We start from the raw sequence: 72,089 nt of genomic DNA on the forward strand, positions 1-72,089 counted from the left end.
GATGCTGCTGCACCCACTGAGTTTCTCCAGCTTTTTTGTGTAACCTTCGATTCTCCAGCATCTGCAGTTCCCTCTTAAACAATGAACCATTCTACATTTCCTTGCGAGCGCCTGCTGTCCCGATCTGTCGTCCAGCCTTTTGAGGGACAATAGATGCAGGTTTTTGCTCGGCGATGGTACAGGCCCTCAGGATACTGTGTTACATGATCAGCCATGATCATATTGAATGGCGGTGCAGGCTCTTGCACCTCATGGCCTCAACTCCTGCACCTATAGAAACTTCAGGAAAGTTTCTAGTTGTTTACCTTTCCTTATCGCTAGAGGTCATCTCTCCATGACTGAGACGGCGTGAAACGTCAACCTTTCCTTCTCTCCAGAGACGCAGAACTGTCCCGCTGAGATACTCCAGCGTTTTGTAGTCTACAATATGATTGTATGTTTTTGCTCGGCGATGGTACATTCCCTCGGCCTAGCGTGTTTACATGAACAGCAACGACACGTCAAAGCCACAGGTATGACTTGCACCTCAAAAGCAAAAGCTAATTATCTAATAGAAACTTCAGGAAAGTTTGGGGAAGTTAGTCATACAGGCTAATTCCGGTGAGGTCATCGCTGATACTGAGACGGCGTGTTGTACGTTCAACCTTAGTCATCACTGGGTGGGAACACAGAACACAAGGACATAGGGGACAAGGAGTAGACCATTCAGCCTGTCCAGCCCTGAAGAATTTTGTAAGTTTATAAGATAGATTCAAGATTCTAGATTCTTGAGATCAAGATTCAAGATTCCATTTCTTTCTTCATAAGACAGTCCTGACATCCCAGGAATCAGTCTGGTGAACCTTCTCTGCACTCCCTCTATGGCAATAATGTCCTTCCTCAGATTTGGAGACAAAACTGTACGCAATACTCCAGGTGTGGTCTCACCAAAAACACTGTAACTCTCTCTCTGCACTCTCCCTTTAACCAATGTCTGCCACTTTCTGCACGATGTCAGAGTCAAAGTCAAAGCTTTCTTTACCGCCTGCGATGGCGATTGTCCCGCTGGGCCATTAAAGCCACGCCGCTGGTGGTGCAAGGTCGCACACCGGTCTGCTGGTGTTTTTAGCCACCCCCCGGGATGCGCTCGCATTTCCCGCGGCCATTCCACTGCCATCTGCCAAAAGTGAGACCAGACCCCGCCCAGGAGCTCCTGTCCCCGCCATTCGGGCGGCATGGCTGATCTATCCCAGACTTCAACACCTCCTCTATACAAGATCGCCTGCGCCTCAATTCATGCATGTCAAAGATTTATCTCCCCCCTCCCTCTCTTTACATGCCCCCAGCGATCTATCCTCCACAACCCTAATAGGAAGAGAATTTCAGAGATTCACCACCTTCATTGAGAAATCCCTCAGTTTTGAATGGTTGGTCCTTAGACACTGGAGTCCTAGACTCACAGTCACACGGCACAGATCTATGTTGTCTCGTTTTCACACCTTACCCTTCCATATCTCTGTGTCTCCCTCTCCCCTGACTCTAACTCTGAAGAAGGGGCGCGCCCCGAAACATCACCCATTCCTTCTATCATACAAACATAGAAACATAGAAAATAGGTGCAGGAGTAGGCCATTCGGCCATTTGAGCCTGCACCGCCATTCAATATGATCATGGCTGATCATCCAACTCAGTATCCCATCCCTGCCTTCTCTCCATACCCCCTGATCCCTTTAGCCACAAGGGCCACATCTAACTCCCTCTTAAATATAGCCAATGAACTGGCCTCAACTACCTTCTGTGGCAGATAATTCCACAGATTCACCACTCTCTGTGTAAAAAAATGTTTTCCTCATCTCGGTCCTAAAGGATTTCCCCCTTATCCTTAAACTGTGACCCCTTGTTCTGGACTTCCCCAACATCGGGAACAATCTTCCTGCATCTAGCCTGTCCAACCCCTTAAGAATTTTGTAAGTTTCTATAAGATCCCCCCTCAATCTTCTAAATTCTAGCGAGTACAAGCCAAGTCTATCCAGTCTTTCTTCATATGAAATTCCTGCCATCCCAGGAATCAGTCTGGTGAACCTTCTCTGTACTCCCTCTATGGCAAGAATGTCTTTCCTCAGATTAGGAGACCAAAACTGTACGCAATACTCCAGGTGTGGCCTCACCAAGACCCTGTACGACTGCAGTAGAACCTCCCTGCTCCTATACTCAAACCCTTTTGCTATGAAATCCTCTTGCTATCCAGAGATGCTGCTTGTCCCGCTGAGTTACTCCAGCATGTTGTGCATATCCTCAGCTCAGATACAAACCATTTGGCCCAATTGTCCATGCCAGCAAAATGGCAATTTGTCCACACCTTGTAAGCAAGCTCTAATTACTTGCATCTGGCCCATGTCCCTCTGAATCTTTCCTAACCATGCAACTGTACAAGTATCTACATACTAGGGGCAATTTACAATCAACCTATAAACCTCCACATCCTTGGAATGTGGGGGGGGGGGGGGGGGGGGGAAACTGGAGCAGCCGGAGGAAATCCACGCGGTCAGAGGGGTGAACATGCAAACTCCACACAGACAGCACCCAAGGTCAGGATCGAACCCGGGTCTCTGGCGCCGTGAGGCAGCAGCTCTACCTACCACGCCCACTGTGCAAGCACAACAAAAATAAATGATCAGTCATTCTCAGGACATCTGCTGATGTGAAAGTGTTCAGTAGAATAGTGACATTACTGACCATAAATAGAAGCAGGAGTGGAGGGGTCTTTTCATTCACCTTCTTTGGAAAAGGAGGGGAAAACCAGTTTGTCATGTCCCATCCAGCAATGACTTCATGCAGGTATGAGCGAGCTGCAGGTAGAGTGACTCACACACCTGTAGGGACCGTCTGTAAATTACTCAGGCTTAAAAGAAGTGCAGAATGTAAGTTGAATTTTTTTGGGGGGGGGGGGGGGATTTTATAATTGTGGCAGTCTTCTGTAAGACATGCAAATGGAAGTCTTCTGTAAGACAAGCAAATGGCACACTCTTTGATCAGAACTATTGTAGTCAATGGAATTTTATGATTTTTATAAGGCATTTTAAAAATATTTCAGAGGTGTCAAGGCTTCAGAGAGACAGGGGGATTCTCATCCCAGTCACTTGCTTTTCTCCCCTCTCCCATCAGGCAAGAGATGCAGAAGTGTGAAAACGCACACCTCCAGATTCAGGGGCAGTTTCTTCCCAGCTATATTCAGGAAGCTGAACCACCCTCTCACCAACTAGAGTGTCCTGACCTACCATCCACCTCATCTTGCACGAAACGTTACTCTGTAGACGGCTTGATTACAATCATGTGCAGTCTTTTTTGAATAGCACGAATGGCTTTTCATTGCACCTTGCTACACAGGACAAGAAAACATGAACGAAACTAAAGGCATTGAGTGGAATAGCACAGAGATGTAGGGCTACATGATGAGGCAAGATAAACGAGTATTGTTTTCCGTCGAGGAGAAAAGGCTGATTGTTGAGCCTTCTCATAAATTCCTTCTCTCTTCGGACTGTTCATTAAAACAAACTGAGATTAATGTGCCACACACATCCCTGTTGATTGAAGGCGCAAGAAACTGCAGATGCTGGGATCTTGCAAAGCGCAAAATGCTGGAGGAACTCAGTGGTTCAGGAACACGTTTGCAGATGGAATGGGTCGGGCCTCACACTTCCTCGCACTGATAATAGACACCAAAACCTGGAGTAACTCAGCGGGTCAGGAAGCATGTCTGGAGAAAAGGAATAGGTGCTGTTTCGGGCCAAGACACTTCTTCAGACCCGACCCACTGTCGCTCCCGAAACGTCACCTATTGCTTTTCTCCAGAGGTGCTGCCTGTCCCGCTGAGTTATTCCAGCTTTTTGTGTCTATCTTCAATAAACCAGCATCTGCAGTTCCTTCCTACACTCTTCAAACTGATAGATTTCCCATAAGTTATACCCATTTAATTGTTGAACATCCCATTTGTGAAGTAAGGAGGAAATAAAATAAGACTTTATTGCCTTCCATCACAGTGGGGAATGTGGGGAATCTGCTGTGGTGGATGTTTATGTTAAATTTTATGTAGTTGTGTATCTTGTTGCTAAGTTTGGTATGACTGTATGACAAATCAAATTCTTTGTATGTTACAATAAAATTACAATTACGATTACAATTTCAGTCATTGTTAACCTGCCTCATTGTGATTTTCTATCTGCCACCCTCAGCTCCATTTGGCATCTCTTTGATCACCAGTTGCAAAACATGCTAACTAGCTACATGTTCACATGACAGGGCAGCCATGGTAGACCAGCGGTAGAGTTGCTGCCTTGCAGCGCTTGCAGTGCCAGAGACCCGGGGTCGGGTGCTGTCCTTACGGAGTTTGTACGTTCTCCCCGTGACCGCGTGGGTTTTCTCTGAGATCTTCAGTTTCCTCCCACTCTTCAAAGACATACTAGGTTAATTGGCTTGGTGTGTGTGCAAAGTTGTCCCTCGTGTGTGTAGGATAGCGTTAATGTGCATGGATCGCTGGTCAGTGCAGACTCGGTGGGCAGAAGGACCTGTTCCCACGCTGTATCTCTAAAGCTAAAACTAAGAACTATGTTATAAATGCCAGTTTCTCTGCCCCATTGGACTTTGATTCACTGGATGCATTCAAAAGAGAGTTAGATAGAGCTCTGAGGGCTAACGAAATCAAGGAATATGGGGAGAAGGCAGGGACGGGGTACTGATTGTGGATGATCAACCCTGATAATATTGAATGGCGGTGCTGGCACGAAGGGCCAAATGGCGTACTCCCGCACCTATTGTCTATGTGGCTATGTATCTACATAGATACATAGAAAATAGGTGCAGGAGTAGGCCATTCGGCCCTTCGAGCCTGCACCGCCATTCAATGCGATCATAGCTGATCATCCAACTCAGTATCCTGTACCTGCCTTCTCTCCATACCCCCTGATCCCTTTAGCCCCAAGGGCCACATCTAACTCCCTCTTAAATATAGCCAATGAACTGGCCTCAAGCACCCCCCATCAGTCTGAAGAAGGGTTTCGGCCCGAAACGTTGCCTATTTCCTTCGCTCCATGCAAAGAGTTGAACAATCTCCACTATAGGAAATAGGCAACGTTTCGGGCCGAAACCCGGAAGGGTTTCGGCCCGAAACGTTGCCTATTTCCATCGCTCCATAGATGCTGCTGCACCCGCTGAGTTTCTCCAGCATTTTTGTGTACCCTTGCCTCAACTACCTTCTGTGAGATAGATATGAGAGATGAGATATGCCATTTATTGTCACTATACATGTACAGTGAAACTGAAAGCTGCTCGTACTCAGTGCATACATACAATTTAGCACAAAAAACAAGAAACAGAAAAAAAAAAAAAAAGAAAGAGAATTCCAGAGATTCACCAGTATCTACAATATGTATTATCCCCCATTCAGACCCAAACCCCTGGGACCTTGAACCCCGCCCCCCTCATCACCATAATGGTGCATATTCATATTGAATCTGCATAACAGGTGACTAATAAGCTTGGAAGGGGGCGTGTAGTTGGCGATTGTGATCGGAGCATGCGCAGGACGGGGTGACGGGAGGGTATAAATAGAGGGCGCGGCTGGTGTAGGGCCAGTGCCCGGCAGTCGGGCCTGTGGAGAGGAGGGGGTCTCGCTGTCGGCCCGTTCGCCGGTTCTCCTCACCATAATCCCCTCTCCACAGGAACTAGCCCAGCGGCCGTCTGTCATTTACTTCGACTGGAGGTTCCATTAACTCGCTTCGTGGCCGCCGCCGTTTTTGTTTTTTTTTTGTCGGTGGGCGCCTCGTCCTCCCCTGGACCCCCCGGCCCTCGGCCCCCTCGCCCGGCCAGCGGGTGTAATCGACCCCCCGGCGCGTGTGGCTTGGCGGCAGCAGTAGGCCGCGGCCGGCCGGCCGGTGTGTGGGGGGAGGGGAGGGGAGGGGGTGAAGATGGGGATGTTTCTGGCCAAGTTGATGGGACTCTTCTGTAACCAGGGTGAGGAGACGGAGCGGGCGGGCCGGGCGCGCGCGGACCCGGGCTGGCGCGGGAGCGCGCTTTGGGGAGGGGGAGGGGGAGGAGCGGTGAGGCGCGCTCCCGCGCACTGCCCCAGGCCGGTGGGGGGGGGGGATGGAGGCGCGTGCACGCGCGGTTGAGGGTGGGGGGGGGGTGAAGGCGCGTGCACGAGCGGTTGAGGGGGGGGTGAGGTGGAGGCTCGTGCACGCGCGGGTGGGGGTGAGGCGCGTGGACGCGCGGGTGAGGTGGAGGCGCGTGCACGCGTGGGGTGGGGGTGGAGGCGCGTGCACGCGCGGGTGGAGTTGGGGGATGGGGGCTCGTGCACGCGCGGTGGAGTTGTGGGGAGGAGGGGGATACGGGGGCGCGCGAGGGCTGAGTTGGGGTTGAGGGGAGGGGGGGTGGGGGACAAAAGGGGGTACGGGAGCGCGCACGGCCGGGGTGGTGGGGGGGTTTTGGGGGTGAACAAGTCAGACAAGTTGCCCCCCCTGTGGCTGCGTCTGTCCTCCTCGACTTGCGGTCCATCGCCGCTGGGATGAAGGGCTCCCTTGTGAGTTCTCAAATTCCAGTGAAGCCTGCAACTTGGAAGTGTCTACAGCCTCTCCCCGGGCTCTTAATAACCAAGTACCAAGTAGCAGGCTCTCTCCAGTGGTAGTACCAGTTTCTCGAGCACCTTTTGTGCATAGTTAAAATGTTTTCCTTGTGTTAATATAGATGCGATGTCCACTGCCTCTGTGTTGGAGATATGGGGTTGTCTTTAATTGTGTTAGCAAGCATGGTTTTGAGATGGGTCTTCACTGCATGGAATGAAATTGTGTGTAGTTATTGTTGTCTGCAAGTTAGAAGATGGGGAGTGAGGTGATCCACTGGAAACAGAACTTGAGTTTTGTACAGTGTTTAAGAGGGAACTGCAGATGCTGGAGAATCGAAGGTTACACAAAAAAGCTGGAGAAGTCTGAAGAAGGGTTTCAGCCCGAAACATTGCCTATTTCCTTCGCTCCATAGATGCTGCTGCACCCGCTGAGTTTCTCCAGCTTTTTTGTGTAACCTTGAGTTTTGTACATCCTTGAAGAGAATCCTTAAAGTCAGTTCATTATATTTTTCTGACCCCACCCCACCCCCGAAATCAGTCAGAAAAGGGGTCTCGACCTGAAACGTTGCCTATTATTCCTTCTCTCCATAGATGCTGACTCACCCGCTGAGTTTCTCCAGTGTTTTTCATCCAGGTCCTTATCTTTATCTGTTTCAGACACCTGAATGCAATTCTGGTTCCTTAGGCCTGTAACGTGATGCTGTGTTTTTGACTCTAATGTAACATAATATTGAGTTGGGATTTTGTAGCTTTGTTTTCGGCCATCTGCGTTACAAGAATACTGGCTTTCAGAATCACAAGCTTGTATTTCTGAAAAAAAAATGCATCTGTGGAAGGTTTACCAAATTAATTAAAATGGAAAATATTGAAACACAAAGGTCAGGTACTCTCTATGGAAGGAGAATCTGTTAATACTGGCATCCCTAAGAACTTGAAAGATTTGTAAATAAGCTTTGATGAAAACCTGGATAGAAATGTGTATTTGGGCAGGCTTGAGCAGTTGGATGTTAAGTTGGTGTTAATGTTCACAGGGTAGGATTTGCTATGGTAATATATCTGTTTATTGTCGCGTGTACTAAGATGCAGCGAAAGACTTTTGTTTGTAATCATCATATCATCTTTTATAATTGATTAGCAATCAAGCCATGCACAAATACAACAACCGTTGTGCGAAAAATGTTTGTTTGGGGGGGGGGGGGGGGGGGGGGGTTTGAGATGAGAAAAACATTTTTCACACAGTGGTGACTCTCTGGAATTCTCTGCCACAGAGGGTAGTTGAGGCCAGTTCATTGGCTATATTTAAGAGGGAGTTAGATGTGGCCCTTTTGGCTAAAGGGATCAGGGGGTATGGAGAGAAGGCAGGTACAGGATACTGAGTTGGATGATCAGCCATGATCATATTGAGTGGCGGTGCAGGCTCGAAGGGCCGAATGGCCTACTCCTGCACCTAGTTTCTATGTAACAGTGCAAAGGGAAAATGACCAGAGTGCATGCATGGCATGAAGAAAGGTCACCATTCCTTCTCTCCAGAGATGCTGCCTGTCCTGCTGATTTACTCCAGCTTTTTGTGTATATCTGCATGCAGGGTATAGTTTGCAGCATTGTAGTGTTATAGCTTCAGATTAAAATGTCCAATTTCTCCAATAAGATAGATTGGAACAGTTAATTTGCTAATGGAGTATTTAGACAATTAACTAAAATTTAGTACCTGTTACATTTGTAAAGTAATTCTAAGGAGTCTAATTCTAGTTAAATTTTGCAGTTGCTCAGAATTAGTCATTTAAAATCTTTGTTTATCCAAATGTGTGAGACCTATAATGTCATTGTTATTTTACAGACGTTTTAATTTTGTTGCCCTTTAGAGTTTGATATTGTGCGAGTAGCATATTTTCTGCTACCATTAATACTCAAGATCTTTATTTCTGATGCAGTCCTAATGCAGGGTCTCAAACAGAAACATTAGCCATACCACTGCTGCTGTCTGGCCTGCTGAGTTCTTCCAGCAGTTTGGTTTTAAGCTCCTTGTCTCTACATTTTTATTTTGCCTTTTATGTTTCGTAGTTTGAGCAGTATGTCAAATTAACCATGCTCAATGGTGAAGTACTTGTATATTCTAAACAAAGCCGCAACCAGTTTGCGCACATTTGCATATTATTTACATCCTCTGCATGTGGTCTGAGTGTACAGCTGCCTGACTGTCCAAGTCCTAAAACTGGAGCTGTTCACAACCTAATAGACTTGGGCTCTGGAGATAGTGGATACAGGCGCTTCAGCCCACCGAGTCCATGCTGAACAGTGATCCCCCTATACGCTAGCACTATCCTACTCTCCAGGGATAGTTTACAATTTTACCAAAGCCGATTAAGCTTTTAACATGCATGCCTTTGGAGTGTGAGAGGAAACCTGGGCACCTGGATAAAACCCACGCGGTCACTGAGAGAACGCAAAAACTTTGCATGAACAGCATCTGCAGTCAAGATCGGACTCTGGTATTTGCGCTGTAACGCAGCAACTCTACTGCTACAGGACTTTCATATGAAGAAAGACTGGATAGACTCGGCTTGTACTTGCTAGAATTTAGAAGATTGAGGGGGGATCTTATAGAAACGTACAAAATTCTTAAGAGGTTGGACAGGCTAGATGCAGGAAGATTGTTCCCGATGTTGGGGAAGTCCAGAACAAGGGGTCACAGTTTAAGGATAAGGGGGAAATCTTTTATGACCGAGATGAGAAAAACATTTTTCACGCAGAGTGGTGACTCTGGAATTCTCTGCCACAGAAGGTAGTTGAGGCACAGTTCATTGGCTATATTTAAGAGGGAGTTAGATGTGGCCCTTGTGGCTAAAGGGATCGGGGGGGGGTATGGAGAGAAGGCAGGTACAGGATACTGAGTTGGATGATCAGCCATGATGATATTGAATGGCGGTGCAGGCTCGAAGGGCCGAATGGCCTACTTCTGCATCTATTTTCTATGTTTCTATGCTACACCACTGTGTTGCCCCTGTGCCTATTCTGTCAGTATTTTGCCTTCTACCTCCCTGGTGGAGAACCTCGTCTGGAGGAGGTGCCCTGCTTCATTCATGTCAGGCTTGTTGGTCAATTAATATCTCACTTCATTGGGCTGGCCTCCTTCTGCATCAGACTTATGGAGCATGCACTCGGTTCCCAGCTCTACTATGGGAAGTGATTTACAGAGGTGGGCAGAGAAAATAGATCAGTGGATGTGCTCAAAGCCTCTTAGAAGGAATGCTGCACTCCCAGTGACTCTGGGGGAAGCATGGGCCTCTGACAGCTCAATGTGCAGCAAACAAATGTGGGATCAGGTTGGCTTGCCAGCTGTTCAACAAGTCTGAGAGACTGAATTAACCATTAATTCATAATTGGGGAAAGGTTTAGTAGGAACCTGAGGAGTCACTTTTTCACGCAAAGGGCGTATGGAACGAGCTGCCAGAGGAGGTAGTTGAGGCAAGGACTATTGCAACGTTTAAGAAACAATTAGACAGGTACATGGATAGGACTGGTTTGGAGGGATCTGGGCCAAACGCAGGCAGGTGGGACTAGTGTAGATGGGATATGTTGGTCGGTGTGGGCAAGTGAACACGAAGGGCCTGCTTCAACGCTGTATGACGCTGACTCTATTAGTAAAAAACTTGTGTTTGAAAAGAATTACAGTGAAGTTAGTTATGCTCCCTTAGGTCAGCCTGGCTGTTTAATATTCACTCGTCAAATGCTTTGGAATGGTTTCAAATACAAATGCAAGTTCATTATTTGCCTTCCAACCTTGCAGGTTGGGTGTAGAACAAAGGAAAACATTCCCCTCGCCAGTTGTACCTCTATGCTCATTAGTCCCAGCTGGAGGTCATTTGAGGTGTGTATATCTTGATTTAAATCGACTAATTCATCCAAAAAGTCCCTTGGATGTCATGCTATATCTTGACGTAATCGTCCAATTGTCAACTAATTGGTTTCGTATCCAATGTGCGTACTCCGCGGGTATCTTTGGGTAGCAACCGTCTACGAAGCAAAATGGATTGACTTCCACAATTAGTGAAGTGCTGGGCTTTGTGGTGACATCACGTGCAGTGAATCTTCAGAACAGGAAAGAGAAACAAACCAAACGGGGTTTTAGATTAAGTTTGAACTTTGTTTCAGCATCTTTGAGAATATATTATTTTGGTTTATCTAGGCAACTACAATGGGCTTATGTCACGTGTCCAGTGGATCTCACCAAAAGGGATTAACGATTCTAATATGATTCAAATTTAAGGAATGTAGCTCTGGTTTGTGGTCACAATAACTGATGTACGAGAATGATCCCAGGAGTGATTGGGATAACATATGATGTGCGTTTGAAGGCACTGGGCCTGTACTCGCTGGAGTTTAGAAGGGAAGAAACCCTTCATTGACACTGACCAAATAGGGAAAGGCCTGGATAGAGTAGATGTGGAGAGGATGTTTCCACTAGTGGGAGAGTCTAAGTCTAGGACCAGAAGAGCCCATAGCCGCAGAATAAAATAACTTTCCTTTAGGAAGGAGATGGGGAGGGATTCCTTTAATGAAAAGGTGGTGAATCTGAAATTCATTATGGAGGCCATATCGATGGATATTTTTAAGGCAGAGATTGACAGGTTCGTGATTAGTAAGAGTGTCGGGGGTTATGGGGAAAAGTCAGGAGAATGGGGTTGAGAGAAAGATAAATTTACCATGATTGAATGGTAGAGTCGACTTGATGGGCAGAATGGCCTAATTCTGCTCCTAGAACCTATGAACTACTATGGTGAAGGATTTTGAGCATGGATCATTTAAAGAACATAACAGGACAGGAACAGGCCCTTCAGCCCACAATGTGGCCGGTTAAACTAGTCTCTGCTGCACATAATCCGATCCCTACATATCCATTTTAATAGTTTATCTCATGATCTAGATAAATAGAAGTTTTCTTAAATCCACACCTGATTTCTTGCTAGAGATTGGTGACTTGGACGGCGCAGTTGCACTGGGTTTCTTCCTGAAATAGATAGCAAGATAGGACGGATCAGTTGTGGAGCCCAGAGTTGTCTCCAGCTTTGTTTTTCTATAGTTATTGGCAACGGCGAGTGTAAGGGAGCAGGCGGAGGAGATCATATGAGAGTTGTAGGATTATGAGGTTATAGGCTTGAGGTGAAAGTCTAGAGGGATGGAGCACACAGAGCAAGCAGCTAGCTTTTACATACAAGGTGGTATATGAGGATCGGTGTTGGAATGAACGACAGGAAGGCTGGGATGAAACCATTTTGGTAATTAATGCGTTGGAGTTTCGACTGGCTTCAGGGGTTTTTCATTAATTAGCATAAATCTATCCGAAGTGGAAAAGAGTTCTGAGCAGATCTGCCCGACCTTCATCGTGCAGCATTGTTCGGATATTCCAGGTGTTACAATAAATCATTCCCCCCTTGGCAGCCAGTTTTGTATTTGCACTGATTAGCTGCTCAACATAAACTGTTCTCAGTGTTCTGCGAAGCTACCTTCACTGTTTCTGCGTTTGGAATGGTTTTACTTCAACAAAGGGCTTGTGTTTTGCCTTGGAGGGTGATACCAGGGTTTTCAGGGCTTAAAATATAGATTTAAAAACTAGGAGCTGCAGATGCTTTACACAAGAGACAAAGTGCTAGAGTAATTCGGTGGACCAGGCAGGATCTCTAGAGAGCATAGATAGATGACGTCTCGGGTTAGGAGCCTTCCCCGGACTGGTGTTGGGGGGTAAAGCTGGAGAAGTAGAAGCAGGCTAAAGACTGGCAAGGTATGGGTGCATACAGCTGAGGGGTGGGGGTGGGGGTGGTGGGGGGGGGGGGGGGGGGGGGGGGAGGAGGAGAGGGAGATGGAGAGGGGGAGGCAGATGATTAGACAAAGTCGGGCGATGAAAAGACAAAGTTACAAGTGCCCCATCTGGATTTTTCCCCCTTCCCCTCCCTCTGTCCCCTTCCACTTGTATTCCTTCCTCTGGCTTCACTATTCACACCACTTCAATCCTTACACTTTGTCTTTTCATCGTTGGCCCTTGTCTAACCATCTGCCAATTTTTAATACCCCTCTCGCCTGTATCCATCACTTGCCAGACTATTCTGCTCATGTTTACCTTCCAGCATTCTCTCCCCTCCACCACAATCAGTCTGAAGAAGGGTTCCAATCCAAAATGTCACCCATCCATCTGCTACCTATGTGCTGCCTGGCTGGAGTTACTCCAGTACTTTGTGTCTTCAACAAAGATTGGTGGCTGGTTTGCTGATTGTCTCTAACTATAGATTGAGCATTATTTGAATAAAAGGCAGAAATGCTGGAAAAGCTCAGTGGTGCCATTGGTATTTGTTGGAAGAATTATAATTAATGTTTCGGGTTGAATATTGTGTAGGAAGGAACTGCAGATGCTGGTTTAAACCGAAGATAGACACAAAGCTCGAGCACCTCAGCTGGCCAGGCAGCATCTCTAACTTCTCGAGCATCAGAGATGCTGCCTTAGTTACTCCAGCTATTTGTGTCTATCTTCCGGTTGAATATTGCCTGGTTAAGTCGAGTGAAATGTTAACCATTTCTCTTTAGGCACTTTGCCTGACCCGAGTGTTTCTAGCATTTCCTGTTTTAATTCAAAATTCCAGCATGTACACTATTTATTTTGTCATTTGAAGTGCCATTTAAATGGTATCAACTTTAATTTTTAAATAAAAGTATGCAATTGCGAGGCCGTATTTAGTATTCGGTATGAATTTTAACGTTGGCCTGAAATGTTGAAGTGTAGCTCATTTACTATATACTTACCCTAGCTGACATTTAGCACCAAATGTGATAAAGGAGTTTGAAATCTGAGTAATGGTCTTAAGTGATCTTGATCTCACTGTAAGGGGGAAAGATGGGTTAGTCCTCTATCTGTTCAAGAAGGAACTGCAGATGCTGGAAAATCGAAGGTACACAAAAATGCTGGAGAAACCCTTCTCCAGTCTGAAGGGTTTCGGCCCGAAATGTTGCCCATCTCCTTCGCTCCATAGATGCCGCTGCACCCACTGAGTTTCTCCAGCATTTTTGTGTATCTTTTAGTCCTCTATCTGTCAGCTTTCTATTCTGTCTTGTTTCGGAAGCTCGTTACATAAATTTTATGAATTGCTCTTCCCTGTAGTTCATGAAATTGAAGTTTTGCATGTGTGGGGAAATTGAATCATCAGCTGCTTGGGCAAATGTAACCATCCATGGACACTGATTCTGGATTTGAACTTTTTACACTCGTTAATGCTGACCTGCTTAAATTCCAGCGCCTGGTGAATTGAAGGAAGGTTAACATTTGAGGTGTGTTTAGTTTAGTATTAACTGGTTTATGTTCATCTTTCTAACATAAACTGAATGATTTCCTGAATGGCAAACAGAAGTGCGTAAAGGCTCGGATTCTATAGCTAACTTTTCATCTTAATGACTTTTCAATATATTGTTTACACCAATGAAAGCCGAAGTCCACGGGAATATTTTTTTAATTCTTTGCACCAAACTTTTAAATTGAGCAATTCAAAATTGTAAGCTGGGATTGTCTGTGCAGCCCTTGTATAAAAGAGCTACCTCCTGTCGTTGCAAGCTATGCATTTGCCACTCCAGTCATTTTTATAGCTTGACAAATTGCCAATTTGCAGAAGGCATGATCAAATGTTTCTGCCAACTGTCATGTTGTTCCCATCTAAAGCTAGCATTACTCTCTAATTTGTCGAGGCCCTTTAAATCTAATGTGTAGGTAGGAACAGCAGATGCTAGCTTAAACCGAAGATAGACACACAATGCTGGAGGAACTCAGTGGGACAGGCAGCTTCTCTGTAGAGAAGGAATGGGTGACGTTTCGACTGAGCCTGAAGAAAGGTCACGACCTGAAACGTCACCCGTTCCTTCTCTCCAGAGATGCTGCCTGTCCTGTTGAGTTCTTCCACTATCTTCCCTTTAAATCTAAGCTGAATTACTTGCGTCACTGCATATCTCTCCTTTAATCTTGACGAGGCGAAGGCACAGTAGTTCTTTGCAAATTCAAGTCGACCAACATCAATGTCCTTGTTTCCTCGTAGTATTCAGCAGGACCATCAAGTCTGTGCTGGCTCACAGCAATCCTTTTCGCTGTAACCTATTCTTCCCAGCTTTCCATCAACTCACTCTTTCCTCTAGATTTTGCCACTCGTATATACAGTAAAGTCAAGTTGCCACCGATTAACTCACCAACGTGAATGTCTTTGAGATGTGTGAGTAATCTGCAAGACCAGATAGAACTTCGTCGTCATGGAGAATGTACAATCTCTACACGTATAGCACTAGCAATAAGGCTCCTGCTTGCTGGACCTGTGTCATCCCTCTAGTGGCTAATGTCCCGAGCATTGGGGCCCTAGTTCACTCCCTGGGCAACCTTGCTCATAAACCATGGCTCTTTGTTCTGAACTCTGTCACCAGGTGGACAGAGGAAAATATTCAAGACTGCTCAGAGCCTCAAAGGAATATCGCCCCTGTGTGGGAGATTGCTGGCTCATCACTTAAAGTGGAGAAGGAGCTTTCAGAATATAACACATCTTAAACCAATGCATCAGATGTGCATATTTACCATGTGAGTGGCAGAAGGATGCATCACCCCTCAAGTGTCTTGTCAGGCACTTCCTACCCCTTCTGTGGAATGTGCAGTTTTTATATTGGCCTACTCAAAGGCCTCCAACACTACAAAATCCATAGAGGTAGATCATCCTTGATTCCAAAAATCCCTGTAATCTTGCATTAGCTTCAAGGTCCGAAGGATGGCTGTTATTAAGACCAAATGCTGCATTGTTCCACCCCTTCCCACCCTTCAGCTTAATTATATTGGTTCATGGCCTCTTGTGTAGAGCAGTGGTGTTAAGGGTTATTTGCCTAGCTGTAAAATCTCAGGAGCTAAATGACCCAAACCAATTCTTCCTTTGACTTGTAGTTAACGTGTATATAAAGACATCCAGATTTATTCACACACATGCCTTCACTTGGCTATTACTATGCACCTGTTAGTAATCGAACTATCTTTTTTTTAAAAGATATTGGCATTGTTTTGTTCTGACGGACTGTCTCTGCTGCGATTTGTTGAGTGGGATTTTGTGCGCTTCAGAATTAAATCCGTTCTACCTTCCAGGCAGCTCTGGTTTTTTCCACTATGTAGTTTCACAGTTCAGGGACAAGCACTGTGTGGGCTGTTAATCTAATCATGCAAAGTAACTTCAAGGTGGATTGTAGTAAACAGAGGAGCCCTGACTTCCCTACTCCTAGAGAGACATTTCAAAATTTGAAGTCGACCACAAACGGCCTGGTACCTCACACAGGTCAATCTCATTATAAATGAAACGAGGCAGCACTGTGGCGTAGCTGATAGAGGCACTGCCTGCCTCAGTGTCAGAGACCCAGATTTGATCCTGACCTCTGGTGTTGTATGTGAGGAGTTTGTGTTTTCCCTATGACCTCTCACATCCCAGACATTAGGGTTTGTACATAAATTCACCCTATTGGATACCAGGTACATGGATAGGACATATTTGGAAGGATATGGGTCAAACGCAGACATGTGGGACTAGTGTAGATGGGACATGTTTGCCGGTTACACAAAGCTGGAGAAACTCAGTGGGTGCAGCAGCATCTATGGAGCGAAGGAAATAGGCAACGTTTCGGACCGAAACCCTTCTTCGCTCCATAGATGCTGCTGCACCCGCTGAGTTTCTCCAGCTTTTTTGTGTAACCTTCGATTCTCCAGCATCTGCAGTTCCCTCTTAAACACATGTTTGCCGGTGTTGGGCAGATGGGCCTTTTCCCATGCTGTATGACTAAATTACACCTACTGTGTCGGAAGTGGATGCAATAGTGAAATACCATTGAACTAGTGTGACCCGCCAAAAGGTATTTTTCAATCGATTTGTTTTTACAACAGTTCACTGGCTTCCTGGTCACTATTGTCTATTACTGATGCCAACTTTTAAATCCCAGATGTACTTCATTGTTAAATTTCAAATTTCTCGGCTGCCCTGGTTGGATTTGAACTTTTTTTCCAGATCAGCCTTCTGTTTGTTTAGTTGCTACGCTGCTATATCTGCGTTAACTTTGTACCGAATGCCTCTTGCACCTGGGTGCGTGGGTTTGCCGAGCTCTGTTCGTGCCCCACAGCTGGTGGAACTGTACTAATTGAGAAAGCAAAGATAGAACGTGCCATTCTATGAAACTTTCTGTTTTGTCTTCATCCAAAAAAAAAATCAACTGGGAGTAGAGAACTATTGCAGCCTGTTGTATCGTAGACAAACGTGACATTGAACAATACTGCAGTGAAATGAGATCAGTGATCAGCTAATCTGGTTTGAATGAGGGTTGAGAGACACAAAGTGCTGGAGCAACTCAGCGGGTCAGGCAGCATCTCTGGAGAAAAGGAACATTGTGTTCAGGAATCCTATTCTTTGATAATATGTGAATTTATCTCTAATCTGAACCAGTAAATATGGACCTTTGATTTGTCTCATGAAGACAACATTAAATGGGGAAACATTATCTGATTGCACGCTTTGAATTTGAAGAGGCTGAAGCCGCCCGCGTCTTAATGCTAACGCTCATTTCTGTGTTCGGCACCAGTCTTTCCCTGTTGGTGGGGGAGGGGCACGATATCATGGCTTTAGATTTGCATTTTTGAAGAAAGAACCTTGTATGTGCTGGCTCTTTTCAGTAAACTGGTTTTACTGTGGTTTTAGCTTTGAGCTGAGTGGAGTAAAAACGATAATCTAGTTGTGCTCAACCTGTGTGTGTGTGTACAGCTGTGCTCATTTGGGTATTGTTTGAGGTGTCTCTGTAATGCTGACAGCTGCGGTTTGAATGCCAATAGGCTCCTTTCACACGGAGGGAGAGTGGTGGTGGGGTCCTTGGATGGTGTCGCCGGGCTGCACGTTGGGGGGGGTGCTGTCTCTGCCGTCTCCACATCTTGCAGCGGGTTTGTGGTGACAGATGGCTGTGTGACTGAAACACGCAGGCCCCTGCAAACATTCAACCAACTCGTGACCTTTTGCAGATCTGTTTCTCACACTTTTGGTTGGGGTAATTTTGCAGTTAATATATGTACACTGGTGCAGTCTGTTAACAAGTTAGGCTTGTGCTGCTTTAAAAAATTAAAAAAAAATAACAGTGCAGGGGTATATGAAACGAGCTGCCAGAGCACCTAGTTGAGGCCGGTATTATCACAACTTTTAAGACGCATTTCGACAGGCACGGGGATAGGATATGTTTGCGGAGATGTGGACCAAATGCAGGCAGGTGGATAAGTGTAGATGGGGCATGTTGGTGTAGGCAAGTTGAGCCGAAGGGACTGTTTTGTGTGTCTGTGTAGTCCAGATAACTATGGGAGATTGGGAGTAGATGTCAGTCGATAGTCTGTCCTCTGATGGAAACAGATCAAGACGGGGGAGAGAGTTGTTGGGGTATTTCTCTCCCTGGTTTCATGATCTGAGGATGTCCGAAACCTCTCATTCATTGCGATATTGCAATTTAACCATTGCATAAATGGTTAACAAAGCGTCCATGCTGAGTAACCCATACCATTCGATCTCTATCACCAGTCCATGACTTGCCTTTTGATTCTTTGCCCCACACCTGCAATGAGGGGTCAATGTTACAGATGTGATTTAAACAACCAGTAGGTGTTTGGGATGTGGGAGGAAATTAGGGGCACTTGGTACCATGTGACCCTTAACACGCAGTTGCGAATCAAAAGTGCAGGAAATTTGACACGCACTAAACCTCCTCAAACAACCATGTCATAGTGTTAGCTAAAAGTAAATATTTCTTTGACATTTTGGAGAATTAGCCAGTTTTTAATATTACTGTGCAGTTTTCAGCCGGAGGAAAGTAAAGGCTTTAGTTTGACCATTTTATCAGAAAGCAGTTTGATACCACAGTCAAAGTGGCCCACTTGACTGGCACCCCTTCCTCCACTGTAATCATTCATTATATCCAGCACTTCACACTGGCTACAGTATCTTCTCTCTATAGAATGCTCTAGTTACTCCTCTAATTTATGAAAAAGCCTTTCAACCCATGAGCTTGACTACCCCAAAGGGAAAGAGCATCTGGCCATTTCCATCTTCAAATTCCCCTCCAACCTGCATGCATTTGTTTTGGAAGTATATTGCTGTTCCTGGCATCTCCTACATACGACTGCGATGCAACAGTGAAAACCTTGACCCTTTTAATTAGGGTGGCATGGTGGCGCAGCATTAGTTGTTGCACTACAGATGTCGAACCGGATGGCATCACCCTGCTGCAGACATTCTGTTGCCTCAAATGCAAGAAGTGCCAGACCCGGGTTCGATCCTGACTATGAGTGCAGTCTATATAGAGTTTGTGCCTTCTCCACGTGGGGAGCTCGGGTTTCCTCCCACGCTCCAAAGACATATGGGTTTGTAGGTTAATTGACTTTGGTATCATTGTAAATTGTCCCTAATGTGTGTAGGATAGCATTAGTGTGTGTGTGTGTGATCGCTGGACAGTGTGGACTCGGTGGGGCAAAAGGCCTGTTTCCGTGCTGTATCTCTAAACTAAACAATTACGGGAGTCGTTTTGTGAAAGGGACCTTTTTAAAAAATAAAAAATATTTAAAAATGGCTCTTTGCCACTTTTAGGGAACGGATATGAGGAGTTGATGTTAGTCTGTCAGCAGTCCTCGTGTGCCTAATGCTGACATTGACTCACTTCTGTACAGGGTCATCCATTTAGACTTTATATCTGGCTGTAGGCTGGATCTTAAACCTATCAGCTGCCTGACTAAGGGGAAACCTGCTGCTTTTTGAGCCAAAGCGAATATAATTGCATCAGGGTTGTACTGGTACACTTGCTGCGAAGACTGTCCTGCCCCAATCCTATTTAGAAGATTCCTACTCCCAGCTTCTGTTTACATATTCTGCGGCTTCACTCTGAGCCCAGTTATGTTGTTGCAATATTTTAAATTACATCTTATTTGTCAGTTTAAAGCTCATTATTTTGTTTAGTTCACTGGCAGAAATTGATCGATCAATGATCACCACGCACTAACACTACAATTTGACCATGCCAATTAACCTTCAAGCCTGTACACCTTTGGAGTGTGTGAGGAAACCGGAGCAGAGAACTCGTGTAATGTACAAACTGCGTACAATGAGCATGCATGGACAGGATCGTACTCTGGTTTCTGGTGCTGTAAGGCAGCTACTCTACTGCTGCGCCACCGTGCAGCCCGAATGTACACAGAAATTTAGCTCCAGTCTAGCTTGGGTGACGGTCCAGGCACAGCTTGTAGATGTGCGACATCGGCTTCAGTTTGCATGCTGTTCCTGAAGTAGTCTTGACTGCATTGTTCGCAGGTGGTGGAGAGAGCTGTAAAGAGCTAGACGTGGTGCCAACATTATTCACAATGCTTCTAGAGTAGTTTCTTAACGCTGCATTATTACTGCATAACACAGTAATTAAGCAAGGCCTGTGAACTCTGAAGGATTAGGGTCTGCTTGGATTATCCAACAAACTGCAGGGTAATGAGATGTCAAACTAATAACAGTAAATATTTTATTCATTTGTTCACTGGAAAGGAGCAGGGTGAGTGAGGTGCAGCAGCTCAGCGTCTCACCACTGAATCATGCACTTGTGGTGTGCTGCCTACAATAGCCTAACTTCTGCAATGTGAGGGAAGGGAAAATGCTGTAGCAGCAGCTATTGATTGCAGTATCTGCTGCCCGGCAACTTTCCACTGGGCCAGCTGCAGCTGCAATATATATGCTCCTAAAACAAAATGTACATGGGTTTTGAATGGCCATTTCCCTGAGACATTAACTGGCATTGATAGGCCAGGCTGGGGTGGGGGACGGGAACGGCGGACGGACGGACACTCTCCTGGCAATCATTTGCTTTAAGAAAATATCTACAGAAACAAGGTCACAGTTTGGGTCAATGAATACTTCTGAGGCCACAACCATCCACTCTTTGAAGCTTGGACTTGCCACAGGTCTCCCTCAACCTTTAATGACAAGTATGTCACGAGCAGCACCTTTTATAATTGTATTGTAAATTAAGGATTCCAATAGCTGAGGGAGTAGGGTGGCACAGTGGTAAAGTTGCTGCCTTGCAGTGCCAGAGACCTCAGTATGATCCTGGTGTTGTATGCAGAGTTTGTGCTTTGGTTTCATCCCCAAAGACGTACAGGCTTGTAGGTTACTTGACTTTTGTAACAATTGTAAATTGTCCCTAGTGTGTAGGATAGTGCTAGTGTACGAGGATCGCTGGCCGGCAAGGACTCTGTGGACATAGGGCCTATTTCTGCACTCTATCTCTAAACTAAAGATGCTCTGTGTATACCTTTTATTCACTGTTATTTTGGGCATTCTGGTCTCGGTAGTTTCAATTAGGTTGTTTTTTAAACTAGATGCTATTACTAATTCAGAAATGTTTGCTAACCAGACATGCACTTTATGTTTTGGATTCACTATACAGTTGGTAAATCTCAAACGAGAGTATGTCTTTCATTGTTGGTTATTTGCTCCATTTGTAAGGTATTTCCAAGAAAACGTTTGTATTTGGCACATAATCGTATTGAATGGCGGTGCAGGCTCGAAGGGCCGAATGGCCTTCTCCTGCACCTATTTTCTATGTTTCTATAATGGCACGTGGGTTGCAGTGACCATGTGTTTACTTTGTACAAGGTTACAGCCTTAAGGGAGAAAAGATTGTTCACTAACAATAAGTCTGCAACTGTAACTGTGCCTGAATATGCAGCCTGATACGGTGCTAAATGTTTTTTGGACAACAATTAAACTGTTGGTGATGGGATCTGAAACCAAAACAGAAACGCTTAAAGAACTCGGCCAATTGAGCAGCATCTGTGCAAAGGGAAACCAGACAATGTTTCGGAACAGCACCCTTCCTTAAATTCTAGGAACAGAATTAGGCCATTTGGCCCATCAAGTCTACTCTGAGGTTCAATAATAGCTGATCTATCTTTCCCTCTCAACCATGTTCTCCTTGCTTCTCCCCTTGTTCTAAAGTAACCAAATGTTCTTGGAAATTTTGGTAGGCTACCCGAGAAAGTTTGTCTTTTTTTTTTAATTGGTGTGTATTAAAAATCTTACTGTTACTTAAAGTCTGGGGTTTTGAAGAGTGTATAATGTAACCATGGTGGCTATGTTTTTGTTTCACCAGAACACAAAGTTATCATCGTAGGGCTGGACAATGCAGGGAAAACCACCATCCTTTATCAGTTGTGAGTACATTTATGCACTTTCTCTGAATACACATTTTAGTATCAGTGCTCTGAATTGGGATATTGTTTCATCTATTCACGTGGAAAGCTTTGTTGCATGCTAACCAGTCGGCAGAAAGACAATACATGATTACAATCAATCAATTTACAGTGAATAGATACTGTCTCGTGCAAGGTAAAGCCAGCAAAGTCCGATCAAGGATAGTCTGAGGGTCATCAAAGTGGTAGATAATAGTTCAGGACTGCTCTCTGGTTGTAGTAGGATGATTCAGTTGTCTGATAACAGCTGGAAGAAACCGTCCCCGAATCTGGTGGTGTGCATTTTCACACTTCTATGCCTTTTGCCTGAAGGGAGAAGAGAGAGTGGCCAGGGTGTGACTTGTCCTTGATTATGCTGCTGACCTTTGCAGGGTCAGCACAAAGTGTAAATTGAGTCAATAGAACAGAGGTTGGTTTGCGTGATGGTCTGGGCTGCGTCCACAATTTGCTGCAATTTCTTGCAGTCTTGGATGGAGCTGTTCCCAAACCAAGCTGTGATGCATCCTGATAAAATGCTTTCTATGGTGCGTCTGTAGAAGTTGGTGAGTTGTATGGAGCATGCCAAACTTTCTAAGGAAGTGGAGGCTTTGGTGTGCTTTCTTGGTCGTTGCTTCAATATGGGTGGTCAAGGATAAGTTGTTGGTGATATTGACACCTAGGAATTTGAAATTTGCTTTAGCACCGTGAATTTGAATTTGATTCCAATACAGACTGGGGTATGTGTACCACTTCCTGAAGTTGGTCACTATCTTATTGACTTTGAGAGGAAGGTTGTTGTATTGCCACCAGGACATGACCTTCTCAATCCCCTTCCTGTATTCAATCTCCTGATTATTTGATAACCGGCCCACAATGGTGTCATCTTAGAATGTGAACTGCGAATTGTTACATCTCAAATTCTGATGATAAATCTTCTGGGTCCAAATTTTATACACTTATAAACTTGTTAAAGTATATTTTTGCTAGATAGTCTGGTAATGGTATATATGTAGTCTCGCAAAACATTTGAGCAGCATGCATTCAGTGCCAGAACCTGTGGCTCTGAAGTTCTTTTAGTTTGCAAACTTGCCCTACCGCCTCTGGCAATGAGTTGCGGATACCAACCGCACTCTGTAAACACAAATTCCCCTCTTATCTCCTATTAACCTCTTCCTCTCACCTTAACTGTGCCCTTTTAATTTTGAGAAGAATTGAGTGACTATGCTTATAATTGTAAGCCTATAGTGTCACCTCTCAGCCTCTCATAGCTATGTTCTTGTGAAAAATGGCTATCAATTATTGTCTGTTCCAAATTGCCCCATAACTGATGGCATTCTAAGGCACATCAGAAGAGCGTTAAGAGTTAATTGCATTCCTTTCGGTCGAAGGCCACGTTAGCCCACTGGGTAAGTATCGCACATTTCCTTCAGTAAAGACCTTAAGACAGAAAGGGCTTTGCCATAATATGATAAATCTCTGGTCGCCCTTACTGGTACTAGATTGCTACCAGATTTAAATAACCCGTTTCCCATGGCTGTATTTAAACTCATTATCTAAAGAGAGACACAAAGTGTTAAAATAACTCAGCGGGTCAGGCAGCATCCTTGGAGAAAAAGGATGGGTGATGTTTTGTGTCGGAACCCTTCTTCAGACAGTCTGAAGAAGGGTCCCGACCTGAAACATTACACATCCTTTTTCTCCAGAGATGCTGTCTGACCCGTAGAGTTACTCCATCGCTTTGTCTATCTTTGGTGTAAACCAGCATCTGCAGTTCTTTGTTTCTTCATTGTCTATAGCCTCAGGATTGTTTTGAGAAGTGGTATTTTAGTGATTCATTCACAAGGAGCTCTTCAGTTTTGCAATGTTACTAAAAGTTGAATGGTATGGTTGAATTCGTTCGGTCACTGGCGTTCTAGATTGATCAGTTTAGTGCTCTTCCTGTTTGACATGGCTAATGGTTGTAACATTCAGATGTTGATGTGATGGATTTTCAGATTTTAACAGACTTTTAGTCATCCAGACATTTGAAAGTTAACATCCAGCTGGGTATCGGAGCTAGCGTGCGTGTGCGTCTTCCTAGCTGACGACATAATACATTAAATTGGAATCTGCAAAATAACCCGGGTGTCAAAAGGTCAGAGGACACGTGTCACGAGGGTGTAAATGAATGGCAGACAAATGAAACAAAGTGTTTGTGTTCAGTTTCCTTGAGGTGTGTTTATTACATTAGGTTACAGGCGACAATCTGACACCAGGAACTCAGAAGCTGAAATAAAATCCTGAAGACATTAGTGTTCAGCACGTTAGGCAGCTCTGTGCAAAGAGACGGTCTATGTAATCGGTTGATTACCTCTCTCCAGAGTACACTGTCCTGAACCTTTATTTTCTCCACAGATACTGTCTGACATGAATATTTCTGTATTTTATTCCACCGTAGGATAAATATGTACAAGGTGATTCATAGGAGCTGGTGGTTTTGCTCCTTCATCCATTAGTTTATAGGCAAGGCAACTTTATTTATATAGCACATTTCATACACGAGGCAGACTCAAAGTGCTTCACATAAAAACATGTCATACAATAAAATGAAATAATAAAATGAAATAAAATAGAACTAAAAGAAAAGAAAAGCAAAATTAAGAATGCATTATAAAAAGTGCAAAAGTTAAAAGTGCAATGTAGTTAAGATTTAGCTGAAAGCTAAAGTAAACATAAAAGTTTTCAGTCTTGTTTTAAAAGTGGTCAAAGTTGAGGCAAGTCTTAAATCTTCAGGAAGTTTATTCCAGCTATTTGTTGCATAGTAACTAAATCCTGCTTTCCCATGTTTTGTATTTAATCTGGGAATCACTAACAGATTGGTCTCAGAAGATCTTAGCGGTCTAGAAGGCTTATATAGTGGAAGCATGTCAGTGATATACTTTGGCCCTAAACCATGTAGTGATTTATAGGTGAGCAGCAGAATTTTGAAATCAATTCTCTGACATACAGGGAGCCAATGTAAGGATTTAAGAATTGGTGTAATGTGTTCAAATTTTTTGGTCTTTGTTAGAACTCTAGCAACAGCGTTCTGAACAAGCTGTAGCTGCCTGACAGTTTTTTTTCGGAAGACCTGCAAGGAGACCGTTACAATAATCTAGCCTACTAGTAATAAAGGCATGTACAAGTTTTTCTAAGTCTTGAGCTGACACGAGTCTCATTGCAGTTTAGAGCATCAATGGCTTGGAGCCACACAGCACACAAACAGGCCCAACTCATTCATGCCTGCCAAATGCCCAGTCCTATTTGATCAATGTCGGGGGTTATGGGGAGAAGGCAGGAGAATGGGGTTAGGAGGGTGAGATAGATCGGCCATGATTGACGGGCCGAATGGCCTAATTCTGCTGCTATCACTTATGATGTCCCTCTAAACCTTTTCTATCCATGTACCTGTCCGGATGTGTTTTAAATGTTGTTATAGCACCTGCTTCTCCACTTCTCCCGTCAGCGTGTTCCTTAAACCTATCGCCCTGTGTAAAATGTGGCCTATTACATTGCTTTGGATCTTGTTGTATAGAGTACATTTGCATTATAAGTGCAAGATCAAATGAGTGATCTAGTTGTAGTATTTTGAATGAAAAATTTGAGTAAGCGGAGACGCTAGGCCTTAAAACTAGCTGTGTCCGGGCACAACATGTCCGAATGCTCTTTCAAGTTGCTGTTATAGGCAAATGACATATTTCACATGGGTATCCAATAGATCATCTGCATTATGTAGAAACCCCTTAGAACACTATTCCCCTACTGAATAACTCCATGCACCTTTTTCCCTGCTAGGGGAACTGATCATACTGCAATCTTGTATTTATTGTCTACCCTGACCCCACCCGTTCCTTGTCTGTTCAACCAGGAGGCTAGAGTAAGGATGGTTAGTTAGGTCCTTGCCTCTATACTACGGAGGAAGTGGATTCTTTTAATGACTGTTTTAAGTGTGATGGGGTTTTTTTGCTACTGAGGAGAAATGCTGCCATAAATGTCTGTTGAGTAAAGAACAATTCTGGAGCATCCCTGGCATTCACTTAAGTATTTTTGCACAAGTTAGTGCCGGACAACCAGTTTGTGATTATTTGCCGTAGAACTGTACAATTCCCTCTGCTGAATGCAATGCCGTCTCCAGAGTGTAAATAACTGAATTGAAGTCTCCCAAGTTTTCCACTTGGGTTGCAATGGATGGCTTCAGCCTACAACCTAATTGTCCGCTTGATTCCCTCAGCCTGATGAATGAGGTGGTCCATACATCGCCCACAATTGGCAGCAACGTGGAAGAAATAGTTGTAAAGAACACACATTTCTTAATGTGGGATATTGGTGGGCAGGACATGCTGCGTTCAATGTGGAGTACGTATTACACAAACACAGAGGTACGTGAACTCTTTGGACATGGTCAAAAATGTGGTGGTTATGTTGCACTCTGGCGGGATCCCGCTGGGAATGAGGAATGAAAGCTTGCAGACACGAGAGACTGCGGATGCTGGAATAACGGGCGGGTTAGGCAGTATCTGTGGAGGAAATGGACAGGTGATGTTTTGGGTTGGGGCGCTTCAGACTAATTGTTGTACAGGTAAAGGGTGTTGGGTTGGTAGATGGGTGCAGGAAGAGATCAAGGAGACAAAAGAGTGTTGGATTGGAGGCCGTATTGATGAACCAAAATCATACTGGTTACATCGAGTAAATTTACACTAACATCAAAGGAGTGATCTAATTGTAGTATTTTGATTGAAAGATTTGCGTAAAGCGAGAAGCTTGGCCTTAAAACTAGAGCACAGCATGTGACTAGTCTGTCCTAATGCTCTTTAATGACTGTTATAGGCAAATTACATATTTCATAAGTATCCAGTGGATCATCTGTATTTAGAAAACTTACACACGATGCCTATGCTGCTGAATAATTGCATGCACCTATTTTCCCCTAATCATTCTGATATCTTGTATTTATTATCTCCCCTGACCCCACCCTTTCCTCAGCTGCCCAGGAAGTGATTGTTTTTGTCCTCTGCACCACTTGTTTCTATACTACAGAGGAACTGAAGTGAACTTCATGGTGGATATGTTACTTGCAGTGGCACCTCTGACAATAAATGTACAGCAGAGTGTGCTGGTAACAAATTCATATAAAGGAGATATTTAGGAAGGAGATGCAGAGGGTGGTGAAAGTGTGGAATTTATTCTCAGACGGCTGTGGAAGGCAAGTCATTGGGTAGTTTTAAGGCAAGTCATTGGGTAGTTTTAAGGCAAGTCATTGGGTAGTTTTAAGGCGCAGATTGACAGATTCTTGATTAGTAAGGGTCAGGGGTTACGGGGAGAAGGCGGAGAATGGGGTTGAGAGGGGAAGATCGATCAGCCGTGACTCGGTAGCAAAATGGCTTAATTCTGCTCCTAGAACTCATGAACATATGGTGCTGTTTTGTGTGGAAGCATTAAGACGATGCTTTGACCTGCAGAGATGTACTTCTGATCTAAGAATTTCATCGACTGAATACCAAAGCATGTAGGTTTTAATTACAAAAAGGCGACTCACCTTGTCATTTTTTTTTTTTTTGTAAGTAAAACCTACGTGATTTGGTGTTCAGTCGGTGAAATTCTTAGATCAGAAGTACGTCAGGCGCTTCAGGTTCATTTAGAGATACAGCATGGAAACGGGCCTGAAGGGTCCATGCCGACCAGCGATCACCAGTACACTAGTTCTACCCTACACTGCAGTGAAGCCAATTGGTCTACAAACTCGCATGTCTTTGGAATATTAGGGGAAACCGGGGCAACATACAAACTCTCCGTGCCGAAGCATACGTAGTCGGGGTCGGACCTGGGCGTCCAGCATTGTAATGCCCCTGTCCTACTTAGGAAACCTCTGGAGACTTTGCGCCCCACCCAAGGTTTCCGTGCAGTTCCCGGAGGTTGCAGGTAGTGGAAGCAGGTAGGGAGACTGACAAAAACCTCCGGGAACCGCACGGAAACTTTGGGTGGGGCGCAAAGTCTTCAGAGGTTTCTGTTCAGGTTTCCTAAGTGGGACAGGGGCATTATTTGGCAGCAACTTTACCACTAGGCCACTGTAGTTCTATTGGGGATTGGTACAAACCGCGTCTTGGTATTATCCACTGCTTCTCTTGTAACTGGGTGCACAGGTAGCCCAGGCATCCCCAGACTACATCAAACATGTTGCTTTTAAAGAATAAAATACACTTCATCCTCTTGACATGACCAGTATCATGTTGGTGAAACTCAGCAGGACAGGCAGCATCTCCAGAGGGAAAGAATGGGTGACGTTTCACCTCATCCTCTTGACATAACCAGTATCATGTTGATGTTGGGAAACTCAGCAGGACACAGCAGGGGGCAACTTTTTTCACACAGAGGGTGAAGAATGCCACAGAGGGTAGTTGACGTTTTGGGGAGGGAGTTAGATGTGGCCCTTGCGGCTAAGGGGATCAGAGGGTATGGAGAGAAGGCAGGTACGGGATACTGATTGGATGATCAGCCATGATCATATTGAATGACGGTGCAGGCTCGAAGGGCCGAATGGCCTACTCCTGCACCTAATTTCTATGTCTATTTCTATGAAGGGTCTGAACAAGTTGCGCAATTTATTTCGGCCTGTCCCACTTACGCCAGCACCCGTCATAGTCACAGCAGGTCGCTGAAAAATTCCAACATGTTGAAAATCCAGCGGCGACTAGATAAAGGAACGACTCTTTGGGTGGACTACTCGCGACCATACAGGCGTTGTTTCAAGAGAGCTAGACGGAGCTCTTAAAGATTAGGGATATGGGGAGAAGGCAGGAACTGATGTCGCGGGGTGCCGCCTGTATGGTCGTGTGTAGCGCCCAAAGAGTCGTAACCTTTTTCTGGTCGCCACTGGATTTTTAACATGTTGAAAATTTTCAGCGACCTGCTGTGACTATGACGGGTGCCGGCGTAAGTGGGACAGGCTCTTGATAGAAACATAGAAAATAGGTGCAGGAGTAGGCCATTCAGCCCTTCGAGCCTGCACCGCTATTTGATATGATCATGGCTGATCATCCAACTGGGTCTCGCATCCCTGCCTTCTCTCCATACCCCCTGATCCCCTTAGCCACAAGGGCCACATCTAACTCCCTCTTAAATATAGCCAATGAACTGTGGCCTCAACTACCTTCTGTGGTGGAGAGTTCCACAGATTCACCACTCTCTGTGTAAAAAATGTTTTCCTCATCTCTGTCCTAAAAGATTTCCCTCTTATCCTTAAACTGTGACCCCTAGTTCTGGACTTCCCTAACATTGGGAATAATCTTCCTGCATCTAGCCTGTCCAACCCCTTAAGAATTTTGTAAGTTTCTATAAGATCCCCCCTCAATCTTCTGAATTCCAACGTGTACAAGCCGAGTCTATCCAGTCTTTCCTCGTATGAAAGTCCTGCCATCCCAGGAATCAGTCTGGTGAACCTTCTCTGTACTCCCTCTACGGCAAGAATGTATTTCCTCAGATTTGGAGACCAGAACTGTACGCAATACTCCAGGTGTGGTCTCACCAAGACCCTGTACAACTGCAGTAGAACCTCCCTGCTCCTATACTCAAGCGTCTCGACTTGAAGCGTCACCCATTCCTTCCTTCCTTCCAGAGATGCTGCCTGTTCCACTGAGTTACTCCAGCTTTTTGTGTCTATGGTCAGTTTAAACCAGCATCTGCAGTTCCTTCCTACTCGTACTGGTGAATCCACTTTAACCCTCTATCAAGGGGAAATGGTTATTTTGCCTCTGCAGATTCATGAGCTGGCTTCTGGGTCTCTAAACTGCTGTGGTGCACTGCCAGAAATTTGCATAGAGTAGTCAAAATGACAATAGTTTGTCACTACATAGAAATGTACTGTGAAATGCTTTGTTTTGCATACAATACAGTAAAATCACACTTACACAATCATGTGTAAAGGCACAACAGTTGTACCGTAAATGAAATGGGAGATTTTCTGAGGCTGTGCAACGTTGCCTCGTTTCCATCGCTATGTGGTACCTTTCAAGTCTTAAATTCTTTTAAAAAAAAAAAAAAAAAAAAAAAAAATCAAATCTTGTCTCCACCACCAGGAAAAGAGAGCTCTTATTCCCAAATTCCCTGTTTAATTCCATCAAGGTGATTTAATCAGCGGGCCAGGCAGCATCTCTGGAGAGAAAGAAAGGGTGACGTTTCGTGTCGAGACCCAGCAGTCTGAAGAAGGATCTCTGCCCGAAACATCACCCATTCCTTCTCACCAGAGATGCTGTCTGTCCCGCTGGGTTACTCCAGCATTTTGTGACTATCTTGGGTGTAAACCAGCATCTGCAATTACTTAGGTAGACAAAAATGCTGGAGAAACTCAGCGGGTGCAGGAGCATCTGTGGAGCGAAGGAAATGGGCAACGTTTCTGCCCGAAACGTTGCCCATTTCCTTTGCTCCATAGATGCTCCTGCACCCGCTGAGTTTCTCCAGCACATTTGTCTACCTTCGATATGCCAGCATCTGCAGTTCCTTCTTAAACACATCTGCGATTCCTTCCTACCCACGGTGAATTAATCACGAGAATAATATTGTCCTTGCCAGCAGTTTACGGGTTAGTCACAGCAGGGAGCCAGTTCCCCTCTGGTGATGTGCAAACACTGCCAATGTGCAGAGTTAGCTCAATTATTCCCCACCCCTTCCTGAGAAGTATTAAAATATGAAAGTATCTGCAAAATTGTTTTTATTTCAAATATTTTCATCTGGACGGACTAATACTGCAAATATTTTCCACGGCAGCTATTTTAATTACTTGAAAGCGAAGTTAGCAAAATGAAAAAGTTATCAAGTTACTATCTTTGGGCTTGGACCAAAAAACACAAATGTGCCTTGCAACACTGGGTCTCTGTCAAGTGTGCATAGATAGACACAATATGTGCAGGAGTAGGCCATTCGGCCCTTCGATCCAGCACCGCCATTCAATGTGATCATGGCTGATCATCCCCAGTCAGTACCCCCTTCCTGCCTTCTCCCCATATCCCCTGACTCCGCTATTTTTAAGAGCCCCATCTAGCTCTCTCTTGAAAGCATCCAGAGAACCTGCCTCCCACTGCCCACTGCCCCCCGCCCCCCGAGGCAGAGATTCCACAGACTCGCCACTCTCTCTGAGGGGAAAAAATGTTTCCTTGTCTCCATTCTAAATGGCTTACTCCTTATTCTTAAACTGTGGCCCCTGGTTCTGGACTGCCCCAACCGGGAGCATGTTTGGGGGAGTCCAGACTTCAGTGTTATATGGCCAACTATTAATTTTTTACCAAATTTCTTTTACTTGTATTTTACTCCTGGAATTGTACAGTGTTTGAAGCCACATGAAAGAGCAGCTAATCTGTTGCATATCAGTTGTGCTGCTGCAAGTAAGAATGTCATTGTTTTGGGCATATAACGACAAAACGCTCACGACTTTTGAATAATCGCTGCCTTGCCCTTCCCCCAGGGCTTTGCCTATTTTTGTCCTTCATGACGGCTATTCCGATAATGGAAATTTGTCTTTATAGATTTTGTAAATCACCGCCCAAAAAAATTGTTCCATCAGAATTTGTGGAAAAAGTAAATATGACACTTTTTATCTTGGGTTTCTTGATGAAAATGCATTTGTGGGCCAATTGCCTTTTGGAGCTGCTTTTGAATCTTTCAGAGCTTTCCAGAACCTAATCTTATTGGAATGACAGCAGCACCTCTCCCCACTGGCTCTTTCAAAAACTTTAGATCTATTCTCTGGTCTCTTACTTTCTTTAGTGAATGTAATTCCCTCCTAACATGCAAACTCTTTTTTTTTAATTGTTTTTAATTACCTGAAGATGGAATTAATGGGTCGCAGTTCAGATGAACTCTTCATTGTTGCTGTTCAGATAATGTAAATTTGACTTTACATTTTTTTTCAAGACTAGTTGTGATTGTGCATTTGTACAAACCTCCCCTCTGAATAAGCTGTTAATGTTTGAAGTTTGCTGCTGCTGTTCTTGCACTCTAGTGTTTGCATAGCAATCAAATCTGTTGGTTGGTGTTCATGAAGCTGCCAGGTTCTGTTCAAAGTTGGAAACTTAACTGATGGCATCTGCTGGTCTTCTCATTAGCTCAGTAAAGGGCCTGTCCTACTTGGCCGTCATTTACTCGACAGTGAGTGTCGTGTGCTTCATCATGCGTCCGCACAGCCTTCTGGATCGCGTGACGTCATTTGAATGCCCAGTTTATGATATTTACCCAGTTTGTAATATTTATGGTGATTTTCTAAAATGTTCCAGTTTCTTGAGTGGTGCTAGCAATTGGGGGGAAAACTGCAGATGTAAATGCCCCTATCCAAAAATAGAGGTGAATGAAAAGTAGCAAGCTGCAGACCAAATTAATTTGTGGGAAGGAACTGAGAATGCTGGTTTAAATTGAAGATAGACACAAAATGTAGGAGTAACTCAGCGGGACTGGCAGCATCATGGATGATGTTTCAGTCTGAAGAAGGGTCTCGACCCGAAACATTACCCTGCCTCGCTTGGCCGCTGGTGCGCGAAGATTACGTGTAGCACGAAATCCTGGCGCGCTGCGCGATATCGCACACAACTCCACGCCACTCCATGCGCCCGTCCGGTGCTACCCACATGCGACCAGGTCCCGTAAATAGCGCGCAAATTACTGCCAAGTGGGACAGGCCTTTAACCCCACACTAGAAACCGTATACAAGTATACTTGCCTGGCAGGGGGTAGTTTAGAGATACTCATCCTTTGATCCACTGAGTCTGCGTCAACCAGTGATCCCTGCACACTAATACTACCCCACACGCTATGGACAATTTACAATCTTTATCAAAGCCAATTAACCTAAAAACCTGTACGGTTTTGGAGTGTCGGAGGAAACCAGACCTCTGGGAGAAAACCCTCATGGTGACGAGAAGAATGTACAATGAATGATGCGTTGTTACATTTGACTAGTCACAGCGCCAGAGACCCGGGTTCAATCCTGGCTATACGTGTTGTGTAAGGAGTTTATATCACTGACTAGTCAAGTGTGACAAAGTCACTCTACCACTGCACCGCTGGTCTTGAGCGTTTGGGATAAACTAAATGCCGGCTTTTCCAGCGAGGACTACATTCCATGAGTGGGGATTTATTAAATGAACAGGACCAGCAGCACATGAAAGGACAGATTTCAGCATGTGAAATGAGCATCCCCCTCAATCATGGCAGGATTCGCTGGTAAAAAGAGCATTGGGGTAAATGAATGGGAAGTGTGTATAAAGCAGATGTGATTATCATGTATGTTTGTTATTTTCAGTTCATCATTCTAGTTGTGGACAGCACAGACAGGGAGCGACTAACACTTACGAAAGAGGAACTCTACAAAATGCTGGCACATGAGGTACAATTTGTTTCTTATGTGGAACCACGTAAATTAACAGTGAAATGCAAGAGGAAAATAGTTTTCCCAGTGGTGCATCAAGTTGTTTTCAATCTGCTACATTGGCTCATCCACTGAATCTCTCATCATCATTCACTTGTTACCTAACGTCCAGCACGCCTCTTGTCGTCCACTGCAAAAACGTTTCAACGTTTTGGAACTTGCTGCTGAGCAGCATTGTTGCCCGTGTCCTGGTCTGTGCCACGCTGCATTAACCGAAGCCCCTCGGGTCTGGAACTTGTCGGGTTCCGTGGCCAGCTGCCTATCGGGGTTTGCCACTAGACCGACAGACTGCGGACTGTTGGGGGAAGCAAACGGCAAACCTGGCCCTGCTCGCCCCCCCGAATGCCTGACGTGCCACTGGCGATGATAGTCACTGGGCACGTAGTTGAGCTGCAGAATATTGCGGGCGGGGGGGGAGATTAATGGGAATGTTGAGGGAGGAGTGGAAATACAAAACCCAGCCCCGCAGCCGGCAGAGACAGTGGGAGGACCGTGAGTGGGTTGGCCGAGGCCGCGGGGCTGGGTTTTGTATTTTCACCCCTCCCTCAACATTCCCATCAATCTTCGCCCCCCCCCTCCCCCACAATATTCTGCACCTCGCCTACATGCTGAGCTAATTAACATGGCAAATTAAGCCCAAAATGTGCGCACCTTTGGCATATGGAGGGGATTTGGCACAATCACAGGGTGAACACAGAGTACATAACACCGTAGGCAAGGGTTGACCTCGTGTTTTGGGTGACCTTGATTTCTTTGAGGAGACGGCGATGCTGTCGACGTGAATTTCATCAAAGCGTTCCCTCGCGGTGAGCTGATACGAAGTACTGCACGCAAGATCCGACTCAGCAGTGAGGCAGCAGCTCTACCTGCTCTGCACCTTGTGCTGTTTCATCGATGTACATGGGGTTGTTCGTTAATCACGTTCAAGGGGTTTGAATGCTGAGACTGGAATGCAATAAAGCAGCACGGCAGAGTTGCTGCCTTACAGCGCTTGCAGCGCCGGAGACCCAGGTTCGATCCTGTCAACGGGTGCTGTCGGTGCAGAGTTTGTGCGTTCTCCCCACGACTAAGTGGGTTTTCTCCGAGACCTTCCACACTCGAATAACGTGCAGGTGTGTAGGTTAATTGTCTTGGGTTTGCATTCTCTGTATAAGTGTAAATTGTCCCGAGTGTGTGTAGGATAGTGTTAATGTTTGGGGATCGCTGGGCAGCGGGGACTCAGTGGGCCGAAGGGCCTGTTTCCGCGCTGTATCTCTAAACTAAACTAATTCCCAGAACCTTATCTGATTTTCCCCATTCTCCAGTGTTGGTGATGGAATGCTCTACGGTATTGCTGTTATTCAAGGCTTATAACCCGATCTTGTTCTCACTGGCAGGACCTCAGGAAGGCAGCTGTGTTGGTGTTTGCCAATAAGCAGGACATGATGAACTCTATGTCGGCAGCTGAAATTTCCAAGTTTCTAACATTAACATCCATTAAAGATCATCCATGGCACATACAGGCCTGTTGTGCACTCACAGGCGAAGGGTTAGTATTACAAGTGCCGGAGCTTGCCCTGAGGGAAAATGTTTTATCTTTCATTTCAATATGATTGTATGGACAATTAATGTATTTGAAATCCATAAAATTAGCTTTCATATCAAATCTAGTTCGGGTATGACCCCGAAATAGCACTGCCTATCATTAAAGTGTTCCGTCTCTTTGTACGTCAGATTGTGCATGAATCTGATAAAAAGACATTTGTATAATAGTGCCTAGTAGATTAAAGTTTAACTTCTCCAACAGCCCATTTATAAAACAAGGCTGAAACTGCCAAGTGTTGAGACGTACGGGGTTGCAGAGTATTGGTGTTAGCAAATAATGGTTTTGAAAGACTCTACCATCAATAAGTGATGCTTTGAAAGCGGCCAAGTATATTGATATGGGACTGGTGCCTCCTTTAATCCAGATAATATTACGAGAATGCACCTGAATCCCCCTTCTCCTGGGAAGTCCCCGACAATGTGGCTGATCTTGACCCCATTGGGATTTGCCACATGCGGCCCGGGTTCTGGGACTCTGGCCTGTCGCAGCCAGCAGATCCATTCCCACTGTGGACTTCTGAGCCGACTTTGTGGGCCGGTAATTGTGGCCCCCAAAGGCCTTGACCTCTGGTCCAGCAAAATGGATAATTCGGTGTGGCTCTGGAGCCATGGGTACTGTGCAATCTGTGGTGGATGTGTACATGATTCTGATGCTGTGAAGATTTACCTGCCAAAAGAGACCACACCTGGAGTATTGCGTACAGTTTTGGTCTCCAAATCTGAGGAAGGACATTATTGCCATAGAGGGAGTGCAGAGACGGTTCACCAGACTGATTCCTGGGATGTCAGGACTGTCTTATGAAGAAAGACTGGATAGACTTGGTTTATACTCTCTAGAATTTAGGAGATTGAGAGGGGATCTTATAGAAACTTACAAAATTCTTAAGGGGTTGGACAGGCTAGATGCAGGAAGATTGTTCCCGATGTGGGGAAGTCCAGGACAAGGGGTCACAGCTTAAGGATAAGGCGGGAATCCTTTAAAACCGAGATGAGAAGAACTTTTTTTTCACACAGAGTGGTGAATCTCTGGAACTCTCTGCCACAGAGGGTAGTTGAGGCCAGTTCATTGGCTATATTTAAGAGGGAGTTAGATGGGGCCCTTGTGGCCAAGGGGATCAGGGGGTATGGAGAGAAGGCAGGTACGGGATACTGAGTTGGATGATCAGCCATGATGATATTGAATGGCGGTGCAGGCTCGAAGGGCCGAATGGCCTACTCCTGCACCTAGTTTCTATGTTTCCAAAAGTGTACAATGAACCTGGTATGGTGCAACACTGGAACAGGTCCTTCATGTTTGTGCCAAGCATGATCCCAAATTAAACTCATCTCCTCTGGCTGTATGTGATCCAGATGCCTCCATTCCTTGCATGTACATGTGGCAATCTAAAAATCTCTTGTATACCACTATTTTATCTACATCCACCACCCCTGGCAGTGTGTTTAAGGCACTCACCCTGGTAAATAAACAACCTTGTGCTGCTCATCTTTAAACTCTGTCCTTGTTCCGTAAAGCCATGCCCTCTAATCTTTGACATTTCAACCATGGGAATTGGGTTCTGACTGACTGTTAGGCTAGCGATCCGTGTACACTAGGGACAAAGTACAGAAGCCAAACTTGCACGTCGTTCCACCAAGGTGCAGTACAGAACCAGGGGCCACAGTTTAAGAATCCTTTTTCCTTGTGGCTATTGAGTACAACTCCTCCCCTTCTGTTGTGAGGTATACTGACCTGCCATCATCCCAATCTTTGCACATCCCGAATCCCTTGCACTTGTCACTTTAATTTCGTGTATCTTGTGTTTTATGACTGTTGGTAGACCAATTTCCATCCTGGGTTAAATAAAGTTCATTCATATCGTATCATCTTTGGAATGTGGGGGGAAACCTGAGCCCCTGGTGAAAACCCACGCAGTCGCAGGGAGAGCGTACAGACTTCCCCGTAGACAGGATCGAGCACCAGTCTCTGGCACAATAAGACAGCAACTCTGCTGCACCACTGTGCTGTTCTGTGACTTTACCCTCCTATTACCAAGGCCAGACTGCAGTATTGGAAGTTGTGCTGGTGGGATATAAACGGGCATCGATCACTTGAGCAGAGTTTACAAAACCTAGGCTAGTGGGGCCAGAGAATTGTGCATATCAATTACAATTCTAACTCTTAATTGTACTCCAGGCCTGTCTGCTTTTACACAAGATTTGAATCTAGTGTGATATTTATATTTATTCTTTATTTTTTAAACTTTCAGGTTGGGTCAAGGGCTGGAATGGATGACTTTGAAGACATCGGCAAAATAGGTACTTGCAAACCAAAAAAAAGCTTTGGAAAGAATTGACTCGCCAGTAACCAGGTGCCTTGTTCTTGGAAGACAGATCTTAAACTACTGGAAGGTGGCTATTGGCTGGGCACTTGAAACATGACGTGCAGAGAATCCTTTCTAATCGAAGCAGTTGGCCCCAGAACTGAAGGACAACCATCTCCTGGTGGACTAAACTCGCTGGAAAGAATGGCCTTGTGCGAATGTGCTGGATTTTTAACCTCTCACAGTCCAAGGTGCAGAACAGACTAATTGACTGAATCCGCCAGAAAACCCAACACTAACCGTGGAAGCGTGCAGGCTCGGGGTCAGAAAAGTGAAAGGAGAAAACTGCTTGCAGTGTGCAATGCTCCGAAATTTCATGGGTAACTTTTGAGTACTCGAGAAATGTGTGTTACTGAGCTGGCTTGGTGTTTGTGCTCGCAGCTGAAGTGGGAAAACGAGGACCTGTGTGTGGCCCGGACTTTGGGGTATGCGTTTAATTCCCGACCTGACTGCCAAGAGTATTTAATTCTTTTGAACCTCAGGAACAGTCTTGCTTCTCGTTTAACTTCACCAGTTTTATTCTATCGAATGGCATATCATAAGATCAGTATAAGTCTGTTTTAGGGCTTGAATAAATAGTCTTAGAGCGATGAGGCTTTGATACATCCATACTTTTTCCACTTCGGAGCTAATGTCAGTAGATTTGACAAAACTGTCCCAGTGTACAGCATTTTTCTTTTTTTTTTTTAAATCTTGTATAAAAGAAACGTGAAACGTTCCAATAGCGAAGTGAATTGCCGCACTTTTGGCTTATTGACGGTGAAAACTCTTGAGACCGACCACCAGGCACATTCCTCTTTCAACAATTGGAGTTGGACCTGCTTTAACTGGTCCATCTTGCTATTACCCAGATACTCCATACTGAGCTCTGCTACTCTCATTCATTCAACAAAACACCTCAGCAGTTAAATCCCACCTTTATGCCACCCTGTCTAATAGATCTGGCTGTTGAGGTTTTGTGCGCGGATTTCCACGTTGTGTATTCTAACAAGCCCATGCATGGGATTTGCATAGTCGAGGATAGTTTGGCGGTACCAATTAGCCAGAGAAACTTGAACAAACTTGCTGGAAGGAACCGCTAAAATCTGAATTCAATCAATAATAGGCGGGCATCCATCTGATTGAGGAAGGGTCTTGACCTGAAACGTCGCCTGTTCCTTCGCTCCATAGATGTTGAGTTTCTCCAGCTTTTTTGTTTTTTTTAATCTAACTTCCATTTGATTAAAGGTAATGTCGCACTGTGTGTTTGTCCTTGCATTAACAGTACCCAACTCCCATTAACAGTATCAAACTCCCAACATGGGCGGGTGGAATTACGAAACTATTTCAGTATGGCTCTGGCACCAAATGCAAAGTCCCTGGGGTAGAGATATTGGTGACCGCTCCCCTTCCAGACAGAATCTCTGGCTAACGTGCTGATCCTTTTGGCGATGATAGTGGGCTGGCTTCATATTTCAAGCACAAAAGTGAGGGGTCAAATCTTAGTCTTCCTGACCTCTTTGGGATCAGTGCCGTGTGAAGCTTTACAATGTGAAGTTTTTTTCTATTCCCCATCCCTAAACAATATACTAATTAACAGGCAAAAGTTGGGGGAGTGCCTGAAGCATAGGTTCGAGTAATGGAACAGATTGGACTGATTGTTAATTTGATTTGGGGGGGGGGGGGGTTGGGTTTCACTAGAGTAGGCATTTTAATTTTCGAGAAGGAACTGCAGATGCTGGAAAATTGAAGGTAGACAAAAGTGCTGGAGAAACTCATCTATGGAGCGAAGGAAATAGGCAACGTTTCGGGACGAAACCCGGAAGGGTTTCGTCCCGAAACGTTGCCTATTTCCTTCAGGGTTTTGGCCTGAAACGTTGCCTATTTCCTTCAGGGTTTTGGCCCGAAACGTTGCCTATTTCCTTCAGGGTTTTGGCCCGAAACGTTGCCTATTTCCTTCGCTCCATAGATGCTGCTGCACCCGCTGAGTTTCTCCGGCACTTTTGACTCCCTAAGCATTTTAATCTATTCACGCTGCAAATGGAGTTGGACATTTTATGCCCCCCAGTTGTAACGGTAGACTTGTATTCTTAAAAGTGCAGCGAAGATGTCCAGTGATCAAGTACCCGAGTGATAGAATCGATATGCTGGTCTTTGTTTGCAGAATTGGATGCCACTCCCTTTTTTTTTTTTTTTTTTTTTTTTTTTGTGCATTTCATTCACATCTCCACCAATCTGACCTTAGTTTTGGCCCTGGCTGATCCTTTCTCTTCCGAGTTTGTGCATCCACTTGAAGGGTAAACTAAGAGAAGACTTTCCTTATGTTTAATATTTATTCTCCTAGCCAGATATATGTGCGGATGTCCAATGCCACTGTCGTTCTGCTCCACTGCAAAGATGGAAAAAATAGCTTTGTCCAAATGTAACCATGCTGCCTTCTTTCACCTTTGCATGAGAATTTTTTAATCCTCGTGTAATGTTTCAACCATTGTTGCTCCTCCTCTCTTCCTTGAGTTGAACGGTGGTATGCTTGGAGCTTGCAAATTTGCTCGTAAACTAAACAATTAGATGATGTTTCTTAACAGTGGTGCTTTTCGAAAGTATTGTACTTGCCGTTTTAAAACACTAGAGGCAGGTCATCCAAATTGCACCAGGATGGTGACTGAATGAGTTGAATGTTGTAAGTTGCTGGGCTCTGGAGTTTGAAACTATCAAATATCTGAGACGCATTTCTTGGTGGGGGGGGGGGGTGAATAGAAAACCTTTCTATAAATGGCGAGTTGCTTACATTGTCTAGACTTGGATGGAAGGTCAAATGGGAACTAATGTCAGGATTTGGAGCAAAACGTGCCTTTTTTTCAGTTGCAACTTGTTGCCTGTGGGTGCAGGAGGCTCTACTGGAAGAACCTTGACTGCAATTGAATCTCTAGCTTGCATCTGTGACACCTGTTCTGAGATTTGTGTGAATGTCATTGAAGCTACTTTAGCCACAATGTAACTGAGATTGAAGAAGCCATCCCTCTCCTTTGTCAAGAACATTGATCTGAACATCGGGATAATAGATTCTACCTCCAATCTCATATTGCACCCATCTGAATAATTAATTTAAATATTACTGCTGCCTTTTAAACATAATTGCCACCGAGTTAAAGAATTTAGCGGTGATAGGGTTTCTGCATCAATGATTTAATGAAGCATAGCACCACAGAGTGAACACGGTTCCAAAGTCCCACTCTCTCATCTCTGCCCAAAATTCAGCCGCCAAAGTCGAGCTTAGGCTCTAGGCTTTGTTTCACATTTTTATTCATCGCCAAGATTCCACCTTTCAATGAAGCGAGGCGGCTGAAATTTGACATTGGAAGTGAAGGTGGGATTGGTGTGCGTTTTATGTCGGGCCTGTTAACGTGAGGCTTCAACAGTGCCTGCGAATTGGTCTCGGTAAGGAACAGGGACATGAAAATGGAGAGGGGTAACGGGCATTGTGCTCTTGCCAAGATTGGCCTGGGAAAACAAGTTCACTTTTTATTTTGTTGTCGGATTCATTCAAGAATTTTGTCTAATCCCTGCTGAAAATAATCACTGGGTTCGGTTTTGTTACACCCTCTCGACTATTTTCATCCTGACACCACACCCTAGGTGGCTGTTCACACAGCATTTACTTTTCTACAGTTCAACAGTTGGGCTCATTGCTTCCTTTGTTATTGGTCCTCCGTGATGAATGGATGTGTGCAGCAAATGGGTCGAAGGGTGAATGTGTTTGAGTCAGTTTGTCGGAGGTGGTTGGTGAGGTTTTACAGTTAAAATAGTACAGAGTACAGCACGGGAACACGTCCTGCAGCCAACAGTGTCTGTGCTGGAAGTGATGCCAAGACCAACTCCTATCTGCCTGCACATAATTTAGAACATTAGGTCAAAATATTTTTCTTTCTCGTTGGTCCTCTGTTTTCCCCCCCCCTCAACCCTAATTTTGACTTGATCCTTTGCTACTTCTCAGATTTTAATACATTGCTTTGTCACTGGACAGTATTTTCGAATCCATAATGCATCTAGGGATCGGCCATGATGAAGCTGCATGGTCACAGTCCCTGTAGGTGCTTTGGTCCTTCTATAAGCAATGCTGTTTCCGGGTATGTCCATACAAGAAAGATGATGTACCTTGGTGGTGAAGTGCCTCTTGGCGGATTTTCTCTGGGTTTGTTAGACCTGGGAAAAAGTTCTATCTAGTTGGTTTTGGGGAAGAGTGTAATTTAACGACTAGAATCACAAGCTACCTACCTACCACCTCGTGACAACCATGCTGCGAGTATGATTCGAGGGCGAACTCGGGGTGAATTAGGTTGTGAAAGTGGGGCGGGGCCTTTATACTGCGACATGAGGAATTGGGACTTGAAATCTGGGTGGAGTTTCTGCAGCCTCTTGGTCATATGGCATAACTCCCCCACGCATGGGTTGCAGTGAGCATTTCCCCCAGATGTGTTCGTGACTGAGAAACAGCTTTGATTTTCCTTGTGGTCCAGATCTCGGGATGTATTTGATGGTGTCCGGGCTCAGTGCTTCACCTTTTGTCCTGTTTCATTCACATTGTTGTTTGGCTCCTGTGAGTAGATGGGAATGAGGTGTTGCTAGATCCCCCAGTGTTTCGTGCTTGCTGCTATTATTCCTTGAAATTCAAGGGGCAGGAGGGAATAGGGCACTGGCTACACCAAATGTGCTAATTTGATCAATTTGCTAATGGTTGTCCAGCCAAATCGCTCTTGACCCTAGTCAATGAAAACAAATTCTGAGCATTATTTGTGGGGAAATGGTTGCAATTTAATGTTGGTCTTTCACTGCCTTTGGTTTGTGTTTATGTTCTTCAGAAGGGCGAATCTGCAGGCATATTTTGACTGGTTGTCAGGCGACTCTTTTCAAACTTTTAAAGCATTTGCGTGCAGCAAATGTGGGGAGAGGCGCCTTCAGTCGTTTAGTCAGGCTTGTATTAGCTAATGGAAGGCACTCGCTTTAAATTGCTACTTTCACCGTGGGTGTGACAAGCTGGGAGATATTGACATCCTTGTGAAAATGGAGGGATATCATGGTTCTTATGGACATTTAATCTGCCTTAGCAACTTTATCACCTTCAGGAGGATGTATATGTTCTTCTCGAAGTGTAAATTGTAATGAACTGCTGTGGGAAGCCAGGAATTTTCATGGGATTACCTGGTGCTGAAGATGAAGCCAAGCCCTCGCTGAGTTGTGGTGTGATTTTTATTCATCGAGATTGCTAGAATGGTGCGATACATTCAGGGACCTCTCTAATCAGCACCTCTCCCCGAATCAAATCATTGTCAAAAAAGCAGTTGTCTCTGTGGGACAGTGGTTCGAACTAAGCTCCTTTTAGATTTATAAGTATAGATGAAGTTTTAAGATTTTTTGGGAGCCTTTTTAGGTCAGATGGACCCAAGGGATTTCTTGGAAATGCTCTACCTCCACCAACTGTGAACTTAATCTCGATGGAGACTGTACCGTCTGCATATGTGTTATCATGTATTCCCCTCCCTGGTTCCTGAGACCGTTTTTGTAATCACGCTTTTGTCTTTGGCTATTCAGAGACCACCAATCATGTGGCTTTCTCTGATGGTGGCCACTCTGATGTCAGCTTCATCAATTTTCTTTTGTTTAAAAAAAAAAAAAATCTATTTAAGTATTAATATTTAACAGGGGACTCTCCTCAGAAGTGAGGAAGAGAGCGAGTATTCAAACGGTCATGTTACTGACAACATTGTGCACTCTTCTGTGTAAACTGTACATTGAGAAACATTTTTCATTCCAAGGACATGTGTTACCGCATGTGTTTTAAATAAATTTTTTGTGAATTTTTTTTTTTTTTCAATGGATGTTTTATTTTGTGTCTTTGGGTAATTTTTCTTCACAAAGCAAAATCTGAAGTTATTATAAATGATTCTATTATTTTGTTGTTGGGTGTACCTAGGTACAGTGAAATGATTTGCTTTGCATACAGCCCAGTGACATCGTGCAGTTCTCAAGTGGTAGGGACAGAATTCTGCCATTCGGCCCATCAAGTCTACTCCATCATTCAATCATGGCTGATCTATCTCTCCCTCCTAACTCCATTCTCTTCCTTTCTCCCCATAACCCCTGACACCCACCCGGACTAATGAAGAATCTATCTCTGCCTTAAAAATATCCATTGACTGCCTCCAAAGCCTTGAATGGGAGTGGCAATGAATAGGGAGACCTCACCTCAGCAGCTCACAAGTGTTGTCGGCACCAAAACGTGGCAAAGTTACAAAATGTCACCAAATAGTCTTGTCTACTGCCAGCCTGCACACATGGTGGCACCCCTACCCTCTTGCCTGTGTTCAGCTATTGCCACATTTTATCCTGCTCCTTCTTCTTCTTGCGTAGGACATGCACAGCCTAAAGTTGAAGGACAACTTGTTCTATTTGATTGTGCACGCCGGGTTGATTGCATTCGTCAAAACAGGGCGGACCACGTGAAGGTTGCAATCTCCCACCCCGTCCTGCCTCTCCTCTCTCCCTCCTACTCCTCCTAACTCACCCAGACCCAGCCCCACCAACCCCACCACAATCGGTCTGAAGAAAGGTCCCGACCTGAAACGTCACCTATCCATGTTCTCCAGAGATGGTGCCTAACCCCCTGAGTTACTCCAGCACTGTGTGTGTGTGTGTGTGTGTGTGTCCTTCCATACAAACTTCACTCACTGTTTCATCTCTAGTGAGGTTAGTCGTCCTAAAATGTTCACACATGGAACAGCCGTTCAGGCAATGAATGGCGAGTCTGCCGTTGGGGCAAATAGTGTTCCAGGAGCAATGGGCATTGTCGATACTGTACAGGATTTTATTACATTCATCAACACTGGTGTTGCGACCAGTCATTATTTACATTGAATCATTTGAACTGTTCTATTTATTAGGATTATATTACATCAGGTATTTACAACGTTAAAACATACAACTGTGGGCCGTCGGTGTTGGTTGGTCAGGGCAAGGATGGGTTTAGGCATTGCCAGCTGTTGGTGTATCCCCAGTAATCAAACTCTTTCCTGTGTAAAAAAAAAAAAAAACATATTTTAAGTTGAAGTCTAAGGAAGACTATCATCTCCATTATCATATCAGGGCAAGGAGAGGATTGAAAGCCATTGCAGTAAGGAAGATTTACCGGTTGGGTTGCGAATCATTTAGACCTTTGACAACAGACAATTGGTGAAGGAGTAGGCCATTCGAGCCAGCAACATAGGTGCAGGAGTTGGCCATTTGGCCCTTCCATGGCATACTAGGGACAATTTGCCCGGCCAATTAACCTGCAAACGTGTGCATCTTGAGTAGGAGAAAACCCATGCAGGTTGCAGGGAGAAAGTACAACTTCATACAGATAACATCCACAGTCAGGATTGAACCCGGGTCTTTGGTGCTGTCAGGCAGCAGCTCTACCTGCTGCGCCCACAACTCAGCGGGTCAGTCTCAATGCGAAACGTCACCTATTAGCTCTTCGGGCTAAGGAATTCAAGGGATATGGGGAAATGGGCATTAATGGGACACTGATTTTGGATGATAAGCCATGATCATATTGAATGGTGGTGTTGGCTCGAAGGGCCTACTCCTGCACCTATTGTCTATGTTTCTATTACTTTTCTCCGGAGAAGGCATTGGACCTGCTGAGTTACTCCAGCTCTTTGTGTCTGTCTTCCGTGCCACCCAGGGTATTATAATTGATATTGGTAACAAACAGTTTAGAGGAAGGTGGTAAGGGATACGCTGATCATTATCCACCAACATCCCCTGGATCTAGAATATTTCACACTGATGTAAAGATATATAACCCTGTAAGAAAAGATAGAGGAATCAAGAACTAGCAGGTAGGTACAAAATGCTGGAGTAGCTCAGCAGGTCAGGCAATATCTCTGGATTTTGGGATGGGTGACATTTTGGGTTGGGACCCTTCTTTGGACCAAACTCAATGTCACCCATCCTTTTTCTCCAGAGATGCTGTCTGACCCGCTGAGTTACTCCAGCATTTCGCTATAAGCCAGCATCTGCAGTTCCTTTCTACACAAGAAACAGAGGGCACAGGTTTCAGGTGGGAGACGAGAAGGAAAAACTTTAACAGGAACCCGAGAGGCAACCTTTTCACTTGGGATGATAGGTATATGGGAAGAGCTGCCAGAGGAAGTAGGTGAGGCAGGTACAATAGGGACATTGGGACAGGTAAATAGGAAAGGCTTAAAGGGATATGTGACTAGCATAGCTGGGGGATCGTGGTTGGCATAGAGAAGATGGGCCAAAGGGCCTGTTTCTGTGCTGAACCACTCTATTTCCATGACCAAGCATCGATCAAAGGAAAATACTCAAATCTATTTTTACCATAATGGTTACATGATATTTTGAGGAGTAAATATGGTTTGTCTAAGAGATCATGTTTGGAAAGAAGATAGACAAAGTGCTGGAGTAATGCCCCTGTCCCACTTGGGGAACCTGAATGGAAACCTCTGGAGACTTTGCGCCCCCCACCCAAGGTTTCCGTGCGGTTCCCGGAGGTTGCAGGTGGTTGCCGGAGGTTGCAGGTAGTGGAAGCAGGTAGGGAGACTGACAAAAACCTCCGGGAACCGCACGGAAACCTTGGGTGGGGCGCAAAGTCTCCAGAGGTTTCCATTCAGGTTTCCTAAGTGGGACAGGGGGCATTAACTCAGCAGATCAGGCAGCATCTTAGTTTGGTTTAGCTAACTTACAAAATTCTTAGGGGGTTGGACAGGCTAGATGCAGGAAGATTGTTCCCGATGTTGGGGAAGTCCAGGACAAGGGGTCACAGTTTAAGGATAAGGGGGAAATCTTTTAAAGATAAGTGGGAAGTCTTTTCGGACCGAGATGAGAAGAACATTTTTCACACAGAGAGTGGTGAATCTCTGGAAACTCTCTGCCACAGAAGGTAGTTGAGGCCACAGTTCATTGGCTATATTTATGAGGGAGTTAGATATGGCCCTTGTGGCTAAGGGGATCGGGGGGTATGGAGAGAAGGCAGGTACGGGATACTGAGTTGGATGATCAGCCATGATCATATTGAATTGCGGTGCAGGCTCGAAGGGCCGAATGGCCTACTCCTGCACCTATTTTGTATGTGTAGAGATACAGCGCGGAAACAGGCCTGTTGGCTCAGCGAGCCCACGCCGACCAGCGATCCCCGCACACTAACGCTGCCCTACACTGGAGAGGAGGAATGTATCGACTGTCACCCCGTCATCCATCGCATATCTTTCACATCTGCAGCTTGCAGAACATGAGAGCAAATGGTTTGTACTGACTTTCAGTAGAACGTTTAAGTTACCACATCAAAGGTGTTCTAACTAAGGTTGCAGCATGCGGTATTTGGTCTGCTAAACTGCCGTGGATTGTGAATTGCTTCCCAAACAGAAAACAGGGTGGCACAGCGGTAGAGTTGCTGCCTCACAGCGCCAGAGACCCTGGTTGGATCCTGTCTATGGTGCTGTCTGTACTGAGTTTGAGCAATAGTTCTCCCTGACAAGGAGGCATACCACCCTTGCCACCTTCCCCTCAGCTAACAATTAACCATTCTACATTTCCGTACCATTGTCTGCTTTGATCTGGTGTTTTCTCGCCTTCCCCCTCCATATCTCTAGACACTCTCTCTCTTCCCCCCCCACCGGACTCTGTCGGAAGAAGGGTCTCGACCTGAAACATCACCGATTCCTTCTCTCCAGAAATGCTGCCTGTCCCGCTGGGTTACTCCAGCATTTTGTGTCTAACTTCAGTGTAAAAAAGCAGGTAAAATTGTAAATTGTCCCTAGTGTGTAGGATAGTGCTAGTGTACAGGGATCGCTGGTCGGCGCAGATTCGATCGGTCGAGGGGTCAGTTTCCGCGCTGTATCTCTGAAGTCTAATACAACGGGAATTGACTAGTTGCTTTTGAGTTAGGAGGTGATGACTACTGTCGTGAGGGTCACAAATCTGTGGTGGATTTTCATTTCCCACCAGCGATTTGGATGAAAAGCAAAATGTACCCAAGGACAGACACAAAGTTCCGGTGGAACTCAGCGGGTCAGGCTCTGGAGAACGTTCTCCCCGTGACCTGCGTGGGTTTTCTCCGAGATCTTCGGTTTCGTCCCACACTCCAAAGACGTGCAGGTTTGTAGGTTAACTGGCTTGGTAAATGTAAAAATTGTCCCTAGTGGGTGTAGGATAGTGTTAGTGAGCGGGGATCGCTGGTCGGCACGGAGCCGGTGGGCCGAAGGGCCTGTTTCCGCGCTGTATCTCTAAACTGAACATGGATTGATAACAATGGTCCGCAATAACCAACCTGACCTCCCGGTGGCTCAGCACTTCAACTCCCCCTCCCACTCCCAATCCGACCTCTCTGTCCTGGGTCTCCTCCATTGCCAGAGTGAGCAAGAGCGGAAATTGGAGGAACAGCACCTCATATTCCGCCTGGGTTGCTTGCGTCCGGATGGCATTAACATTGAATTCTCCCAATTTTGCTAGCCCTTACTGTCTCCTCCCACCCTAACCCTCTATCCGCCCGCCCTCTGGCTCCTCCTCCTCCCCTTTTCCTTCCTTCTCCCCCACCCCCCCATCAGTCTGAAGAAGGGTTTCGGCCCGAAACGTCGCCTATTTCCTTCGCTCCATAGATGCTGCTGCACCCGCTGAGTTTCTCCAGCAATTTTGTGTAACATTTCGAGTTGGGACCCTTCATCAAACTGAAGCAGAGTCCTGATCTGAAACGTCACCATATCCATATTCTCCAGGGATTACCCCAGCATTTTGTGTCTTGCCAACCCAAAATCCATCCGTTATGTTGAGGGACCACACTGTGTGGCTCAAGTTAAGGATTTGTATTTTTGCCATCGTACAGAGTCAGTTGCTCTGAACCACCTTAAAGATACAATTACTAACGAAAGAAAAACCAAGATAGAAAGGAGCAGGTAAGATAGATCAACAATGATTGAATGGTGGAATAGACAATGGGCCGAATGGCCTAATTCTGCTCCCACGACTTATGAACTGAAAATGATCGGTACAGATAGTGATCAGGAGATCGATACAAAATGCTAGGAGTAACTCAGTGGAAAAGGCAGGATCTCTGGATGGAAGAAATGGGTGACGTTTCGGGTCGAGACCCTTCTTCAGACTGAGATGAGGGCTGTGATCATGAGATGCAGATTGTTTTGGACTAGAGTGACCGCAGGCTTGTTGCATCTTGTACTTACTCTCGTGTGACCCTGCCGCTCCTGCACACGAGCCCCGTGTCACAGGGGCAGAGCTGGTTGATGCTGTAGGCCAGCCCACCGTCGGGTACATAGCAATCCATGCCAAAGGTTAACCTCTTCTTGCAGATCATTTCGCCGTGATGCCGTGCGCAGCACATGGAGCCAGCGCAGTCTCCGTCCAGTTGGCAGCGGGCTCCTAGAGCAATGCAAGCAGCAAAGGTTTCATGTGTAGGAAGCAACTGCAGGTTTACACTGAGTATAGAGAGAGACACAAATGTCTTCAACCTGGTTTTTTTTTTTTTTTTTTTTTGGTTTTTTTTTTTAATCAAAAAATCTATTCAATTATTAAAAAATAATATTTACACTACAATAAAACAAGCCCGAACCCACCACCATAATACAATACAAACATATATCCATAATAAACTATGATACAATCCTTATTGAGGATACATTCAACACCCTGCGGAGCCCAGCGGTCCCGGAACTCCCTCAGGGTGCCCGTAGACAGGGCGTATTCCTTTTCTAATCCCACCCGGGCACGGACGTAACCCCGGAAAAGGGGCAGGCAGCTGGCTCGGGTAGAGCCCTCCGCCGTCTGGCGCCGTGAATCGCGGATGGCCAGCTTGGCCGGGCCCAGGAGCAACCCAACCAGGACATCTTCAGCCCTACCCTCTCCCCTACGCACAGGGTGTCCAAAGATGAGGATTATTTGGACGAGGGAATTGAATGCAATATCTCCAAGTTTGCGGATGACACAAAGCTGGGGGGCAGTGTTAGCTGTGAGGAGGATGCTGGGAGGCTGCAAGGTGACTTGGATAGGCTGGGTGAGTGGGCAAATGCATAGCAGATGCAGTATAATTATCCACTTGGTTATCCACTTTGGTGGCAAAAACAGGAAAGTAGACTATTATCTGAATAGTGGCCGATTAGGAAAAGGGGAGATGCAACGAGACCTGGGGGTCATGTTACACCAGTCATTAAAAGTAGGCATGCAGGTGCAGCAGGTAGTGAAGAAGGCAAATGGTATGATAGCATTCATAGCAAAAGGATTTGAGTATAGGAGCAGGGAGGTTCTACTGCAGTTGTACAGTGTCTTGGTTAGACCACACCTGGAGTATTGCATACAGTTTTGGTCTCCTAATCTGAGGAAAGACATTCTTGCCATAGAGGGAGTACAGAGAAGGTTCACCAGACTGATTCCTGGGATGTCAGGACTTTCATATGAAGAAAGACTGGATAGACTCGGCTAGTACTCGCTAGAATTTAGAAGATTGAGAGGGGATCTTATAGAAACTTACAAAATTCTTAAGGGGTTGGACAGGCTAGATGCAGGAAGATTGTTCCCGATGTTGGGGAAGTCCAGAACAAGAGGCCACACAGTTTAAGGATAAGGGAGAAATCTTTTAGGACCGAGATGAGGAAAACATTTTTGAGTGGTGAATCTCTGGAATTCTCTGCCACAGAAGGTAGTTGAGGCCAAAGTTCATTGGCTATATTTAAGAGGGAGTTAGATGTGGCCCTTGTGGCTAAAGGGATCAGGGGGTATGGAGAGAAGGCAGGGATGGGATACTGAGTTGGATGATCAGCCAAAAACTCAGCGGGTGCAGCAGCATCTATGGAGCAAAGGAAATAGGTAACGTTTCGTCCCGAAACCCTTCGGGTTTCGACCCGAAACGTTGCCTATTTCCTTTGGGTTTCGGCCCTATTTGAAGCCAGTTGAGGCCACAGTTCATTGGCTATATTTAAGAGGGAGTTAGATGTGGCCCTTGTGGCTAAGGGGATCAGGGGGTATGGAGAGAAGGCAGGGATGGGTTACTGAGTTGGATGATCAGCCATGATCATATTGAATGGCGGTGCAGGCTCGAAGGGCCGAATGGCCTCTACTCCTGCACCTAATTTTCTATGTGGGTGAGAAATGCAGCCTGAAGGCGAGGAGCAGCCCCTTTAGGATGTCTTCAACCTGTTGTAATATTGGAGTCATAGGTGCAGTATCACAGGTTGGCAGGTAGGGGGTATAGCTAAGTGGTGGAACATTTGACTGCAGTTCTAATCCAGGTGACTCCTTCCCAACTTTCAGGGCAGGTAGAGTTCCTGCCTTTCAGCACCAGAGACCCAACGTATGGGGTTTCACCGAGATCTTTGGTTCCTCCCACACTAATTGGTAAATTGGCATTTGTAAATCATCCTTAGTGCGTTAGTAACCCATGCCTGTCTTCTCCCCATATCCCCTGATTTTGCTCGCCCCTAGAGCTCTATCGAACTCTTTTAAATTCGTCCAGTGAATTGGCCTCCACTGCCCTCTGTGGCAGAGAATTCCACAAATTCACAACTCTCTGGGTGAAAACGTTTTTTTCTCACCTCAGTTTTAAATGGCCTCCCCTTTATTCTTAGACTGTGTGGCCCCTGGTTCTGGACTCCCCCAACATTGGGAATGTTTTTCCTGCATCTAGCTTGTCCAGTCCTTTTATAATTTTATACGTTTCTATAAGATTCTTCCCTTCATCCTTCTAAATTCCAGTGAATACAAGTTCGGTCTTTCCAATCTTTCCTCAGATGAGAGTCCCGCCATCCCGGGGATTAACCTCGTGAACCTACGCTGCACTGCCTCAATGGCAATGGTGTCCTTCCTCACAGGGTAAAGCCAAACGGTGAGAACGTGCAAACTCCGTACAGGCAGCACCCGTAGTCGGGATCGAACCCGGGTCCCCGACAGTTTTCTTACCTTCCTGCCTGTCAGGGATGGTGAGATGGCACTGGCCAAACATGCAGCTCAGGCCTGGAGAACACTGACCGTCCCGCCGGCAGAAGTCGCCTTGTTCTCGCAAAGAGACGCAACGCCCAAAATGGTGGTCGCAAAAGAGTCCCGTGCCGCAGTCGTGGCCGAGCTCACAAGGTGCCTGAGGGGGAACAATGCAACGAAAAATAACTACAATATAAATATCGACATTAAGGCCCATTTCTTTTCATCTCCAATTCAGATTCAGATTCAACTTTAATTGTCATTGTCAGTGTACAGTACAGAGACAACGAAATGCATTTAGCATCTCCCTGGAAGAGCGACATAGAATATGATTTCAATAAATAAATCTATTTACATGCATACAGTCATAGTGTTTTTCCTGTGGGAGGAGTGTCCGGGGGTGGTGATTGGCATTCACCGAGGTACGTTGTTGAGTAGTGTAACAGTCGCAGGGAAGAAGCTGTTCCTCGACCTGCTGGTCCGGCAACGGAGAGACCTGTAGTGCCTCCCAGATGGTAGGAGGGTAAAGAGTCCGTGGTTGGGGTGAGAGCAGTCCTTGGCGATGCTGAGCGCCCTCCGCAGACAACGCTTGCTTTGGACAGACTCAATGGAGGGGAGCGAGGAACCGGTGATGCGTTGGGCAATTTTCACCACCATCTGTTGTCCATTCAACAAACATGGATGGATGGTTATATTCTGAGAGAATGGAGCAGCTGGGCTTGTACACTCTGGAGTTTAGAAGGATGAGAGGCGATCTCATTGAAACATATAAGATTGTTAAGTGGCTTGGACACGCTAGAGGCAGGAAAAATGTTCCCGATGTTGGGGGAGTCCAGAACCAGGGGCCACACAGTTTAAGAATAAGGGGTAAGCCATTTAGAACGGAGACGAGGAAACACTTTTTCTCACCGAGAGTGGTGAGTCTGTGGAATTCTCTGCCTCAGAGGGCGGTGGAGGCAGGTTCTCTGGATGCTTTCAAGAGAGAGTTAGATTGGGCTCTTAAAAATAGCGGAGTCAGGGGATATGGGGAGAAGGCAGGAACGGGGTACTGATTGGGGATGATCAGCCATGATCACATTGAATGGCGGTGCTGGCTCGTAGGGCCGAATGGCCTACTCCTGCACCTATTGTCTAGTGTTATTAAAGTTTTTTTTTTTTAAATATGGTTAAATGTCACAGCTTGTTTGGTATAAACTAGATGTCACTTAATCCAACGCGTCTGTGCTGTGGAGCTCAACGAAAAGCAAGGCATTTATTTATTTAATAGGGTACGCGGTGATTATTGGTCGGTGCCGAACAAGATTTCTTATGCGAGTATATCTTTGGGAAATTGAAAACTTTGAACTGAATCTGCTGTCACTCCGGACAAACCAATAACAACTAATTAGTCTGAAGAAGGGTCTCGGCCCGAAACGTCACCCATTCCTTCTCTCCAGAGATGCTGCCTGTCCCGCTGAGTTACTCCAGCATTTTGTGTTGGTCTTCGATTTAAACCAGCATCTGCAGTTCCTTCCTGAACAACTAATTAGTGGCAGCTGTACTGACAAGGTCAGTCTGCAGTAAACTGACCCATTTGGTTCAAGTCAACTTGCCCTCACCGACCAACATGCCCCATCTACACTAGTCCCACCTGCCTGCGTTTGGCCCGTATCCCTCCAAACCCGTCCCATCCATGTACCTGTCCCAACTGCTTCTTAAATGATGGGATAGTCCCAGCCTCAATTACCTCCTCCGGCAGCTGGTTCCATACACCCACCACCCTGTGTGTGGGTGGAAAAAAAAAAAAAAAAATCACCCCTCAGATTCCTATTAAATCTTGTCCCCTTCACCTTAAACCCATGTCCTCTATTCCACTCGTCTCAACATGCCCCAGCTGCACTCGTCCCACCTGCCTGCATTTGGCCCATATCCCTCAAAACCTATCCTATCCATGTACCTGTCTAAATGTTTCTTCAACGTCCTGATGGTGCTTGCAAAGTCTACGACAGCAACATAGAAATTAGGTGCAGGAGTAGGCCATTCGGCCCTTCGAGCCTGCACCGCCATTCAATATGATCATGGCTGATCATCCAACTCAGTATCCCGTACCTGCCTTCTCTCCATACCCCCTGATCCCCTTAGCCACAAGGGCCACATCTAACTCTCTCTTAAATATAGCCAATGAACTGTGGCCTCAACTACCCTCTGTGGCAGAGAGTTCCAGAGATTCACCACTCTCTGTGTGAAAACAGTTCTTCTCATCAGCAAGGTGACTTGGCTCCAGCCCTCCTGCCCTCCTCCCCTCCATCTCCACCACAATGCTTCATTCTTGAATCCTGGCAATAGCTACTCACGAAACATAGAAATTACTCTTTGGAAATTCTTTTCAATTAAAAACATTTGCTGACATTTTCCGAAGCTCCGAATAATGTTATTCTTCCAGAATCAACTGAATTTTACATTTAACTCCTGGTTAAATATTGTTCACAGGCATTCTTTCCATGCCTAAGATTTACTTCAGATAAAAGGCAGAGTGAACAAACGCATGTCCTGGATTGTTACATGACTGGTTAGCATACACATTAATGCAGAGAACTTAGGGAATAATTAACTCCTGCACGTTCTTTCAGATCTTTTAAAGTTGCTTTGATTAAAACATTGATTTACCGATTCAATCATCCAATCCATCTACTGTTCAGTCAAGAAAACCACAGGAGAGGAAATGAGTAAACGAGTAACTGCAGATGGTAGACATAAAATGCTGGCTGACTCCATGGGTCAGGCAGCATCTGTGGAGAAAAGGGAATAGGTGACATTTTCGGTCGAGATTCTTCTTCAGACTGGGACTCCAGGACTTCAGAGGTCTGAAGAAGGGTTTCGACCCGAAACGTTGCCCATTTCCTTCGCTCCATAGATGCTACCTCACCCGCTGAGTTTCTCCAGCGCTTTTGTCTACCTTTTATTTTCCAGCATCTGCAGTTCCTTCTTAAACAATAGTATGAACAGGTGATCGCTGGTTGGCATGGACTCAGTGGGCCGAAGGGCCTGTTTCCATGCTGTATCTCTAAAGCTAAAAGCAACAAGCATTTTTGTCTACCTCCAGACCTTATTGTTTTTCTCCAGAGGTGCTGCCTGGTTCATTGAGTTACTCCAGCATTTTGTGCCTATCTTTGGTGTAAACCAGCATCTGCAGTTCCTTCCCACACAAGGAACTGCAGATGCTGGTTTACACAAAAGGACACAAAGTGCTGGAGTAACTCAGCAGGTCAGGCAGCATCTCTGGAGATCATATAGAAACTGCAGAAGGGGCTTGATTGCAAACGTTGCCTATCCATGTTCTCCAGGAACCCTGTATCTCCCATCTGAACCTGTTCTCCCAGCCTCGGCAACATTTCTGAAGAAGGGCCCAGACCAGAAATGTCATAGAAACATAGAAACATAGAAACATAGAAATTAGGTGCAGGAGCAGGCCATTTGGCCCTTCGAGCCTGCACCGCCATTCAATATCATCATGGCTGATCATCCAACTCAGTATCCCGTACCTGCCTTCTCTCCATAACCCCTGATCCCTTAGCCACAAGGGCCACATCTAACTCCCTCTTAAATATAGCCAATGAACTGACCTCAACTACCCTCTGTGGCAGAGAGTTCCAGAGATTCACCACTCTCTGTGTGAAAAAAAGTTCTTCTCATCTCGGTTTTAAAAGATTTCCCCCTTATCCTTAAGCTGTGACCCCTTGTCCTGGACTTCCCCAACATCGGGAGCAATCTTCCTGCATCTAGCCTGTCCAACCCCTTAAGAATTTTGTAAGTTTCTATAAGATCCCCTCTCAATCTCCTAAATTCTAGAGAGTATAAACCAAGTCTATCCAGTCTTTCTTCATAAGACAGTCCTGACATCCCAGGAATCAGTCTGGTGAACCTTCTCTGTACTCCCTCTATGGCAATAATGTCCTTCCTCAGATTTGGAGACCAAAACCGTACGCAATGCTCCAGGTGTGGTCTCACCAAGACCCTGTACAACTGCAGTAGAACCTCCCTGCTCCTATACTCAAATCCTTTTGCTATGAAAGCCAACATACCATTCGCTTTCTTTAATGTCATCCATCCACATTGTCTCCAGAGATGCTGCCTGACCTGCTGAGTTACTCCAGCACTTTGAGTCCCTCTGGCAAACATGGACAGGTGATGTTACTGTTTAAGAAGGAACTGCAGATGCTGGAAAATCAAAGGTAGACAAAAGTGCTGGAGAAACTCAGCGGGTGCAGCAGCATCGATGGAGCGAAGGAAATAGGCAACGTTTCGGGCCGAAACCCTGAAGGAAATAGGCAACGTTTCGGGCCGAAACCCTTCCGGGTTTCGGCCCGAAACGTTGCCTATTTCCTTCGCTCCATAGATGCTGCTGCAGCCGCTGAGTTTCTCCGGCACTTTTGTCTACCTTGGGTGATGTTACTGGTCGGTGTGACCTTCTTCAGAAATGATGTCTAGATTGAGAGATCTGAATCATATGGGAGTTAATCATGTCAGAAGCTGCAAACATCAAAGCTAAATGAAAAAAAAAAAATTGCATTGATCCGGACAACTGATTATGTTTTTAAAAAATGGCCGTAAAACACTTTGGAATGTTTAGAAGCAATGGAAAGCCACACAAGACGATATCTTTAAAGCGTAGGAAAAAACTGCAGGTGCTGGTTTAAACCGAAGATAGACACAAAAAGCTGGAGTAACTCAGCGGGACGGGCAGCATCTCTGGAGAGAAGGAATGGGTGACGTTTCTGGCCGAGACCCTTCTTCAGACTAATTAGTTGTACTTGGTTTGTCGGGAGTGACAGCAGATTCAGTTCAAAGTTTTCAATTTCCCAAAGAGACACTCGCATGAGAAATCTTGTTCGGCACCGACCAATAATCACTGCATACCCTAATACCCTAATAAATGGGTGACATTTCGGGTCGAGACCTTTCTTCAGTCTGAGGATGGGGGGTCTCGACCCGAAACGTCACCCATTCCTTCTCTCCAGAGATGCTGCCCATCATATAGTGATACAGTGTGGAAACAGGCCATCAGCGGTCTTCTTCTTCCTGAGGAGACTGAACAAGGTCCCTGCTACACAGAGACCCAGTGGAAGTGGTTTGTGTCTATCTTCTAATGGTATCGTAAAAGTTTTGGTCTCATATGGATGAGAAGGGAATGGAGGGTTATGGCCATAGTGAGGCAGGTGGGACTAAGGGGGAAAAAAAAATTTGTTCGGCATGGACTTGTAGGGCCGAGATGGCCTGTTTCCGTGCTGTAATTGTTATAAAGTTATATGGTTAACTTCTACCGCTGCACCATCGAGAGCATCCTTACCAACTGCATCACAGTATGGTATGGCAACTGCTCTGTCTCCGACCGGAAGGCATTGCAGAGGGGTGGCAGGAAAATTGCCCACGGATCAGGTGTTCCACGCTCCCCCTCCATTGAGGAAGTCCAGCAACGCTGTCTGCACAGCTTAAGGATAAGGGGGGACTCCTCTAACCCCGACCATGGAGAAGAACTTTTTTCTACACAGGGAGGCGCTGAGGTCTCTCCGTTCTCCGAACCAGCAGGTCGAGGAACAGCTTCTTTCCGGCGGCTGTCATCTACTACAACGTACCTCGGGACTGCCAATGTGGCCCCCCCCCCTAAGGGGATCAGACACTTATTATTATTTATTCAAATCATTTGCTATGTCGCTCTTGAGTTGGATGCTAAATGCCATTTCGTTCATCTGTAATGGCACTGCATGACAATTAAAATTGAATCTGAATCTGAAACAGGCCCTTCGGCCCAACTTGCCCACACCGGCCAACATGTTCCGGCTTCAAAGCCACCCTCTACCGTGCACTCACCTCATTCTGCAGCTCGCTCGGCAGTGGCTCGGAGTTGCTCTTTGCGTAGACCTCCTGAGGCGCCTTGTACGGGAGAGACAACATCCAGGCCCAGATATAGCCACTTGCAGTGGGAAGGAACGCCAGGAAGCACAGCCAAAGAGCCATCAGCTTGACTGCCGCACACATCATCAACCCTAGATGAAAGTGGGGTAACACGGCCTAAACAGACGCAAACAAAAAAAAAGCTGGATACTCAGTATGGAGCTGGATCTGGATCTGGATCTGGATCTGGATCTGGTGGGTGGTTGGTTGAAGCCCCTTGAAGGTTTGCAGCCTCCTACACTCGGGCTTTTTAAGGCTTCCAGTCCAATCTTTGGCCCAATTAACTTGTTTGCTCGGCTAATGGGAAGGGAGGGGCAATTAGTTGTTAACAGCTTAAAATTAATGAGATTGTGCCACCAAGCTGACACTGAATCAACTGGGCACACAAACAGGCTCTCCACCCTAAGCTCCCAATCTTGTTTGCAGAGAGAGTGAGTGGTTAGCCTCTGCCATTATGCATGGCTTATAAACACCAGCCAGTCCCAAGGCCCCACCTGGGCATCCCAACCCCCAGCGTCTTTATCTGTTTGCGGAGCCACAAACCCACTGTTTATCAACTCCCCCCATTTAGTTTTTGCCAGATTTAGCAGCAATTACAGCCTTCAGCCAACTCAAACTGTGCAAACTCTGTAAACATACAGAAGGGGGTGGGGTGTGGGGAAAATGTCCCCCCCCCCTCCCCCCCACCATATTGCATACAGTTTTGGTCTCCTAATCTGAGGAAAGACATTCTTGCCATAGAGGGAGTACAGAGAAGGTTCACCAGACTGATTCCTGGGATGGCAGGACTTTCAGATTCAGATTCAGATTCAGATTCAATTTAATTGTCATTGTCAGTGTACAGTACAGAGACAACGAAATGCATTTAGCATCTCCCTTGAAGAGCGACATAGCAAACGATTTGAATAAAAAATAAATAATAAGTGTCCGGGGGGGGGGGGGGGGATGACTGGCAGTCACCGAGGTACGTATGAAGAAAGACTGGATAGACTCGGTTTATACTCGCTAGAATTTAGAAGATTGAGGGGGATCTTATAGAAACCTACAAAATTCTTAAGGGGTTGGACAGGCTAGATGCAGGAAGATTGTTCCCGATGTTGGGGAAGTCCAGAACAAGGGGTCACACAGTTTAAGGATAAGAGGGAAATCTTTTAGGACCGAGATGAGGAAAACATTTTTCACACAGAGAGTGGTGAATCTTTGGAACTCTCTGCCACAGAAGGTAGTTGAGGCCACACAGTTCATTGGATATATTTAAGAGGGAGTTAGATGTGGACCTTGTGGCTAAAGGGATCAGGGGGTATGGAGAGAAGGCAGGTACGGGATACTGATTTGGATGATCAGCCAAAAACTCAGCGGGTGCAGCAGCATCTATGGAGCGAAGGAAATAGGCAACGTTTCGTCCCGAAACCCTTCGGGTTTCGACCCGAAACGTTGCCTATTTCCTTTGGGTTTCGGCCCTATTTGAAGCCAGTTGAGGCCAGTTCATTGGCTATATTTAAGAGGGAGTTTGATGTGGCCCTTGTGGCTAAAGGGATCAGGGGGTATGGAGAGAAGGCAGGGATGGGATACTGCCTCTGTTGGATGATCAGTTGGATGATGAGTTGGATGATCAGCCATGATCATATTGAATGGCGAATGGTGCAGGCTCGAAGGGCCGAATGGCCTACTCCTGCATCTATTGTCTATGTTTCTATGTTTCTATGGAAACTCTATAGTAAATTGTAAAACTCTATTTGTAAAACTATCCCCAGTCCTCGCCGACATTTTCAATCTCTCACTGGCCCAGGGTGTTGTCCCCACTTCCCTCAAGACATCAACCATCGTGCCAGTGCCCAAACAGTCAGCTACAGGGAGTCTCAACGATTTCCGCCCAGTGGCACTCACCCCTGTCATTGCAAAGTGCTTTGAGCGGCTGATCTTGGCTCACCTCAAAGCCTGCCTCCCCCCCACACTGGACCCCCATCAGTTTGCCTACCGGACCAACAGGTCTACAGAGGACGCCATATCGGCGGCCCTACACTCTGCCCTGACCCACCTGGACTACAACAACTCCTACATCAGGCTGCTGTTCATTGATTTCAGCTCTGCCTTTAACACCGTCATCCCCGCCAGCTTGATCACCAAACTCAGTGGACTTGGCATCTCCACCTCCCTCTGCAACTGGACACTGGACTTCCTCACTAACAGACCACAGTCTGTTAGGGTCAATAACCTCACCTCCTCCACTATAAAACACTGAACACTACCACTCTCTGTGCACTGGGTCACAGTCTGTTAGGGTCAATAACTCCTCCTCCTCCACTCCTTCCCACCGGAGTGCCACCTTCTCTGTGCCCCTCTCCTCCTCTCAATCTCCTCCCTCCCTCCTCTCTCCCCCCTCTTCTCTCTCCCTCCCCCCTCTCCTCCTCGACTTCTCTCATCACTCCCCCCCTCCACCTTCCCTCTCTCTCGTCTCCTCTCCCCTTCCTCGGCCCTTCTCCTCCTCCCCTCTCTCCCCCACTCTCTTTCCCCTCCAAAATGGTGTGCCTCCATCTTCCCTCTTTCCTCCTCCTCCTTCCCCCTCTCTCCCCCACTCTCTTCTCCTCCTTCCCCCCTCTCTCTCTTCCCTCCATCTTCCCTCTTTCCCCCTCCTCCACCCTCCAGGAGGGTGAGGAGAGGGTTCAGGAGGGTGAGGGTATGGAGAGAAGGCAGGTACGGGATACTGAGTTGGATGATCAGCCATGATCATATTGAATGGCGGTGCAGGCTCGAAGGGCCGAATGGCCTACTCCTGCACCTAATTTCTATGTTTCTAACACCGGAGTGCCACAGGGCTGTGTGCTCAGCCCTCTCCTCTACTCCCTCTTCACCCACGACTGCATCCCAAAGTACGGATCCAACGCCATTATTAAGTTTGCTGACGATACCACGGTAGTAGGACTGATCAGCGACAACGATGAGTCAGCCTACAGGGATGAGATCCAGCACCTGACAATAACCTCGTCCTCAACTCCAAAAAGACGAAGGAGATTATTGTTGACTTCAGGCAGACCAGAGGAGGCAGTCATACCCCCATCCATATAAACGGGACTGAGGTGGAGCGCGTCTCCAACTATAAATTCCTCGGAGTACATATCTCGGAGGATCTGTCCTGGTCCCTCAATACCTCCAAACTGATCAAAAAGGCACAGCAGCGCCTTTACTTCCTGAGGAGGCTCAAGAAAGCCCACCTGTCCCCCCAGATCCTGACCAACTTTTACCGCTGTACCATAGAGAGTATCCTGACCACCTGCTTCACGGTATGGTACAGCAGCTGCACTGCTGCGGACAGGAAGGCACTACAACGGGTGGTGAAAACATCATCGGTGCCCCGCTCCCTGCCATGGATGCCCTCCACCGAAAACGGTGTCTGAGACGGGCTGGGAAGATCATCAAGGACCCCTCCCACCCCAACCATGGACTGTTTGCTCTCCTCCCATCAGGGAGTTGGTACAGGAGCCTCAGGTCACGTACTAGTAGGATGAGGAAAAGCTTCTACAACAACACAATCACATTGCTGAACTCGGAGTCCCGACGATAGATTTCTCCGGTCCCTCCGTCCCCACTGTTTAATTATTCTGTATTTTTTGATTATTCTGTATCTTCCCTCTTTCTATATTTTTTGTTTTTCTTTATGTACAACTACTACGGACTGACGCAAAACTGCATTTCGTTGTACTCATACTTGTATTTGTGCCATGACATTAAAGTTGAATGGAATTGAAAATTGAATTGAATTGAGTGGTGCTGGCTAATTGCAACGATCCAGATTAATGCTGTGGGGTTAGAATGACCAGACACAGCAAACACTGAGCAGATTGAAGTAATTCTAGGGACAGACACCATGGATCATTGGTATCTCCCTGTCTCCTGCTGGTCTGCACGACAATGTTTGCACAAACCCTGCTCCTAGTGCCAACACCACTCCAACTCATTCAGATTTGATGATCTTAACGCTGGAACAAATAGCCTGCAAATAGACTGCGTTTGCCAACGCTTTTTCCATCACTCTTAATACTGGCGTTTACTAGAGAGCTTAACATATGCATTTACTAAACTCCCCTTAAGCTTAGAGTAATATCAACAACCCTAAAGACAATGCCATATTATCTCCACTACAATCCTGATTAACGGCAGAGTATTTTCTGATTTTGGTTGGACTAAATTGATTGATTTCAACAAAAAATGCCTTCATTTAATTTGATTTACACAATGCAAAACCAACTGGGGCCCAAGAACGATAAGAGGTTTAAGGTGCGAGGGGAAAGATTTAACAGGGGTTAGTGTTTCTCACTTAGTGGGTGGTGAGTGCATACAGACGAGGCATTTGAGGCATTTGAGGCATTTCAACAGCATTCTGAAGAGTCTTGGACGGCTAGATGTGTGGGAATGATTTGGGGGCAGATACGAATGAAGGGGCAAATGCAGTCATAGAAACAGAGAAACATAGACAATAGGTGCAGGAGTAGAGGCCATTCGGCCCTTCGTGCCTGCACCGCCATTCAATATGATCATGGCTGATCATCCAACTCAGTATCCTGTACCTACCAGTCAAGTCGATCAACTTTATTTGTTACATACAGATTCACCATGTACAGTGGGATTGTAAGCTCTGCAACCACTTGCAGGCGAATGGGACTAGGTGAGATGGGGCTGTGGAATTCTCTGCCTCAGATGGTGGTGGAGGCAGGTTCTCTGGAGCTAGATAGGGCTCTTAAAAACAGCGGAGTCAGGGGATATGGGGAGAAGGCAAGAATGGGGTACTGATTGGGGATGATCAGCCATGATCACATTGAATGGCGGTGCTGGCTAGAAGGGCCGAATGGCCTACTCCTGCACCTATTGTCTATTGTCTATCTTGATCTGCAAGGACAAGTTGGGCCAAAGCACTTGTTTCCATTGTGTATGACTATCTAACTCTGCACCAAGTTGGGCTGGAGAGCTTGTTTCCATTCTGTACGACTCTATATCTGCACACCCCACAGCACAACATAACATAATAATAATAATAATATATTTTATTGTCATTGCACATGAACGCAACGCAATGTGTATGCAGCTTCCATCCGACATCATAACTTAAGTAGCTACTAAAATTTAGGTTTAGATCCCCCGAGAACATGGTTTGTACAAAGAACATTACAACAGTAAAATAGACTAAAGTGCAGATGTGTCTGTGTGTCGTGACCATCTGAGGGAGACAGTCCAGGGGGATGGGGGGACATTCAGCAGGGCCGGTTCAGAGCCGCTGTAGCTCTGGGAATGAAGCTGTTTCTGGGTCTGGAGGTTCGGGCGTAGAAGGCCTTGTAACGTCTGCCGGAGGGAAGTAGTTCGAACAGTCCGTTACAGGGGTGTGATGAGTCTTTATGGATGCTGATGGCCTTCCTGAGGCACCGTGTGTGGTAGATGCCCTCCAAGGCTGGTAGCTGTGTCCCAATAATCCTCTGCGCTCTGTGGACGACACGGTGAAGAGCTCTCCTCTCCGCCTCCGTGCAGCTGAGATACCACACAGAGATGCCATACGTTAATATGCTCTCTGTGGTGCAGCGGTAGAACGTTGTCAGCAGCTGTTGGGGCAGACCAGTCTTTTTCAATGTCCTCAGAAAGAACAGTCGTTGCTGTGCCTTCTTGACCAGCGCAGCGGTGTTGGTGGACCATGTGAGGTCCTCTGAAATGTGAGTGCCCTTGTAACCATCTCTCGACTGTAGATGCACACAAAAATGCTGGAGTAACTCAGCGGGACAGGCAGCATCTCTGTAGAGAAGGAATGGATGACTTTTCGAGAGGAGACCCTTCTTTAGTCTATATACTGCAGCATACGTATAGCCCATTAATAGTTTATAGGTGGAGGAAGGAACTGCAGATGCTGGTTTACACTACGGTTTTGTGAGTAGCTCAGCGGGACAGGCACTATCTCCGGATGGAAGGATATACGTTGCAGGTGATGAGAGAATTGTTGGTGATCAGGAACTCCAGAGGTTTGTTAGAAGAAGCTGCTGGATAGTGGATATAGAAAGTTGTAATGATATCAGCACTGGGAGAGAATGGGATGAGGAGAGAATATAAAAGATAATATTTCATAGAAACATAGAAAATAGGTGCAGGAGTAGGCCATTCGGCCCTTCGAGCCTGCACCGCCATTCAATATGATCATGGCTGATCATCCTACTCAGTATCCCATCCCTGCCTTCTCTCCATACCCCCAGATCCCTTTAGCCACAAGGGCCACATCTAACTCCCTCTTAAATATAGCCAATGAACTGTGGCCTCAACTCCCTTCTGTGGCAGAGAATTCCACAGATTCACCACTCTCTGTGTGAAAAATGTTTTTCTCATCTCAGTCCTAAAAGATTTCCCCCTTATCCTTAAACTGTGTGACCCCTAGTACTGGACTTCCCCAACATCAGGAACAATCTTCCTGCATCTAGCCTGTCCAACCCCTTAAGAATTTTGTAAGTTTCTATAAGATCCCCCCTCAATCTTCTAAATTCTAGCGAGTACAAGCCGAGTCTATCCAGTCTTTCTTCATATGAAAGTCCTGACATCCCAGGAATCAGTCTGGTGATAGAGCCTATAGTTCAGAGATTCTGGTACAGACTGTCCCCGGATTTTGAACATCTGACATGAACGAGTGTCCATAATATTATTAAATTCAAAAGTTCGACCTACTTACGATATATGACACGACATAACTTTATTGATCCCAGGAGGGATATTGATCAGCCAACAGTCATAAAATACAAAATGCATGAAATATATAAAATTAAAGTGACGAGTGGAAAGGATTGGGGAAGAGGGGTGGGGAGGGGGGGGGGGGGGGGGGGAGTCAGTTTACCCCACGACAGAAGGGGGAGGGGTTGTACAGTTTGATAGCCGCAGCACAGAAGGATCTCCTGTGGTGTTCTATAACCATATAATCATATAACAATTACAGCACGGAAACAGGCCATCTCGGCCCTACAAGTCCGTGCCAAACAACTTTTTCCCCTTAGTCCCACCTGCCTGCACTCATACCATAACCCTCCATTCCCTTCTCATCCATATGCCTATCCAATTTATTTTTAAATGATACCAACGAACCTGCCTCCACCACTTCCACTGGAAGCTCATTCCTGGAAGCTGAAAGCAGGAAGTTCTGTCCTGCATCTTGGTGGAACCAGTCTGTTGCTGAAGGTGCTCCTCAGGTTGACCAGTGTGTGACATGGAGGGGGTGAGCTGTATTGTCCAGGATGCTCCGCAGTTTGAGGAGCATCCTCCCCTCCGTGAACTCCCCTTCCGTGAGTCTGACTCCACCACCAGGACTGAGCCAGCCTTCCTGATGAGGTTGCTGATCTCGTTCATACATACATACGCTGGTTCCCATGAGTGACACAACTAGTTACCCCCTCTCTCTATCTACTTTTTCTAATTGTTATTTCTTAGCAGTCTCATATGTTTGTGATGTCTGTAGGAAAATACTGTGGAGCTATCGTTACCAAAGATCCTATAGCGGAGCAAGATAGACCACTCCTGCTAAATGCGATGGGCTGATGTGTAGTATGCAACGGAGCGGAACGTGGGCCTTTTTTTCATCCATTTCAGTAACCCGACCCGACCCGACCCGACCCGACCCGAACCGCAGTGTAATCAACGTTGCGGGGGAACAGTTTGTGTTAATAAATTAAAATTCTGAAAATGAGGAGAAGATTTTTACCAAAGTACTTTTATTTTTACGAGGATGTTTCCGTAACCGGCTTCCGTCTCCGCGCTAGTTATCTTTGCATTCATAGCAAAAGGATTTGAGTATAGGAGCAGGGAGGTTCTACTGCAGTTGTACAGGGTCTTGGTGAGACCATACCTGGAGTATTGCGTACAGTTTTGGTCTTCAAATCTGAGGAAGGACATTCTTGCCATAGAGGGAGTGCAGAGAAGGTTCACCAGACTGATTCCTGGGATGTCAGGACTGTCTTATGAAGAAAGACTGGATAGACTTGATTTATACTCTCTAGAATTTAGGAGATTGAGAGGGGATCTTATAGAAACTTACAAAATTCTTAAGGGGTTGGACAGGCTAGATGCAGGAGGATTGCTCCCGATGTTGGGGAAGTCCAGGACAAGGGGTCACAGTTTAAGGATAAGGGGGAAATCCTTTAAAACCGAGATGAGAAGACTTTTTTTCACACAGAGAGTGGTGAATCTCTGGAACTCTCTGCCACACAGAAGGTAGTTGAGGCCAGTTCATTGGCTATATTTAAGAGGGAGTTAGATGTGGCCCTTGTGGCTAAGGGGGATCAGAGGGTATGGAGAGAAGGCAGGTACGGGATACTGAGTTGGATGATCAGCCATGATCATATTGAATGGCGGTGCAGGCTCGAAGGGCCGAATGGCCTACTCCTGCACCTATTGTCTATGTTTTCTATGTTTCTATGTTTGCTCCGCTACGGGATCTTTGGTGCAGAGACGGAAGCCGGTTACGGGAATGGGGCCGAAAATCTGCCCACGACCGTCTCCGTCTTTTTCGTCGAGTGATCTATCTTGCCCGCTGTAGGATCTTTGAACGTTAACACGCTGAACAATACTTATGTATTTTCTGACTTACGGACTAAAACGACCTGTGGATGTCTCTAATAGTGGAACGTGTTCATTACTTGAGGGCGGGCTGGAATGGTAAATATGATTAAAATAGAAGATTTTACGAAGCATTTAGACAGGTACATGGATAGGACAGGTTTAGAAGGATATGGGCCAAACGCAGGCAGGTGGGACTAGTGTATCAGTTCAGTTTAGTTTATTGTCACGTGTACCGAGGTACAGTGAAAAGCTTTTGTTGCGTGCTAACCAGTCAGTGGGGAAGACCACACATGATTACAATCGAGGAGCCGTTTACAGTGTACAGATACATGAAAACAGGAATAATGTTTAGTGTAAGATAATGCCAGTCTGATTAAAGATAGTCCAAGGGTCTCCAATAAGGTTGATAGTAGTTCAGATACAGTGTGGAAACAGGCCCTTCGGCCCACCGAGTCCGTGCCGACCAGCGATCCCTGCACAATATCACTATCCTACACACACTAGGGACAATTTACGATCTTTGCTGAAGCCGGTGAACCTATACGAATTTGGGGGGGAAACGGAGCACCCGAGGAAGACCCATGCGGTCGCGGGGAGAACGTGCAAACTCCGCACAATCAGCACCCGTAGTCAAAATCGAACCTGGTCCCCTGACGCAACGAGGCGGCAACTCTACCGCTGTGCCGCCCATGCTGACAACTGGAAATGGATTACATGCAGGGTGGACTTTACCAACAAAAACCAGATCTTTGGAACCAGGGATCACAGATGCAGGGTTTGGAGTTTGCCATTTCGAACCGAGGTCAGTGAATGTTCCTTGCCCCGAGACACGAGATCCTGTGGACTTACACACCACCGATGGACACGTCAAGAAGCACGTTGATACATTTGTTAATGTTGAAGGAATAAAGAGATAGGGGGAGCAGGAATGAGGTGCAGGAATGAACGATGATGTACAGTATGGACCCAAAGGGCCAAATTGTCCACTCCAGCTTCTATCCCATTGGTAGAATGTGCCAAAAGAGGGGGCACCTGGATTTGAACCTGGGACCTCTTGATCTGCAGTCAAATGCTCTACCACTGAGCTATACCCCCATATCTCCTGAGGGTTCCTAAGATGTTTATATAAAGCGTAGTGATAACACAACAAAAGCTTTTCACTGTACCTCAGTACACGTGACAATAAGCTAAACTGGACTGAACTGAACAAGATTCCAAGCTTACGTTTTGCACATCACCTGAGTTGCTGCGTTCTGAGCTTGTCGCCATTAGACCGCTGGTCAACAGTGTACACATTATCACATCCGTTTGGGGATCACAGCACTGATTGCTTGGGATGTGACCCTCCAGCCTTCCGGCTACTCCTCCTTTTCCCTTTCTTGTCCCCACCCACCCCCACCCCTGATCAGTCTGAAGAAGGGTTTCGGCCCGAAACGTTGCCTATTTCCTTCGCTCCATAGATGCTGCTGCACCCGCTGAGTTTCTCCAGCTTTTCTGTGTAACCACACATTATCACAGCACTGATTGCGGGGATGTGACTCTGAATGCTTCTCTGTCACAGGCGGGGAATACCTGGTGGAGTGAGGGGGTAAAAGGGTGAGGGGGGACTTCATCTGAAAGGCCTGGATAGAATGGGTGTAGAAACATAGAAAATAGGTGCAGGAGGAGGCCATTCGGCCCTTCGAGCCAGCGCCGCCATTCGTTGTGATCATGGCTGATCGTCCCCAATCAATAACCCGTGCCTGCCTTCTCCCCATATCCCTTGATTCCACTAGTCCCTACAGCTCTATCTAATTCTCTCTTAAATCCATCCAATGGTTTGGCCTCCACTGCCCTCTGTGGCAGGGAATTCCATAAATTCACAACTCTCTGGGTGAAAAAGTTTTTTCTCATCTCAGTCTTAAATGGCCTCCCCTTTATTCTAAGACTGTGGCCCCTGGTTCTGGACTCGCCCAACATTGGGAACATTTTTTCTGCATCTAGCTTGTCCAGCCCTTTTATAATTTAGTATGTTTCTATAAGATCCTCCCTCATCCTTCTAAACTCCAGTGAATACAAGCCTAGTCTTTTCAACCTTTCCTCATGTGACAGTCCCGCCATCCCAGGGATCAATCTCGTAAACCTACGCTGCACTGCCTCAATCACAAGGATGTCCTTCCTCAAATTAGGAGACCAAAACTGTACACAATACTCCAGATGTGGTCTCACCAGAGCCCTGTACAACTGCAGAAGAACCTCTTTAATCCTATACTGAAATCCTCTTGTTATGAAGGTCAACATTCCATTAGCTTTCTTCACTGCCTGCTGTACCTGCACGGCAACATTCAGTGACCGGTGTACAAGGACACCCAGGTCTCGCTGCACCTCCCCCTTACCTAACCTAACCCCATTGAGATAACAATCTGCCCCCTTGTTTTTGCTGCCAAAGTGGATTACCTCACATTTATCTATATTATACTGCATCTGCCACGCATCTGCCCACTCACTCAACCTGTCCAGGTCACCCTGCAACCTCCTAACATCCTCTTCACAGTTCACACTGCCACCCAGCTTTGTGTTAGAGGATGTTTCCACTAGTGGAAATATAAAAGCCACCTTCTATTTTGAGGCCGTGCCCTCTGGTCCTAGATACCCATACCACTCTAGACTAGAGTACATCTAAAGTCTAAAGTACAAAGACCTCATCATCCACCTCTAACCCCACAGAAAGCAAGTCATCCTTCCTCCAAAAAGCAAGTAAGGAAAAAATAATCATTTACTGCATGGAGCAATGGTGGGTGGCACAGTGGTAGAGTTGTTGCCTTCCAGCACCAGAGACCCAAGTTCAATCCCTGCCACGGGTGCTGTCTGTACGGAGTGTGTACCTTCTCCCCGTGACCTGCGTGGGTTTTCTCCGAGATCTTCGGTTTCCTCCCACACTCCAAAGACGTACAGGATTTTTTTTTTAACTTAAAAAAATAAAAAATAATTATTTATTAGTAGTGTACATTAGAATAATATATGCCAAAATAACATAATACATTTCCTGTACCACTTCATATATTAAACTTTAAAAAGCAGAAAAGGAACGAGAGTGAAATAGAATAGTAAGTGTATGAAAGAGTGATCAAAAGAGACTCTCAGACATGAAAAATTCGAAAGAGAATTCAGACGCAAGCCATAGAAAAAGAAAAAGAGAAAAAGAAAACAGAAGATATATTAAAAGTAAAAAAAAGAGAGATATAAGGGATATACCAACTTCGTATTTTTCCTCCCCCCATCACCAGGTCCCGAAACCATTTATTTTCAGAATTCTATTGCGCCTTATACTTGTAGTAAATCTAATGCATTTTGTTGTCTCTGTACTGTACACTGAACAATGACAATTAAAATCGAATCTGAATCTGAATCTGAATCTGAATCTGAAGTCGAGAAATGGAGACCAAATCTTTTGGAAATGGTCTGGTTTGCCTGCTAGAAGGAATCTCATATCTTCCAGGTGTAGCATTTCGAACAAAGACATACAGGTTTGTAGGTTAATTGGCTTGTTATTAGAACAATGTAAGAACTGTCCTTGGTGTGTGTTGCATAGTGTTGGTGTGCGGGGGTCGCTGGTCGGTGTGGACTCTATGGGCTGAAGGGCCTCTTAAGGCGCTGAATCTCAAACCTAAACTAAAACTAAACCTGGATGGGTTCTTGATCAATAAACTGGAAGGCTACGGACCCAGTGGTAGCAGGTGCGATTAACCTAAAGTCAATTTTGGGGCAGAAAGGACAGAATGGGCTGAATGGCCTTCTTATAGAGTCATAGAGTGTGGAAACAGGCCCTTCGGCCCAACTTGCCCACACCGGTCAACGTGTCCCAGCTGCTCTAGTCCCACCTGCCCGCGTTTGGCTCCAAACCTATCCTATCCATATACCTATCCATATGTTCAAGAGGGAACTGCAGATGCTGGAAGATCGAAGGTACACAAAATTGCTGGAGAAACTCAGCGGGTGCAGCCGCATCTATGGAGCGAAGGAAATAGGCAACGTTTCGGGCCGAAACCCTTGGGTTTCGGCCCGAAACGTCGCCTATTTCCTTCGAAATGTCGCCTATTTCCTTCGAAACGTCGCCTATTTCCTTCGAAACGTTGCCTATTTCCTTCGCTCCATAGATGCTGCTGCACCCGCTGAGTTTCTCCAGCAATTTTGTGTACCTACCTATCCATATTACCTGAATAGGACAGGTATGGAGGGATAGGGACCAAACGCGGGCAGGTGGGACTAGTGTAGCTGGGACATGTTGGCCCGTGTGGGCAAGTTGGGCCACATCAACTCTGTCTTCCCCTCTCATCATCATTCCATGACTCTGACTTTTCTACGACTCTACGACTATGACTCGATCTAAATGTATCTTAAACATTGGGATAGCCACAACTGGCAGCTCGTTCCATACACCGGCCACCCTCTGTGTGAAACAGTTACCCCTCAGATTCCTATTAAATCTTTTCCCCTTTCACCTGAAACCTATGTCCTCTGGTCCTCGATTTCCCTACTCTGGGCAAGAGACTCTGTGCATCTGCCCGATCTATTCCTCTCATGATTTTGTACATTCTCAAGAGTCAAGAGCGTTTTATTGTCATGTGTCCCAGATGCTAGAACAATCGACATTCTTACTTGCAACAGAATATCAAACATAGTACAGTGTGGAGCGAACAATCCAATAAGCGACGCTTCGGCCCGAAACGTGTGCCTATTTCCTTGCTGTGTGTGTATATATACCGCTGAGTTACTCCAGCAATTTTGTGTATATAGATCCATATTACCTGAATACACACACATGGGTGTGGATAGGGACCAAACGCGGGCACACAGTGTAGCTGGGACATGTTGGCCACACACAAGGTGGGCACACACACACACACACCACACACACATTCCATGACACACACACACACGACTCTACACACACACCGATCCAAATGTATCTTACACTACAAAGCCACAAACAATAAAATACACCGGTAGTCTCTGTGGCCACACAGTTCATTGGCTCATATTTATTAGAGGGAGTTAGATGTGGCCCTTGTGGCTAAGTCCTCAGGTCCTATGGATTTCCATCCTCTGAGCAACAGACTCTACTGAGTTGGATGATCAACCATGATCATGTGAATCTCAAGGTGCAGGCTCGAAGGGCCGAATGGTCCCAGATAGAACAATGAAATTTTACTATGTTTCTATGTTTACTATAGGAGTAGTGTAAACGGTCCAATAAGTTTTTGAAAACACGTCTTGAAGTGTATCTAACCCAACTCTCAAATACTTTTTTTCTATAGACCTTTATCACACACAGATACGAATCTCTGGAAGCAAACAATATAATAAAGGTAGTCGAGGCCACACAGTTCATTGGCTATATTTAAGAGGGAGTTAGATGTGGCCCTTGTGGCTAAAAGGATCAGGGGGTATGGAGAGAAGGCAGGGACGGGATACTGAGTTGGATGATCAGCCATGATCATATTGAATGGCGGTGCAGGCTCGAAGGGCCGAATGGCCTACTCCTGCACCTATTGTCTATGTTTCTATGTTTCTTTGGAGGTTGTAGTGTTTAATAGGGTGCAGGGCTGTAGGGAAGAAGCTGTTCCTGAACCTGGACGTGACAATTTTCAGGCTCATGTATCTTCTTCCCGATGGCAGGGGTGAGATGAGAGTGTGGCCAGGGTGGTCCGGGGTCTCTGGCGATGCCGGCTGCCTTTTTGAGCAGTGACTCCGGTAAATCCCTTCGATGGTGGGGGGGTTAGAACCTTGATGTGTGATGTGTGCTCTCGCTCTCTCTCTCTCTCTCTCTCTCTCTCCCCCCCCCCCCCTCTCTCTCCCCCCCTCTCCCTCCCCCCCCCTCCCTCTCCCCCCCCCCCCCCTCTCCCCCTCCCTCTCCCCCCCCCCTCTCCCCCCTCCCTCTCCCTCTCCTCCCTCCTCCCCCCCTCTCCCCCCTCTCCCTCCCCCCCTCCTCTCCCTCCCCCACTCTCTCCCTTCTCTCTCCCCTTCTCTCTTCCTCCCCCCTCTTCCCTCTCCCCCCTCTCCCTCCCCCTCTCCCTCTCCCTCTCCTCTCTCCCTCTCCCTCCCCCTCTCCCCCTCTCCCTCCCTCTCCCCCCCCCTCCCTCTCTCTCTCCCTCTCCCCCCCTCTCCCTCTCCCTCCCTCTCCCCTCCCTCTCTCTCCCTCTCTGCCTCTCCCCCCCTCCCCCTCCCTCCCCCCCCTCTCTCCCTCCCTCTCCCTCTCCCTCCTCCTTTCTCTTTCTCCCCTCTCTCTATTTTCCCTCTCACTCTCCCCCCCCCCTCTCTCTCCCCTCCCTCTCCCCTCTCTTTCTTCCCTCTGTGAATTTGGTTCCATGAGAAGGACTCGGTTGAATCTAACAGACCGGC

The 72,089-nt window shown here is 46.0% G+C and overlaps 1 protein-coding gene, 1 long non-coding RNA gene and 1 other non-coding gene across 3 annotated transcripts; 1 reads left to right on the forward strand and 2 right to left on the reverse strand.

The window, feature by feature from the left end:
- Positions 1-5,594: 5,594 nt before the first annotated feature.
- LOC129710088 (ADP-ribosylation factor-like protein 5B) lies at positions 5,595-37,830 on the forward strand. The gene is made up of 6 exons (XM_055656802.1): positions 5,595-5,988; positions 21,794-21,854; positions 26,122-26,269; positions 33,175-33,258; positions 34,677-34,828; positions 37,131-37,830. The coding sequence occupies exons 1-6, from the start codon at positions 5,943-5,945 to the stop codon at positions 37,177-37,179; spliced, it is 540 nt and encodes a 179-aa protein (XP_055512777.1). The 5' UTR covers positions 5,595-5,942; the 3' UTR covers positions 37,180-37,830.
- A 5,055-nt stretch (positions 37,831-42,885) lies between these two features.
- Positions 42,886-48,649, reverse strand: LOC129710089 (uncharacterized). The gene is made up of 2 exons (XR_008725632.1): positions 48,464-48,649; positions 42,886-44,290 (listed from the first exon to the last, which is right to left on the reverse strand). It is a non-coding gene; the product is annotated as an uncharacterized LOC129710089 (long non-coding RNA).
- An 18,082-nt stretch (positions 48,650-66,731) lies between these two features.
- Positions 66,732-66,803, reverse strand: trnac-gca (transfer RNA cysteine (anticodon GCA)). Its single transcript has one exon. It is a non-coding gene; the product is annotated as a tRNA-Cys (tRNA).
- Between the last annotated feature and the right edge of the window lie 5,286 nt (positions 66,804-72,089).

This window comes from Leucoraja erinacea, chromosome 27 (genome assembly GCF_028641065.1).
Source record: "Leucoraja erinacea ecotype New England chromosome 27, Leri_hhj_1, whole genome shotgun sequence".
NCBI lineage: Eukaryota > Metazoa > Chordata > Chondrichthyes > Rajiformes > Rajidae > Leucoraja > Leucoraja erinaceus.

Excerpts from the sequence above, each read along its gene's own strand:
- LOC129710088 (XM_055656802.1), top strand. The coding sequence starts at position 5,943 with ATGGGGATGTTTCTGGCCAAGTTGATGGGACTCTTCTGTAACCAGG. Across the intron at positions 33,259-34,676 it reads ACAAAATGCTGGCACATGAG|GACCTCAGGAAGGCAGCTGT; the intron begins GTACAATTTGTT and ends TCTCACTGGCAG. Across the intron at positions 34,829-37,130 it reads TGTGCACTCACAGGCGAAGG|GTTGGGTCAAGGGCTGGAAT; the intron begins GTTAGTATTACA and ends TTAAACTTTCAG.